The 72,089-nt window shown below is 37.4% G+C and overlaps 1 protein-coding gene across 1 annotated transcript; it reads right to left on the minus strand.

The window, feature by feature from the left end:
* Positions 1-34,026: 34,026 nt before the first annotated feature.
* On the minus strand, positions 34,027-57,670 carry LYPLAL1 (lysophospholipase like 1). Its single transcript, XM_065743294.1, has 5 exons — positions 57,553-57,670; positions 53,687-53,786; positions 44,893-45,062; positions 35,260-35,375; positions 34,027-34,678 (listed from the first exon to the last, which is right to left on the minus strand). The coding sequence occupies exons 1-5, from the start codon at positions 57,668-57,670 to the stop codon at positions 34,439-34,441; spliced, it is 744 nt and encodes a 247-aa protein (XP_065599366.1). The 3' UTR covers positions 34,027-34,438.
* Positions 57,671-72,089: the final 14,419 nt, after the last annotated feature.

Below are 72,089 nucleotides of genomic sequence, written 5' to 3' on the forward strand. Positions count from 1 at the left end.
TCAACTCAGAGCCTCGTGAGTCAGTTGAATATGAGTCTTCCACAACACATGCCTATAAATTGTGGGGAATCCCTTTTGGGACACCATATTTGTTGATTCAGGGCTGTGACTCAATTTGCTATTTATTTAAACATTCCATTCACTAGCACATAGCCACATAAAATGTGGAATCACATTCTTACAAAAGTCCTAGAGGCCAAGAGGCCACTGCCCCATGCAAATCTTCCTTGGGTCAAAGCCAAATTTGTTCAGTTCACATTTACAATGAATAAGAAAACGTAGTCCACAAATTACAGGAGTTGCTCAGCAGTTCCAAGATACTTTTAAGATATTTTATTTATATTAAGATGGCAGCGAGCAGAGGCTAAGTACAATGAGAAGCATTGAATTAAGACGGGGCAAAATCTGATACCAGACTGAATTTCCTAGTATCTGTCACCTCAAATTCTGCCTCTTCCCAGGAAAATATTCCTAGCGCAGACAGGGATTCTTCCCTGATACTATATGCTTATCTTTATCATATTCCTGCTCAGAGGTATAAAGAGTTTTAATGTAATGAACGTATAAATACTGTTCATAAAGAATCATTCTTACTGTGTTGCTTACTCTAGTGCAAAATTCCAGTAAGTTTCACAGAAAAAATTAGTTATTATAACTTGCCAATTTCACTAAAGCCATAGTTGGAGTTGAAAAGGTTCAGATAACATGAAAAAGTGAGTGAAATAAATAAATACCTTTTCTTTCCAGGAATTCCTTTTTCTTTCTTTAGTCTGTTCAAAGTAGAGAATGATCACAGACATGTTTTTCAACAACAATAAAATCAGCTATTTGCCTTTATAGAAGCCAGTCAGTAGTCTGCTTTGCTTTGTTATATGGATCACTGTAGTGGAGGATTTAAAACATGAAGTCCCAAAGCAATCTCTTGCAGAGAATAAATATTTGGGGAGAAAAGAATTAATGTACAGGAGTTCCAAACTGGAACAGTACTTTTGCCTACGTCTAAGATGGAAAAGCAGGTCTGGTATGTGGAGTCAGGAAAATGTAACATCAGCTCTCTACTGTTGTAGGTCTCACCTAGTCTGTACTCTTAGAATGATGTAAGGATAATTCACAACATTTTTAGAGTCTGATCCCAGGACCTTACAATCCACATTGGACACTCTCAGCATGAAAGTCTTAACTTAAAAAGTGTATCACCACCTTAGATCTCATACAAAGCATATTTTATGATTGGAGGTACCAAATGAAAAGGAAATGTCTTTATTTTTCCAAAAGAAAATTCATTTATATTTTAAGATAATTATGAATTGGTTGAAATGAATAAGTATAGAAAATATTCATAACAGTATCACAGGATATTCCTAGAGCTTTTTTTTTTTTTTAATCTTCTTTTCTGACAGCCTCCAACTGTTTTTCTCTGTAAGACAGCAGAAGCCTGGTTCTGCTCTGCTCCAGTACCATCAGCTTGCAATATTTGGTTCCCATCATCTTCTCCATAACTGACTCAAGCTACTTAGATGCAAGAAAAAAATATCCAGCTTCTCCACACAAACTGGTTGTACTTTCACTGTGAATACAAAGACATCAACTGAATGTTACGGTGTCCTTCTCAGAGCTGGGAGAAGAGTAGGTCACAATTTTATTTAAAAATAATTTATAGAAATGATCACAGTTGTTCATCAAATACATCTTAGGTTTTTAGATAGGTCTATAAATTCAAAGTAGCTATTAGATTTCATTTTCCTCACCTCAATCTCAATTCATACAAAGGAAAAAGGTTCACAGACACCAAGAAATATTTAACAGCTAGGAACAAGGAGAGACAGAGCGTTTTTGGAAACATCTGCCATTGACTCTGGTTCACGATATTGGCATATAGCAAAAGATTCAACTTGCTACAGAAATATTTGTATATAAACTTAACAAAACTTTTTTTTCATATTTGAATTTATAAGGAGATATTTAGACAGACGAACTTGTAACACTTCCTTCTTTGTAGTATGCTGTCAATATTAAGATGTTATAATATTCTTTATGAGTCAAAAGTGCCTTTTTTCCTTTATATGGAAACCTTATTAAAAACAAACAAACAAACAAAACAAAACAACAACAAAAAAGAGCTCTTACTACTGTAAAGATCAAGTGTCTATTTCTGGGAGATTGTTACGTTCCTTTTTCAGGAGCCAGGGCTTAACAATGCTGTAGGAAAAAAAAAAGAATCTATATGACAAATCTTGTAGTACAAGTTTCTGTGGTTAACCAAGAAACATGCCACGAGTCAAGCCTTTGGAAAGAGTTTAGTAATTAAAGACAAATGCTATGACATAATCATTTACACGCAGCAGAAAGATTTTTAGATTAAATCTGGCCTGACCCATTGCTCAGCAAGTGTTATCTGGGATTCTGAAAGTCATTCATTTATTTATGTACTAATTTGGCCCACATGTTTTATTAAAAACAAAAAGGCTACGTTTCTCAGAGGAGTGAGCTTCATTCCTGCACTGGTTAATGAGTTTGGTCAAGGAAGGAATGGACCTGTTCCAATGGGTACTATATGGAGGTGTTCATAAAACAACTCAGAAAATTTTGGGTTTAAAGAAACTTTCTTACCCCTAGATTTATGCTTTTTAATTACATATTTTTTTTTTTCAAGTAAATGAATGACCCCTGCTTAACTACACTCTCAGTCATATACTACTACTCTACACAAACATGAAAAATTTAAATGACCTTTGCAAAGGTAAAATTTTTGAGAACCAAGGCTGATTGTATTGAATAAGCTGGTCCATAACGATAAGTTAGTAAAGAAGCCAGCTAATTTGACTGAGGCATGTGGAAACTCAATGAAGGAAAAAAGCATGTATGGATGTATATACACTTTTTTCTTTCAAGGACTATGTGCGTGTATAAATAAATAAACAAATAAATATATCTTCTCACACGCACTTATACATGTGTAAGTGTATATATATATATATACATATACATACATACATATATATGTTGTATCTAGATAGAAACACAACGGACACACCTATGTATATGTCTAGATATTGCTGGACGCAGATCATAGAATCATCATAGATTGGCTTGAGTTAGAAGGGACCTCAAAGATTATCCAATTCCAACTCCCTGATGTATGCCAGCCACTAAATCAGGCACCAGATCTGTCTGCCCAGGGCCCCATTCAAACTCAGGAACATTTAGACATTGTTTTGAGGAGCATGGTTTAGTAAGAACTATTGGTGATAAGTTGGACTGGATGATCTTGTATGCCTTTCCCAACCTTGGTGATTCTATAATTCTAAGATTCCACTTTGGCAGTGAGATGAGCACTGTGGACTAACAGCAAAGAAGGGATTAGAAAATGAAAGAAAAGGGGAAGAAGGACTAAATTTGAAATTTCTACAGGAAAACAGAGGCTTTTTCCTAATGGAAACATATTCTCTAAAGTCTGATTTTGTAGCCAAAATGTGATCACGCTCCTGTCATGCAAGGCAGTGAATTTCTGAAGCAGCATTGTAAGCAACTGTCAGAAAAGAAAAGTTAGTCTTTATTTTAAGTTAGCCCTCAGACATGAAAACAAACTTCTACAGACCTACTCAGCTTCTTATCATTGGTGCCCACTGCCACAGAGACATAAGACAATGGAGCAATATCAGTGTGCAGAGGCATGCAGCCAAAGTCACCTCTCAGTAAGCCTGAGGCCTCGGGGAGAACATAATATTAATGCTTGTGTAGGAATAGAGGCACTTTGGAAGAATGAAAACTGAAAAAAATGAAAACGAGTTGCCTCAGGTACAGCTGAAAGTGCAGCTGGACTTCTCCATGTGACTCAATCCAGCTGTTAATTCTGACTGGAAGTGAATGGAAATCAGTGCCCGCTCCTTAGCTTTGCAAATCCTCATTGCACTGACACTGGCACAGCTCCTGGAGCATGCTCTTACAAGTTAGAACCAAAGACTGTGGCCCTGCACATTAAAAAACTAAGAAAATGATTGCAATATAATCTAGTATTGTCCAGTGTGTGTTTTTCACCTTTGGTTAACCTAGATTTCAAGTAGAAGTGAAAAAGAGTGGCTTTTTTCATTTGTTGGAACAAATATTTTTTAATGTAATGCTGAGAAAAAGTGAAATATGACTCAAAGATGCATTCAACATTAATAAGTGGTTGGCAATGGTATTTAAACAGCTCTTTTCTATCTGTGGCAGCTTTCAGCTGCACTTAAGCCTCACAAACCCAAGATTTACAAGCTAATGAACAGTGACTGACAATAGGTAGATGATACCCTGAGCACTGCCTGTTTGGTGCAGATAACGAAGGTTTGTGAGTTTACTCTCAAAGTGACTGCCTAAGCCTGGATATCTGCTGAGATACTTTATCCTTTTATGAGGGTGAATCCAGAATGCACTGAGTAATGCATAATAAACTTAGTTTGAAGGAAAGAGCAAGGAGAAAAAAAAGAGAGATAAGCACAGTAAAATAAGCTCAAATGACTTCACTGTTCAGTAATGACTCCTACCAAATAACTGCATTGTAGTTTTATCTTTCCAAGCAAGATTGTGTTAATGCTCTAAAATTAAATCTCTTGTGAAAGTTATCTGGAATTTCTCAAACAAGTTTTAAAGGGGTTTATTTTTTCATCAGAGGTCATGCCTCAAGAATTTGTAGGAATTCCGCCTGGAAAGTAATAATCAGTGGAAACTGGCAGTCAAAGCTAATTTATATTACTCTTCCAGATAAAAATTCCTTCCGTCTTAGACCTGCATTTCAAAAAAGATGATTATCACTCTTGAGAGAATACATCAGTGAAAAAAGAGAAGAAATGACTTAAGAGACGTCTCTCCTGCATCTGTAGATTTGGGTTTTATTATGTTTTTTATAATCCTGATGAAATGTGTGAAGGACAGACAAAAGGGTAAGAAAGACAGGAGGAGAGGTATTGAATGAGGAGGAAGTGAAGCACACTTAAGAAACCAGCTGGCAGGTAACTCCCCAATGGTTTCAGAATAAATGACCTCAAATCAGGATGACGCTTCACCAAATAGAGAAGTCATAGCCTGTGCTTTTCTACTTTTAGTTTTTGTTCTGTTTGTTCTCTTATACCATGTCTGTCACTACTGTATCTGGCTTTCTGTCAAGATTCAGTTTAATAGATGAACTGCTGCAAGAGGAAAAATAAAAGCATCTCTCCTCAACAAAGCTGATGTAGGAAAGTTGTTTAAGGGAACGTGCACTTACAGAGTAAGAAAAGCAGGAGACAGTTGGAAGTCAAGGTGATGGCATCTCTGGCAATGACACCTGAGGTGACTGCCACTTGCTGGTTTGCATGCTGAGCCCTGCTGGGACAGCAAGGCAGATTCTGCCTTCAAAGCACCATGGGCTGCACTCAGCTTGGCTAAAGGGATATTAGCAAGGTCTGCGGTTATCTCTCAGTCACCTGCAGTGGTGGTCAGTGTGGGGAGGTGGGCAGAGTGGACACTGGGCTTGAGTCAGCCTCGTAGTTGAAGTAGGAGCCAGCAGCCAGCAGCACGGCTTCACGTGATCCACGTGTAGAAACCCACGCTGAGCAGCCCCACGCAGGCAGAGCAGAGGTGGTTTGCTCATTGGATTTCAGCCTGAGATACTGCCAAATGCTACACAGCACATATGCACATTACAAAACAATATGGTTTTGCTGTTCTCCCGCAGAGTCATGCTAGATTAGATATTTTCCTGCTCAAGCACAAAGCAGAACATTTGTGAATATAGGAAGCCTTCTATTTATTATAAATTCAATCTCTATTATTGTAACGTTTCAACAAGTTTTTTAACTTTAATCTGTCAGTGTCACATACACGTGTACGTGTGTGTGTGTATATTTATTTTTTTCACAGAATTCCAAATCATACTTTTGGTGCAAGGCCATCAATAACTCCATGTGCTTCAGAGAGTAGGTAATCCTTTAGGCGTAGAAACAGAAGACAGATTTGCTTCCAATTGTGAGCTCATTCCTAGGTCACCACTGAAAGCAGAGAGAGAAATGTACTCCAAAATAAACAACAGTTTGAACTCGAAAGCATTTTTCTTTTAGGGTGCCCGGCTTTGCATAAAGGAATTCCTGCAAATTCTACTTAACCATTCTGAGGGTTTATTCCTTTCTCTAGGGTATTGTGACCACATACTGACTATGACACTTCTTGAATAGGAGGGTTTGAAAGAAATACGTAACCAGATCCCCTATGGGTTCATAGTTGAAACTGCTCTTGGGGGCAGTGGTGGGGAACAAATCTAGCTCTGAACAATGGAAATAATAAAGACCTTGACATAGGGAGCCATGCAAATCCAAGGGAGTGCCAGACAGTTTCGTTTTTCTTAACCTATATTTTTTGTAATAAATATCATCTAGCAGATAACACTGTGTAGACTTCTATCCATGAGCTTTGTGAATCTTTTTCCAATTACACAAGATGCAGTTGCAGGTAGACTGCATAAAATTGATTCATGAAAACTCTAAACTAGTTACCCTTAAATAAAGCAAATCATCAGTTAGCAGTTTTTCTCCCAGTCCTTTTGCATTTGCGCTCTAATGCTCCTCTAATTCACTGGAATCATCTTTTGTTGGTGCCAGTATTCTTTCATATCCTGAAAACACCCACCAAGACCTACAAGGACTGTTACGCTACTTTCATTTCATTTCATTTCATCATCAAGAGTTCATTTCTGTTCCCTTTTTAGAGTTTATGTGTCTTCAAGTGCACTATAATGGACAGATTTGTAGAGTGGCCCTTGCTTGGTTATTCTGTCCCTTACTACTGAGAGAAAAGGCATACTTGATTGTGAAGGCCACACATGTGAGAAGTACCACCTTGTGCAGTACCAAACAACAACTTCCTTGGGGGGCTGCTCAACAGAATGAGGGATTTCTGTAGCAGAGAAAATCTGACATGAAAAATAATCTATTTTTCAGTGACTCAACCTCCATTCAAAGACAAAACTGTCTTTCTGAACTCTCTCATTGCTGACCCGGATTTATGTGCTGCTTCTGATATCAAGGTGGCTGACAGCTGGAAATTGGAAGAGATAAAGTCTCTGTCACTGTGTCATGGAACAAGTGGTTCTCTCAAATTTACAGGACAACTTGTTCTGTCAACTAAACCTAATTTTACGATCTCACTAGGAAGGAAAGCAAACAAATAAGCATGACAAAAAAAGTCTCAATCCCCTTTGTACAGATTATCTGAGATCCCTAATTCATCACTTAGTTCACAAAGCTTCTGATCTGCAAGCTCTCCAATTCACAATTTGCAACTCTTAACACAAGTGCCTGTGAGCAAATATTAATCTTGTTGATGGAAGAGCACTCTACCTTCCATTGTCACAGTGCAAGCATCCCCCCCCCCAAAAAAAAAGCTTTTTTTGGTAAGCTGATGTACATATACTTTAAAGCTTAGAGGTTTGTTCTAAGTTGCCAGCCCTTCCTGTAAGTTATGACCTTTGCTTTGCTCTCACTTTGACCTGATGGTACTGCTCCCACCATATCTCAGGCTTTAGAAAGAATTGCGTTAGTCAAAAAGTGAGCAGAGTCAAAACCAGCATGTAGTTACTTGGTTATGAGGAAGCAAAACAAACATGTGGACAAGGTCTGATATCATCAGTGGAAGAGGCTGATGGAATAGATTCATTCAGGCTCAAGACTAGAATACTGGTGAAACTGAAAATATTACAGTGAAGCAAAGAAAGTACCCAATATAGAAACAGTAAAGGAAGAGGAGAATGCTCAGCCCATTGTAGTGGAAGTTCCAAAAAGAGACCTCACTCTTGAGATGATTCTCAGCATGACTGGCCTATATCATTGGTAAAGAAAGAACACCAGTCCCAAGACAGACCTTTAGGGGCACAACCTGAGATCAGCCTCCACCTGGACATAGTGCTATTGACCACAGCCCTCTGGCTGTGAACATCTAAACAATTCTTAGTCTGCTATCACTTGAGTCATTAAATGACAGAATTCTAACTTGTATATTTAGCCATTTGAAAATGTGCACTATTCCTGCTGCTGAAAAACAGGCAATATTTAACTTTTATTGGGAACTGGATCCAAAATCTGGGGAGATTTGTTTTCAAAAAAGAACAGAGGCTTCATATGACAAAGTTTTACTAATTTGTAATGGTTTTACGAAATAGGGCTAGCTGATTTCTTTTTCTCATCTGATTTATTTCTTTTCCACATTCTTGAAAATGTTTTACTATTTGATAAGAAAAGCTGTTTTTCCTATATCACCTACTTTTATTTAAATGAAAATTTCTAAGCTCAAAACAGTGCATAGAATGAAAAGGCCAAGAAATAAGAAAAGTTATTTATACATCTATGCTTCAGAAACCTTAGTCTCATGTTACCCCCTGATTCATGCTCAGATTTGTCCTGTTTAGGCGAAAGTATGCTTCTGGGGTTGAAAGCTGTGTCCGTTGGGGGCTTATTTCCTTCCTCCCAAATGCATGCAAAGGAAACGTGTCTTAAAAAAATTTCCTCCCTTCCATCCATCTGCCTTGGAGAAAAGAGGTGGCCTCCATCCAACTCATTCAGTGATCTGCTCTCAAGTGTCTTTTAAAATATGTTTTAAAACATGGTATCAAATAATCTGTTTAACAACAACAACAAAAAAAGGCAAGTAGGGGAAGCAGGGATGGGGTTCCACACGCATATTTCTTAGTTCTCTGCTCTCTAACTGTACTCAACATCTGTATCTCAGCCATTGTAATAATCATCACATGACCTCTTTGAGACTATAATTTTAGTGATTGAGATTAATAAAAAAATATATAATTATGGGCAAGTAACAAAACCTGATGATCCACAAGCATTAAAATCAATAAGTATGTCAAGACTGATAGAATGAAATTTGAGCAGAAGTGTATCTATCTACCTGCCTACTATTATTAGAGCTCAGATGTAATAGTAAGATCAAATAGAGGGGCTTTGACAAGATCATCCCAAAGATCTCCCCATAAAGGAAGGCTTTGTAAGTGATTTCTTGACTTGCTCCTCTTGTGGTATAGACTCCCTCAACTGCCAGAAAGAGAATGGTTTTATTTCCATACCGAGTTGGGCAGAAGAAATACATCAGTTGTGCCACAGCAGCATATATTTTCTGGAATGAATCTCCAGATCATTATCATTTACTTTTTCCTCCTCAGGGGAATTTTATGTCATCAAGGGTCTCCCAACTACTGCCAGTCTTCATTATCTTGATCCATTACTTTAAACAGCTGTCAGCCTCCTTTGAATCACTGTTATTGAAGAGTGGTCAGCTGCTGGAATAGAATGCCCAGGGAGGTGGTCGACTCACCATCCCTGGAGGTATTCAAGAAACATAAAGGGACTTTGTTTAGTGGGTAAGTATCAGTGGTAGGTGGATGGTTGGACTAAACGATCTGCAGGTCTTTTCCAACCTTGGTGATTCTCTGATTCTACGATTACAGAAGCAAAAAAAACCAAGGTTGTAACGAGACTGAGGAAAAGACACTTTGAATTTCTCAAAATATGGCAATTAGGTGGGTTTAGTACCAATTTTCTTTGAGAGGTTAAAAGAAGAGTCCAGTGATGGCTCATGAACTCCAGAGCTTCTTTGCACGATACCATGGCAGGTCAGGACAGTAGACTTCAGCATAACCTCTGATTGTCCATGTTACACGCATACATCTGATGGGTACTCTGCTGAGCGCGGACAAGAGGCCACCTGGATCATAGGGTAGGAAAATACAAATGCAGATTTGTACTTGTTTGAAACAGGCTTTCATTGCTACAGGTATCGAATGATCATAGAGCACATTTAAGATGCATGCTATGGTTAACAAACAGTATAGCATTCTAAAGCTCATTTTTTGTTGTTTCAACAGTTTCAGAGAAGAGAGAATGGTTTTCCTGTTCACATTCTCCTTTGTTCACCTTCTGTCATGACTACTGCAGAAATACACTGAGCTCTTAACTCTCCCTTCTTGTGCTGGCCTCTTGCTCTGTGGAGTAACTTTAACATTTGTACCTGTCTTACAGCAGAAAGGTGGAGAGTCAGCTGAACAACCTGTAATATGTTGTTATTTACTGCCAAAACTCTCTCAGCATGGTCTCCATTGGGAAGAGAGATGTTCACCATAGTACCTCTAGCCAATATTTTTTTATGGCTGATATAATCCAGTCACAGACCTTGATTTATGGAAGAGAACCAGGATGTGATGAGCAAATTACAGCTCCCAACAGTTAGTCCAACTTCTGCTTTGAGGCAGGATCTTTGGGGAAAATAAAATCAAGACCTCAAAGTAGAAACATTTCTTTGCTGGCAAACACAAGAATAGAGAATGCTTTCCTTTTTCCTTTCTCTTCCTTCTGGTGAAAACTTTTGTGAGAAAATATAGATGTATCTTGGACGTTATTGCACTGAAACATCAATAAGATGACGGTTCTGTTTCAGTTCCAGGATATTTTAGGTAAGAAAAACTACAAACATATTAGTGATGTACTATTTTTAACTCAATTGTACATATGGTCACATAGACTCAGCTGAAAACATAGGCTGTCTAGTCAAAGACTCTTTCCAGAAGGCACTTCTTTAAGATCTGACTTTAAGATGTTTTTTAAAGAAATGAAGGACAGACATAATGATTATTGATGGTAAAGGATTATAAAGGAGAATACTTTAGTAATACAAAAACTTGTCATTCAACCAATTAAAATTATTCTGAGGATAACTCACTGCTAATTCTAAAAATCTACAATACCTTAATGTACTAATATCTTCCATGTAAATGTATAGATTTACTTAGAATCCAACAATTTTGTTCCCAAATGAAGAATTCATAATGCACTATTTTAAAAACAAACATGTTAGCCAAAGATCCTGCTGCTCCTGAGTTCCTTATGTAGACGTATTTCCAACTTTCAGCTTGGTTATTGTTCCACAGAGGGATCAATGATTGGACTTAAAAAAAAAAAACAGGAAAAAATAAAGAGTAGTGAAAATGAATTCCTGAATGAAATATTGTTTCAAATGAGAAATGGTTGTGTCTTTTTAATTAGTCTTACATAGGAAGAAACAAACAAGTTGCTGCAGCACTTATAAAGAAACCACATGATATTTATTTTTGGAAGAGTCATCATCTGATTTGAGCAAATTATGAAACAAGTATGGTGGAAATAACTGCTTAAAGTTAACATATGAAGTTATACAACTTTTAAACAACTTTTGAGCTGGAAAGGATTTTCACCTTTATTTATTTCAAATTGAGTCTCTGTTTAAAATCTGGTTCTTAAAGAGGACTGAGGCACCTGAAAACTTCAGCCTCACAGAAATCTTGCATCTGGATGCCTATCATAAGATATTATGGAATTTTTAGAGATTTAATCATGGAAAGAAGTTTTTGACAACAACCTAGCTGGACAGACCACATGCTTTAATGCCTCTTTATCATCCTTTCAGTCATTCTTAGAGCTTAAGAAACACTTCTGTAGTGCTTTGTCAAAATGCTATTTAAACAAAAAAGGCTATAGGCTGCTCCCTGAAGGACCCAGATCTATTTTGTGTGAAGCTACTGATGAGCTAATGTGCTGTTACTACTTGGAGAAGTTGATATATATACGCCCTGACATGGCCTTCAGCTAAATGACAATGTAGACTGAAGCCTGCTTTATTGCCTTGACTGAAGGTTTTTACAGAAGGGAGGCAGACACATAATGGAGGCGCTAATCTACTGTACTTCTGATCTCCCCTGAATGACTTTATTGCTATAGACAACAGTCTGCTCCAGTTAATCCTTGCCTGCGCCCAAATAATGCTTGGCATCAGCCAGAATTGCTTTGAAGGGTATTAATTAGCATTGTGCAAAGAATTGAACTGGTGATCCCACCAGTTATGCAATGAGAAAGAGGATTAAGATCATTAGAGAGAATGCACCTACAATAGTAAATGGAAACGGTCATCAGTCACCATGCAAATTTAATTTTAATTATCATAATCAGAGCAGCAAGATTCAAGACCCACCTGGACATTTTTCCGTGATACCTACCATAGGAATCTGCTTTAGCAGGGGGTTGCACTCTGTGATCTCTGGAAGTCCCTACCAACACACTTACAGTTCTGTTATTCTGTGAAGATATAACATGACATTAATTCTTAAAAAAAAAAAAAAGAAAAACCGTAGATGATACAAAGAACACTGACTCATCACTCTACCACTTCCTGAAGGGGGGTTGTGGTGAGGAGGGGGTAGGCCTCTTCTCCCTGATAAGTAATGACAGGACGAGAGGGAATGGCCACAAGTTGCGCCAGGGAAGATTTAGATTAGACCTCAGGAAGCATTTCTTTTCTGAAAGAGTGGTCAGGCACTGGAATGGCCTGCCTAGGGAGGTGGTTGAGGCACCATCCCTAGCGCTGTTCAAGAAGCGTTTAGATGAGGTGCTAAAGGACTTAATTTAGTAGTTGGGTAGAGATAGTGATAGGAGGATGGTTGGACTAGATGATCTTATAGGTCCTTTCCAACCTTATGAACTTATGAACTTATGAACTTATTATTTTATTTGCCTTAGAACAGAGAACATTGGCTCAACATTATAGATGATTGGTAAGATAACATACAGAAGGAACAGAAACACTTGTAAGAAAAGAGAAAGACAGCTCTACTGCTATTTTCTTCTTCAGTGAATACATTTGCTTCTTGCTTCTCCATTTACAATCAAAATCCTTGAAACAGGAGAACTGGTAATTAGATTTTGACTGATCAAAGAGTAAAGTACTTAATGAAAAATGCAAGATTGTTGAGGAAAGTAAAAGTTGTTCACATCCCTGTTTGGATGCTGGTACTGTCCCTGCAGTGCTCTGCAGGGACACAGAGTATGGGAACTCAGGCTGGGCTTCTTAGGCCACTCAATAATTGCATTATAGAAGCTCCTTTTAGAGCCAATCATACTCCAGCTGAAAGTAGGTCACTGTTTCACCCATTTCCCCTGGCTGCAAAATTGTTCCAGAGTCCGTGCTTAAACTAAAGGACACTTTTGGCCCATGAGCAAGGGTGCTTGAACAATTCATGAGCAAATGAAGCTTTCAGAAGAAGCTTAAGTAATTGTTTCCTTCCCCCTTAATCCCCCATGATTGGCTTTTCATCTTTTCCCTTTTCTGTGCTGCACAAACCAAGTATTTATGCTTCCTTCACAAGAGATGCATGCTTGGATTTAGTTAATTTCTCTAACACAAAGATGATCAGGGCTGTGTAATGCAGCTTTGTTACTATCCCACCAGCACTTTCACTCCTATTGGAATCTGATAGAAAGGTTAAAAACTTTGCAAGGTTTTTTTAAAAAGGATATCAACAATTTCCGTTCATTCTCATGAATTCTAGAAATTTGTTTTCCAGTTTTATTGATTTTTTTAATGATGTAAAATGTAACAGGCATGGCTCTAATCAGACTTGTGTTCCTTCCTAAACAATACAATACTTCGTTCAATTTTATCCATCACTTACTTGGGGCCAGGAATTAGAAGACATGTTCTGCTTATTGATTCTGCAGTGCTCCAACAGCAGCATTGATTGGAACAAGTTTGGGGCACAGATGAGCTAAGGCAGTTGCATGATAACAATAAGAACAGTGCAAGATGAAGAATGGATTTGCAAATCGGAAGCTCAGAAGCTGAGCTTAAAAATTTATAAGAAACAAAGGAAAATAAGACAAATAGATCACTAGCAATCATAAATACTCTTTAAAAATTAAATAAAAATAACTTTAATGAAAGTGATATAAGTTCAATCCAATTTGCTTATTCAGATAGCAGAATGTGTTTCTTCAATCTTGGGTTCAAATTTTAAGATATTTTCCTCTTGTTCTAACATTTACAGTAGATTTTTTTAACTGAACCTTGATAATGAATCTGTCATTTCAAACGTTCAGAAACTTGAAAAGGAATGACAAAAAAAAACTCTGAAATTCAAAAAGTGAAAGAAAAAAAAAGGCACTTGTAGAGGGAAACCTGGTATTTCAAAATTTCTGTAGTGAAACACTTCACTGTTTTCTAAATAATTCCTGCCCTCTTTGGGATTAAAAGTGCGTATTAGCAAATTGATTGACGTCTAATGAAGGCAGAGTAAACCAACCAAAGGCAACAGAATTCTGCCCCCAGCTTCTGACAATTATTTCCCTCCTGTACCCATACCTCTGCAGCTGGAGGTGCTTGTGTAAGTGCTTAGGAAGCACCTGTGTTTCTGGTTGGGGGACACCTGGAAAGCATGCAGAAAAATTTGTTTTTGATCAAAAGGGGTTTTAAACAGTATTATTGGCCCTGGAATATCCTTCATCTTTATTCTCATGAAATTAAGGTTTCAATGAGGCTTGAAAATAAATCAAGTTCTATTTCTTGATCATTTGTAACATTTTTCTTTTTAGAGCCTCTTGCACTTTCCTTCCCTCCTTCCTTATATACGCTGCCTGACAACCTTAGGAGCCACAGATTTCTAGAATGCTGTTTACACTTCTGTCATTAGGGACATTTCAACACAGGAAACTTTTCATACACTTTAAAACTTCACATCTGTCAAGATAGGAAGATTCTTGCTGAAGATTCCATTGTGGTTTCCGTTTGTTCTCCAAGAAAGTATAGATTTTCCCATAGCAAGCTGAAAGCATTTCAGACTTGATCCTCAATGAGCCAAAGGACACAAATGAAATTGTCTTTACTGGTCACCTTCAAAACATGGGTCCTAAGCATCCCTAGAATGGGGGACTGAAAGTAATGATAATAACTCAGTGATCATTATCTGCAGCAATACCTCCATGGTCACACTGCTTTCTTTTAAATGCTTACATTTTGCCACAACTAGTTGATATATTCCTGTCTGATGGACGTATGATAAGTAGTTATCCTAGAAGAAAAAGATCTTGTTCCACTGCTCTTACTGCTTTGAAGGTTTATCATAGAAGAGGAAACGTTTGGTTTAAAAATATTGTTCCTCAGTAAAACTACTTCACAGATTAAAACTAAATTGGGTTTGATAAAGCAATGAAGTACTCACAAAAGATTCCAACCCTTTTGGTAACATGACCATTGCAGTTAACTATAATTCTGATTTCCTTCTTACCTACAGAAAACTTACGCTTCTCCTTTAGCTTCCATTTTGTAATGCTAGAATGAGATAGAAAATGCTGCAATGACAGCAAACAGAGTAGCAAAGTCCCATGGTGCAGCAAGAGAAGATTTGCTCAAATGCAACAGCAGACACAGAAACAAAGGATAAAAAATTACTTACATTTATAAGGCCACAAGTAGGCAGGGATCTCCAGTGACACACCTTTGTCTTCACTGCCAACCCTTAAATGAGGTCCGGAGCCAGGATCCACCCCTTCTGGTTACTCAGGTACACTGTATGTACCTGAGCTCCCCTGGGTTGGCCCTGCCTTCCCACCAGGTGCTCAATCACTGTTTCAGGCCACGTCTTAGCATTTCTGTTACACATTTGTAAGACTGATGTCAAAGTGAACAAAAAAAGAATTGCTTTGTGCTGATCTAAAACTAAAAAAGAGTGAGATCTCAGCAGTAATAAGATGATACAGCTAGAGATAAATGCATTCATAATGCATCTCTAGTGACTATTTTATGAATAAATAAGAGGACTTTTCCAAGGCTATCAGAGCAACAACTCCACAAATATTCTATTCATCTTAATTATTTCCCCCATTACACAACTTACTCTGCAAAATGTGTTTCATTTATCTCTGTCCTGGTATAGGAATTAAATCTTAGAAACACCAAAGCATTAAGTGTGACATAATTGCCTCATTTACTGATGCTCACCAAGGACAGTACTCACACCAATAGGCTGATGATGCTCAGGGGCCTGCAGCATTTCAAAGGTTTCACTGTTTATCTGATAACAAGTCACTAACTATATTATATTCATTTTGCTCTCCCAGTCTTGTAAACTGAGTCATCTAGCTGACACTTAGAAGTGGAAGGATGCAGGATTTGTAGCCATTACACAGCCTGATTAAATCTCTGACTAAATGCAAAATCAATCTTAAGTGTCATTCTTTGGCACCTCACCTCAGAGGCCTCAAAGCCTGTATTGCTCTGATTTTGAAAACTGGGGCAATTCAATCTCCTGATCTTTTACAAGTGAGTTGGGTCTGGGATGATCAATTCTAATACTCTTATTAGAAATATTTTTGGCCAAATTATCCTTGAATTAAGATGCTGTCTGATAACTCATACTCTGCATGTATAAATCTGCTTCAAAAATATAAGCCCTCAGAAACTGTGGAATTTTGTTTTCTGTACTGCCCCATTCCAAATCACAACAATTCTGAGAGTGCCTCTAAGCATCAGAAGAAGCCAGCTATGAGTTGTTAAACAAACTTAAAGCAATGGGCTATACACTACTTTTTTTTCCTCCATCATACCAAACAGTTACAGAATCACAGTAAGGTACAGTGGCAAACCTAATTAATGTTTTTGAGGGAATAAGAGAGTTTGAAAGATAAACCCACACAGCAGTTGGAAAGTAGTGCATGCAATCAGCTAGTTCCAAGTTTATTTAGTCTAGAGCAAATATTTCTGATATTTCAGAGGAACAAAATTAAGGTGACTTATTTCTACTGTCAGCAGACAGATGCACTCAGACATGCTGAAATCCTTCCTGGGAGGTTTTGATTCCTGTGAAGAAAGTAACTGCATCTGCATTGAGCATACAAATCTATAACTATTACATCCAGGCTTTTCAAGCAGAATTGAAATGAAGTGGAAGCTTCCAAATACTAGCATAAGTAGTACTAAAAGCTAATACAAGAAATCAAGAGGCCAAAGGAAAAGTCAACATCCTCTGAAGTACTACAAGACACTAACCATCACCTTTCAGAGAGCTGAGTCTCTTCTGTTGAGAGTCTAACTGCGATGCTTGCCATCTGTTTCTCCATTCGCTTTTTGCTCCCTATCATTACAACTGAGTACACAAGCTCATCTAGCACAGTACCCCCTTACCAGTCATCAGGAGAACTCATGCTGGGATTTCTTATTTTTTCACACCTTAAAAAAAACCCCAATCCAGCACTTCATCTTTGCAACAGGTGCTGACATCTCCACTGCCCACCTTATCATGCAAAATCTCAGGGAAATAATTGATCTGAAAGGCTTTTTCCTACCCAGTTCACTAGTCTTTATTGCAACAACAGATCTGTTTCTTTCTTTCCACATTTCAATTATAAACTTTGTTCTTCTCATCAAAATATCGCTCAGATTTTTGCTATGCAAATTTTTTCCTGTTTCCATGACTGACACCCTGGTCTGAGTTTGGTGCCTCAGACTGTGTGAGGTGAAAAATACAAAAAAACAAGTCTTTTCTGAAGGAGCTTGAGACTAAGGGTTCAGCAAAGGATGTAAGGTAGTAAGTTATATGGAGTAAACAGAAGCATAGAAGTGATCAAACTGTGATGTTAACTTAGAAGCTCTAATCTCAGAATCACTCTCCAAAGCGCAAAGAAAATTTGATAATTAAATCACATATGAATATTGATAAATTAGGAAAATTTTATAAGAAACGAGGAATGTGCTAAACGATCTAGCAAAAACTGGGCGTATCAACCTACAGTCATCAACAGGGCTGACATGGGAAATTATGACCCTAAACCACATAAAATAAAACCTAGGCACAGACTAAATTTGGTGCTGAATAAATATAACAATAACAAAAATAAAAAAATTAAAAAAAATAAAAAGGATCGTGCTGCTATTCAAGTATATCAGCAGGCAAATTGTTTTAAATCCACAAGGTTATGCTTTGGAGAGTGTAACAGCAATAAAAGATGGAGAGAACACCCAGTGTGCCAGCCTGTGGGGAAACTCAGCCTGTCCCACTGGTGTCTTAAGCTGTCAACAGGTACACTACAAACACACACAAATCATATGGACACCACATTTTATATATTGCCTTTTGCTGTCATAGGGAAAAGTGAAATCACAATGAGGCTCCCCATCATGAATGAGGGTCATTGAAGTAGCCTGCACATTCCCTGGCAGTTCCACATGACATCATAGGATAGTTCAAGATGGATTTCATGTTGACGCAAACCACTGTTTAATTTCAGGAGTACAGGTATCAAACAGCTCTAAGACTTGCTTCATGGACATTAAAAAAAATGTTTACTTTTTCAGGCAATTACTTAACTTTCCCAATTATCCAGAAAAATGACCTCATTGTAACATGGAAACGTGCATGGGAGGCTCTGTATGTAAGTTACACAAACACAGCTTTTAAAAATAGATATGCATCAGGATTGAAATAGTTGAGCCCTGGACACAGGTATGTATGCACTGAAAGTAAAGCGATCTCCACCATGGTTGATACCACCCAAGCCTCACAAAATCTTTAAAGAAATAAGAAGATCTTCAAGGGTTTATAACTGTATCTACCTTATTTGCAGGTAATTCAGTCAGATGGGATAACAAAGATCAAGATTTCACATTGTATCAAATACAAATTTATCCTTCCAGTTTCCTGCTGCAACCCTTAGACTGCTCTGACTATCTACATTGTGCTATCCCTTTGCTCTGCATTACCTTGCCACCATAAATATTTTGCTGAGAGTTTTGGGATGCAATGTCATCAGATAAAAAAAAAATCTAAGCTTAGCCTCTAAAATGAACATAAAGAAATAATCCTGAGTTTTCCTTAACTCCATGAACCTTTAAAAATGTTGTAGGTTGCATTCAGCTCTTCCTCACTGCAGGTTTATTAGAAATGCAGATGTAATATTCCCTAGTCAAAAAATACTTTGGTGCCTCATACATTGTTTGAAAGGTTGGACAGGGCTTCTGCATTTACCATCAACACAAGAATGATTTGGAAAACCCCTTCTTGGACAAGAGATAGAAGCTATTCTAAAGTTTAGCAAATGCTTGCCTAAAATAAAAGGATCCCGTCTGCATGAGCTGTTCTAAGGTCAAGAAATTGGCAGACATTTCATAAAATTTTGTCCTTGCTTGCAACCCTCAATCTGCTGTGTCCTTCCTCGTAAGTCTTGCAGGCTGAATCTGTGCCAATTAGGAAAAAAAAAAGGCAAACGCTGTAAGACCACCAGTGATGCTAAATACAAATTGCTTCTCCCACTCTTAGAAAGACTAAAAGAGCCACATAGGAACATACATAAGCAATACATCTGAGAAAAAAATGGATGATGTGTCCATAGGATTCAGATCATCCCTATAGGCATTCATTTTTCCATGAGACATTGCAAATATTTTCCCAAATAAAATAAAACCATGGAGGCTGAAGGGATAAACTCATGGGTGGCGCCGAAAAGTATGATGCAAAGACAAGCTTCCCCTACTGCCACCTTCTAATACCTCTCTGTAAAATATTAAAAGGGAAAATATCATCAGAAGAAGTTTGCATCCAAGGTTTTGAAAGAGCTGGTTAATATGCACACTTGTCCCAGTAAATTGTTAAATGTGTTTGCAGCGAATTCGTAAATCACTGTGTGAGGCACTGAAATAACTGGCACTACTGTTTTGGCTCAGTTACCAGTTTTACATCAGGGACTTATTTTCCAGTTTTTTCCTCTAAGTTGCTGTAATCATGTGCTGTAGTTGAAACTAAATTGAATGGCACGCACAATAAATACGCTCCCTCACTGAGATCATGCAAGCGCTATAAAATGTAAAAGAAAACAGTGGAAGACATTGAAGTGGTTCACACGGTGACCTTCTATAAACCAAGAAGAGAAAAACAGCAGAAAAACAGAATTTGTCAGATTTATCTGCTCCTTTTAGCTTAATAACAGACAGTACATTTGCTTGCCTTCTGAGGACATCTATGACATAGGAAAAATCCCTACCTGAGCAGAACTGAAATCCCAGCTCTTTCATCCACTCACAGATACAACATACCTGTGTTGTTTTCTGTTTTGTTTTTTTTTAATCCTGCATCTGAAACAACGACCTTTCCACAAAAGGAGTCACTGGAGTGAGCAGACACTGTCCCACAAAGTAAAGCAACATATCTGGAGCCAAAAACTCCTCCTGTACCTCAGCAGCACTCCTGTCACTGCTCTATCATTGCTTGATCTTATGCCACGTAAAATCCACAAATCTTCAGAAAGCAAAATATCTACAAATACCAGAAGAGACATTAGCATCCCTCAGTCTCTTCCATAAGTAACCAGCTACAGATCAAAAACCAATCTTACAAAGTACCCTTACCAGTGTTTAAAAGCAATCAGGATCCTATAACCCAGGGTTACCTGCTCTTTGTTGATTTCAGTTCTTGTGTTGACAATACAATGAGCAGGAGAGAGAAAAATGAGTTGAATGCAGATTTGGTTTCTCATTTCTGACACTCAAACATAATTGCCTGCATTGCAACTTGTGACTATTCACTTTTGTCCCTCTGTCACAGTCTCCTTCTGAGAGTCTTATCCCATCCTCTCCAAAAATTCCCTTTGGATAGTGAAAACTACAACTGGAAAACAACAACACACCCATACCCTTCCGTAGCCCAAGTAAGCTCCATTCCTTCAGCAGCTCCTAGCACCTCCTATGCTCTAGTTTCCTAACCATCATGGATCTCTCTTGACTTTCTCCTATTCATCACTGTTTTTCTGGTGCGTCAACATCACACACAATTTTTCAGATAGGACTACTGGATTTAGTCCAAGTAAAGTGGAACAACTCTGCTCCTTTGTGAAAGCTATAAAATAACTTTTTCTACAGCAGTTTATGGAGTCTGTATTACAATTCCACCAGTAGCAAGCTACTGGTACTGTAAATTCTGAAAAATAACAGGTAAAAATCTAGAGTAACAGAAACATCTGGATGAAGAAGCTTGTCAACAGTCTGGGACTAAAATCCTTCTAGAAGGATCAGCAATCAGTTGTGAACTGTCAGTAACTTCACGCACTGTCAGTTGTGAAAAGTCAGTCATTTAGAATGTAAACTTTTGGGCTAACTTTCAGACAACCATGTCTTGTGTTCGAATCATTCTCATTGCAGCCCAAGGAAAGGTCCCTGCTGGCCATCAGGGACTTCCAAAGCCCCTGCTACCCTGACAGCCTTGGGAATTGTCAAAGGGCTGAGATAAAAATGTCTGGAGAAGACAGTTAAAGGTTAACTGGCACAGAAAATATCATTGCCCTTCAGCTGTTCACACCAGGAACAACCACTGACGTGTGAGGATGTAGTAAAAACAGCAATAACAAACAAATTTCTTCTTCAAGGATACATTATTGATTATGCCCTGGTTCCATAATCTTTAAGGAGAACACAATGGGGTCCAAATGAGTGGCACTATGACTCTTGCCCTAAGGACTGAAACAACTAAATGGATCATTTGCACTGAAGTAATTTAGAAAATGGCTATAAATAACCCACATGTTGAACTTCGGCTTCCTGCAGCCAACACCAGTATGAGAAATGACTCCAGGAATAATTCCAGAAAAAAGCCCTGTCCACTTGCTGACTTCACTTCTGCCTTTTGCTTTCACATTGACTTTAAGATAAAATTATTCCTTGCAACTGTCCAGTGTATTGAAATACTATGAAAAAATCACATTGCTGCCCCATTTCTCCTACTTTGAGAAAGGAAAATAATCTTCATATTCTCTTTTTAGAGTGCCTTTGTATATACTTTGTCAGTGAGTTTGCATGGAGTCTGGAAGAGCATTTCCATTCTGCAGACCAACACTGTGTAGATACTTATTTCTTCTTATGTGAGTCCCATAGTGTGAACTCCAGACCCACTGGTTGAGTATTTCTTCCACACAGAAGAACTGTATCTTTCTTCAAGCCAGCATATTATTTTCAAGCACCCTCTCCCTAATAAACAACACTCTGAGTACCTTCATTGGTAGGTCCCATCAACCGAATGAAACGAACTGCCTAGTCAATAGGAAAAAGTCCAATGATAACATAGGAAGTCAGGAAACACTGGACAGATCCAGCAAAAATTACTGGGGGGAAAAATCAAATGCCTGTACGGAAAGTGTTGTAATTTAGTTTTATTCCAGGTCTAAAAGTGGAAAAACTTAAAGCTTCGTACTACTTTACAGTGGCGCCGTTCAGGGTCTGCCAATGTTTCCATTATGAACTGCAATTTTCAGGGGCTTATAACTCAGTCATAAAAATTTGCTTGGGGATAAAACTAGAAATAAAAGCTCTCTACCAAAAAACTAATTCCCCCCTCCCCCAACTCTTTTTTTTTTTTTGAGTAAGGAGAGAGTTAAATTCAATTTGTTCTTTAAGCCAGTTCACTTAGAAAAGTGAATTATAATTTCGTCAGTTTTTGTACTAATACAAAGCATAGAGTAATACAGTAATATCTGGGATTGTAATGAATGACAAACCAAAAACATGTGTGAATACCACTACAGTGCAAAAAGGCAAAGGGCTTTTTGGTTTCTGTCTAAAATTAAAAAGAAAGAGCATCATTGCTCAAAGTCAGACAATAGTTACACTGTGCAGTTCTACAACGCTGAGACCTTATCCAGAGCACTATCCAGTTTGAGCATCATGTGTTAAAAAGAAAAAGGAGAACAATAAAAATGATACAGACCTATTAAATATGACTTATGAGGAAAGTCCAAAGAACTTAGATTTCATATAGAAATAGAATAGCAAGAGATAAGTGCTAACAGTTTTCCAATACACACGCACACAAAAAAAAACATGGTGAGGAAGATAGTAATCAGATGCTTCCAGGTTCACTTTATATACAGTAATAAAAAAAAAAGTTTCTGCAAGAAAGAAGTTTTAAGTTACATCTGCTTGCTTTTTTTTTTTTTTTCATAAATACATGGTAGTGAAGTCATGCAGTAGAATCAGCCTCATCTTGACCTGGTCAGATTACTTAGCAAATATTTCTCTTGAGGCTGGATAATCATTTTGAAGCTGGTGGTGAAACATAGCACTCAAATACGGTTCACTCAAATATATACTACTAAGTTTTAAGACCAACTTAAAAAACACACTATCCTCCTTACTAAAGATCATTTGAAAGGCTTTTTTTCCTTCCCTTTGTATTTCTTGAGTTTTTAAAGCACATTTTCAAAATATCCCTGTTATCACAGAGGCTAAAAATTGGATATACTAATAAGCAAAAATTCTCACAAAATCACAAGCCTATAGCAGCTACAGCTTCATAAGAATACATCACAAAACCATGAAACTCACCACAAAAAAGGAGATTCTACTTCTGCGTTTATCCAGTTATGGAGTTGGCTTACTTTTTATAATTTATAGTATCATAGAATGGTTTGAATTGGAAGAAATAATAAAGATCATCTAATTCAAAATTCCCTTGTAGATCAGGTTGTCCAAAGCCCTATCCAGCTTGGCCTTGAGCACTTCCAGGGATGAAAGTTCTTCCCTGCAGGCCTCCTCTCAATCCACTCATTTCCCAGCCTGTATCTGGGCTTGAGATTGCCCCAACACAGTCCCACCCCTCCAGTCTGTCCAGATTCCTCAGAACAGCACCCCTTTCCTCCAGCACGTAGACTATACCATTCAGCTTGGCATTATCAGTTGAGAGTGTACTCAATCCCACTGACACTGACAAAATGTTAAGCAGTACCAGCCCAGTGAAAACCCCCAAAGAGCAATACTCATTGCTGGTCTCCACTTGCATACTGAACAACTGACATCAATTCTTTCAGTGTGAACTTAAGGCCAATTCTTTATCCGCTGAGTGGTCCACCCATCAAATTCACACCTCTCCCATTCAGAGACAAAGATGCTGCATGAAACAGCATCAAATGCTGCACAAGTCCAGGCAGACAGTGCCGGCCTCTCTTCCCTTATCTACCAACACTACAACCTTGTTGCAGAATACTGTATTTGTCAAGCATGATTTGCTCTGGCCTCAGTCAGCACAGCTTTACTAAATCATATTCTGTTCCCAGAATGATCTGCTCTATGATCTTGCCAAGCACAGAGGTGAGACTAACTGACCTGTAGTTCTACAGGTCTCCCTTTTCCCCTTCTTAAAACTGGGGGTTATGTTTTCCCTTTTCCAGTCACTGGGAACATCACTGTAATGCAATGACTTCTCAGAGATGATTGATAGTGGCTTAGCAACATCATCCACCAGTTCTCTCAGGTCCACATTTGGATCTCATCAAGTCCCATAGACTTATGCACCTTTATATTCCCTAAGTGGCCTCAAATCTGATCCTCTCCTGCAACAGGTATTTACTCATTCTGTTTTAAATACAGAATGAAAAACAAAATGGAGTGATCTCTTTTCTTAGAGGTTGACTTTTACTTCACTTTGTTACGCTAAGTTATATAATTACAAGTGTCCTTCATCTAACAACAAGCTAATCTTTACGTAGATAATTATTTGCTAAATAACAAAAACTGGACTCCTTCCTGAGTACCCTTATACTAGTTTGAACAGAATTTGGAAACATTTCCTCAGTCCTTTGGGAAAGAATTTAGCATTTATTCCAAGATTATTAGCAAGAAATATCAGCTGGCTTCTAGTCCTTTCAGTGGCAGCTTATCACAAATGCTGGGGAGTTAATGGTAATCTCAACGCAGTGTAAAAACATTGATTTATAATTTAAATTATGAAGGTTTGAGAAGCTTCTAACTAGGTTTTACATTTTATTTAATGCACATATTTTAAGTATTGCTGATTCTTTACTAAGGAGAATAACATTTCCAAATGATGGTTGGGAAATATACCGTGACCTGATGCCCTTCTCAAAATCCTCTGATATTTTCTAGTTCCTCTTTGGTCTCTGTAAGCATTAAGTCATCTCTGAAATGAGTTTATAGATCCCCCAGTCTTTCCTCTGTAGGTTATTCAACATCTCTGCTGTCCTACCTCACCCTTTCCAATTCTGTCCCATCAAAATGAATCATACTTGTACCACTGATATTTGCTTCCCAAATACTGACTGCCAATATAAATCACAATTCTGGCCCATAGCATTACAGGAAAACTAAATAAAATAAAAATAAAAAACAATTAAAAAAACCACAAGACACTACATATTTGTTAATGACAATTAAAGAAGGACAACATCATTTTTCCTTCTTCCCACTCACACTGCTGTAACAGTACGTTAGCTAGTCCACCTCAGGCTGCAATACCAGATCCATATGTTCTCAGGAGCCCATCTTTCTTTCTCTCTGTCTGGCTTTCATAAGTTAAGTCCAGATTGTCAGGGATGGAGCAAGCAAAGTCAGAAAATACTCAAAGTAACCCAAGCTCACAGTATGCAGACAGGCTCACATTGCTGATGCTGACTGGACTTGTGATACTGAGGCTATCCATAGCCTAACACACCTCTGTGGGAAAAGAAAATTCTTAAGTAGTAGGTTCCTGTCATTTCCACTCAAAAAATAACACAACTCCAGTTTTTCAGTCAAGCTCTTGGGGTTCTTAAAACCACATCTCACCTGTAACAATGAGATTTTCAGGAGAAATAACAAAATGGAACAAGAATAGTCTAAGAAGTTCTAGGGTGGGTTACAGGTCAAGCAGTCGATGACTAAGTTTAATCACCTACAGAGAACAGTAACATCCCTGAAATAGCCCAAAATGCTATGAAACAGAACTTGTATGCAGAAAGCAAGGACAACAGACCTTTTAATTTACTGGTCTTACTACTGTGGTTATGATAATAGTGATGGGTCAGAGTGTTCCCATTACATCAACGGCTCTAAAATTAGTCCCTAAGATCATTTTTAGAGAAAATGAAATGCCACTGTACTCCATATAGCATTAACAGGTCCTAATTATTTGCTGAAACAACATTTTATTTACCGTCTGTGCTCTAAAGTCCCTCCAAGATGGTTGCAGTCAAGTGCCTGGATCTGGATGCTGAGCTTGTTCTGAATGCTGGCAGGTTTGGGGTGCCAGTCAAGTTATCTTACCAGATTTGGCCAGTAGGCCAGAAATTGAACACATATGAAGGTCTGAATGGCACACTGGGCACAAATGCAGGAACGTGACTTATGCTATTTAATGGCTTCAGTAAGCCAAAACTGAATTTTGTCTGCAAGAGATATCTGTGTTCACAGATGTTATACATGTCAATCATAACATTCACTTGTGGTTATAGCACAGAAGGGAATTTGGCATAAAAAAATTAGGCCCATCACACTTAGCAGCACTTCAGCATTTGATTAAGTGCAAAGGTTTTAAAACAATATCAGTGAAGTACATTAAATTTAACAGACTAAAAGGTACTTACAGAACAGTGCTTCTTAAAGTGCATGTTAGAATACTGAGTGCTGTGGAAGAATAATACGTTAAAAAATTTGACACCTACATATCTGTTTCATTACAAGAAATGAATTATGGTGGTTTCCAATACTACTACTACACACAACAATAAATACACGTATCCATAGAAGTGTTAGATAGGCAAGGATGTGTGCTATTACTTTGGTTGCATGTGGAATGTGATCTACAGTGTTACCCCATTTAAGTTCCGTGGCTGAAACAACTTTCCCAATAGTGCTTCCTGTCAAAGAACACAGATTACTACAAGAAAAAAAATGCAATATTTTTTGAATAAATAGTTTTTCAGAAATAGTTATTCCTACAGTAATAATTTTACTGTTAGAAAAAAGATAAGAAAAGATACTCTTTCACCTTGCCTTTTCTCCACCATTTTTTCTTCTTTCAGTTTCCAGCAGTAAAAAGGGAAGAAGTAGAAACAGAGACAAAATCCTCAAAGAAATGGAAAGCCTTTGTGGCTTTCAAAGATAAAGCAAAACTTTTCCATATGGAAAGTCTGGAAAAATTAGAGAATAACAGTTTCAATCAAGTAAAATTTTCGCAACAATTTTAACAAAACAGAAATTCACTCTGAATTTTAATTTTTTCTTTTCCTCTCATCAATACAATTTGTTGCATTTCAAAACCTCGTACAATAAGGGCAGCCAGCCTACAAGTCTGGAAGGGAATTGAACACGTTATTGGTAGATGATTTCAACGTAGCCACAGGGGGAATGCATTTAAAGGTCCATATGTTTGTCTGGCACCAAATCAAGTTCCATTAAATAACACAGTATTCAGCTACACAACAAATTTACTTACCATATATCTCACATAAGAACTAATTTGTTTGATAGGAATATTGCTGATGTTTATATTGGTTTACTGTAATGAAAACAGTATTTTCCAAACTATGAACGAATGCATACCAGTAGTTTTACAGTGGCTTTACCAAAGTACTAGTAGTGCTTCAAAAAGGGATTTTATACAATATATATGTTTCTCAGTGCTACTCACGCCACATGTAAGGGGCTCTGCTACAAAGAGGGAATGTTCTTGTAACACTAGCAGAGTAGAGTTGGTAATAGGGAGAACTGCTAAGGTCAGCAGATAATTCCAAGCTCAGCAGCTTTCTGTATCTGAAAACACTTTCAGAAAAACTGAGAACTGCATCCAGTCCTGGCAGAGTGGACTGGTAGAGTACAATACAAGGCTCCTCTTTCTCATGGTGCTCTACAGAACTTATGAGGTACTTCCTGCTTTAGTGAAGCACCAACAACTTAAATTTTAGATGTGAAACTAGGGTCTTTCCATAAAAACACAATTCACATACTGTTTCCTATCTGGTTAACAAAGTTGCCAAATATTTTCCTATACAGAAAAACATTGGTGACAGAATTGTGCTATAAAAACAATAGAACATCTTGAGGATTTCACTTAATAATTCCATGTGGTCTGGCATTAATCAATTGGACATCTTCAGAAAAAAATATGCTTCCTTAGTGGGGAAAATACTGTTCTTCCAAGAAAGTCACCTTCAGTGTTTCACATGTTTATATTTTTGCTTAGAGAAGCATCATTTTAAAACAACAATTGAGAAGGAGCCAAGGATGATTTAATGACGCACTTACTGAAAGCTCTGCAAATTGTCTTTTTTTTTTGCCAGCTTTCAATATACAAAATCTGCCTTGGCACTTGTACTCTTAATATCACATTCTTTTCTTTTCACCAGGACAGTTCTGACTTCTGGTTATGAGTTTTGCTAAATTATAAATACAAACAGAAGCATGGACCATATTGCTTCCAAATAATATGTCAATATATTATTAAAAATGCAGACAGCCCCATCTTCCATTTTTGATCTGGTTCATTATCTATAAGAATTATTTTAAATTAGCATATGATACTCTATATCACCTTGTCTCTTGTAGCACATGTTATCTTAGCATGAAAATCTTTCACTATAAAGAAAAATCTACAGTTTTCTAAATGTAAAGCTTATATATAGTGTCATGGAACTGGTTACTACTCTGCAGGATGACTGTCCAACAGGAGAGGGAATCTAATACTGAACAGCCTTCTCCCTTCCCAAACCAGTGGAGAAGGGAAGATGAAAGTTCTAATTCTAACAGAAAAATAGTCTGATGCATAACAAATAAAGGACTTTTCCGACTTTCAAGCCCTGACTTTATCACTGGGTGTTTATTTAGTTAATTTAGACTGTGAACTGCTCAACGGAAATGCTGGAAAGCATTCATTTCTTTCAAAAGTGAAGGATCAACACTTAAAGGTAGATCTATTGACAAAAGGTAGATCTATAGATAAAACCTAATTTAAGTTTCTGCATACTTGAAAAAATTCTACTGATGGCAATGCAGTTGTTCTCACCCACAAGGCCACCAGTCAATCACTACTATTTCTGCACAGCAAATGCGATGAAGGGAAGTTCCATTTTCATTTATAATTAAGTTTGCTGCTGTAATGATACATCATGTTAACATGTAAATTATTCTATCTTAAACTTCAGGAGAAAGCAAGCCTAAACCAGAGATCTTCCTCAGGATCTACATTAACTGGGCTGAAGATCAGCAATTCAAAATCACAGCTATGAAAGGGAAGGATGGTCAAACAGATGGTCAAACATTTAACCATTCTTCCTGCTCTGGAAGTTCTAAATCACTGCCTTAGCATTTTTGGCATACTACTGTGACCAAGGTTCATTGCTATTTTGGCTCCTCTCCACAAGACCTTGGCTACATTAAGCACTTCATCCCAAACCCTCCAATCTAAAACAAGATTAACTGAAGTTAGTTAAGTCAGATTCAACAGTGGGAACTATAGGCTTTAAGGCAGTAGAGGTTGTTCATATGTATATTAAGTATCAATCAGTATTCACCTGAAATGCGCTTCAGAGAGGATTTTTTAATTTGAGATCAACTATGACTAAAGGCAAGACTTGCAGTCTGATTTAGTTCTGCATGTTTCAAAGGCTAAGAACCAGCAGAAGTCATACATATAAATTTTGTATTGCATACATGATAGTAACATCTCTCAATGGCTCATTTAATTCAAGCTACAATTTTATGTTAAATGTCTACCAGTTCTCAATCTGATAAACACCTTCTGGTGCTCTTTTATAAAGACAAATATTCTCACTCACAGCTCTGTACAGGAAAAACACTTGTCTCCCATATTCTGGGCCAGTGCTACTGATCACTCAGTAACTAAGACACGAACAGGATGCAGTAGAGTCCCACAGCAGTGTACCGAGAAACATTTGAGCATGTAATTTGATATTGAAAATAGAACTGCCAGCTGTTTCTTCTGAATAGCGATATCACATTCCCCCAATACAAAGAAAAAAATAAATGTATTTGGAAAATGCATGAATTAGTAATTGCGTTATTTCCTTTATCTAGAGCACCTTTAACTAGAAAGGAATTAAGGTTGAGTCTAGAGAAAAAAAGTCATGGAATAAGTCTTTTTTTTTTTTTCTTTCTCCTGAGATCTCTCAGTGTACTTACCTGTCCTAGGACAAATGTCAACAGAAAAATAAAATGCTAGTGTGTTCCTCCATTTATGCCTTAACAAATTTCACTATGTTATAGTCCACTAGGTTCCCATTTCCACATACTGCCATCTGGATCTCATCTTTACGAACACAAGTTACATTCACCCACTTACTTGGCTCACTTCATCCGTAGAGACTTGTTAAATGTCTTTAAATATTATTTACTAAAAAAACTAAAGCTAAAGATTTAACAGGAGAAGAGATTAAGTAGAAAACGTTTTACTTTAAGGCCAAAATTACATTACCAATGATTTTTGGCTTCCTACATTGATCAGCTGATTTCTGCCTTCATTATTTACATTTGTTCTCTGGCTCTGCACACTTGTTCTAAAACACTAATTACTCAGAAGGTATAGAAGTTCACAGCCATGATCTAGTCACAGGCTTCAGACATCTGAAATACAAATGTGTAGCATCAGAAAGTTAAGAAGAGTCCAGATGCTATCACTTCATTTCTGAAGCAGTGTAGAACACATTCACTGAGCATAAACAAAGTTGTTTCATTTAAACTAGTTCTCTTCCACCCACTAAGTTGATTTTCATTAAAAAAAAGTACCAAGCTCCATTAAGAGCTATCAATATTTTTAGAATCAAAGTTCACGTTTAAATGCTAAACTCTACTTTAAGCTTGGGAAAAAAAAAAAGACCTCAGAAGAGCTATACTAGGACTATGAGCAGTATGTTAATTACCTGCTCCTGCCTTCTCTGGATTGGTATAGAACCATCTTTTTTCTAGTTAATGCTCTTGTGCCTCCAGTTGCACAAGTGATAGATCCATTTTCAGCACTGAAGATTTGAAATTTATTCTTCAAAGTGATGTACAAGGCTGTATCAATAAACGTGTTTTTTCTCCTTCAAAATGAAAAAAATAGGACCTTGAGTTTGTTCTAATTATATGGCACCCAACTCCCTAACATATACATAAACATCCTTAAATGTATCGGGAGGGAAGGGTTAAGAATCAATGGAAACACTTTAATTTCTTCCTCTGAATCTACATGCAAGTGATAAGACATCAAATTCAGGGCTCTGTATGCCCTAGCATTTCAAATTGCAACTCTGTCTCAATAGTACAAAACCAGATCAAAGAATTGTAAAATGTGTAGTACATTAGAATAGTTGAGTTGACAGTTAACTAGAAGTATAATCAACTCTAAGCCCCGAGCAATTCAGGGCTAACCAAAAATTAAAACATATTAATAAGAGCATTGTCCAAATTCTCTGGATCACTGACAGGCATGGGGAAGAAACCACCTCTCTAAGAAGCCTGTTTCAGTGTCTCACTGCTTGTTCTCATGATAAATATGTTGTTCATACTGTCCAATCTGACCCGCACCTGGTGCAGATTTGTGCCATTCCCATCCTTCCATTGGTTCCCAGAAGAAGAGCTTGACATCTCCCTGTTTACCCTCCTCAAGAAGCTACAGAGAGCAATGAGGCAGCCTCTCAGCCTCCTCTTCTCCAGACTGGATTGTCTACAGGTCCTCAGGCTTTCCTCACAGGACATGCCTGTTACAGCTTTGAAGCATTCAGTGCAGGGCAACAATCTGTCTAGATCCCCCTGCAAGGCTCCAGAGTCAATGGCACCTTCTAGTTTGGATCTCACCTGCAACCCTAAACACTGCTAGGGATTCTCCTGCAACCAGATCATTAATAAAAATGGAAGTAACACTCAACAACTTTGAATAAGCAACATGAAATCAGTTAGTTAAAAAAAAGCTCCTTCCAGTCTTCAAGCATTCTACCAAGTACTTAAAACTCCACCCAGCAATTAACAAGTACATCCTGTGGCTGTAGCGCCTTAAGCTTTGTTGAGATGCCCTTTTAGATAACAAACCACCACTCTGAGCCCTAGTATATATTTAAAAGACTTATTTTAAAACTATTGTAAAAACTACCCAGGTCAAAAGGTAAGCCCAAACAACCAAAAATCTTCCTGGATTCCTTCTGTAACGTTCTGTCAAGCAGCTGGGATAACTTTGGCTACTAAAATTTTCTTTTGACTACAGATTTAATAGCAGGCCCATGGTCTTTAAGGACCAATATTACCTCTGGTGTGGGGTAAATAACTCCCAAGGATGGTACTTCACAAAGAAATAGTACAGATGATGGTATATTTTGAGTAGCTCTATATAGACAATATACAAATAATACAAAAGAGAGGATGGCTCACCTTCAGGATGACAAGACTCGCAGGGGATTCCACGTGGGAGGGATCTTCAAGAAGAGATCCTTCCCTGGTGGTGGTCAGCCCTTAAATGGGGTTTGGGAGAGGTGGAGCCAGGCTCCACCCTTTCCAATCACACAGGTATATCACCTCCACCTGTGCCACCATGGCTGACTTGGTGCTCACCTCAGGTGACCGATCAGTGGTTCAGGCCAAGATTCAGCAGTTCCCATACGCTCTGGCCAATTCTCAATTCCAACAGCAGTTCAACTTTTTCTAGGCAAAGTTCCAAACTATTTGTCCAGTCTTAGCAAGGCACCATCTGGGACACAGCACCACACCATCATCAAACCAACGGACTAAACGTCACACTGCCCTCTCTAGCTTCTGGCAGATCAAATGAAAACATCATTCTCTTCCCAAAACGTTCTTAATTTTGAAGTCACTCAATCTCTGAGATTTGGGATCCCTTTACAGCATATGCCTAACACATTTCCAATCTTATGCCATGATGCATCTCTTACTTGGCATTTCACTCAAAGGCTGAGGAAGATGGAAGAAAATGGACTAACTGGGGACCTTGTTGCTCTCCTAGAGTGTCATGAAACATAGACCTTAATTGCTTCTTAGATTACACCAAGAGAACAAACTAAAATGTATTTGCAATTATCAAGAATGAAAAACAAAACAAAACGCCATAAGAACTGTTTGACCTGCTAACAATTTCTAAACTGTTTTACTCTCTGCTTTTGGCAAGTTTCTTGTAAGGGGGCTTTAACAATCTCCCATCCAGCCTCACTGTTCACCAAAACAAATTAGCACCTCGCACTACCAGAGTTTCAAAGAGCTCCAAGTAGAAACTGCAGGAAGAGCAGAAAAAGGTGAAAAATGTAAATGATGCACCATCAGTCAAATGTTAGAACTGTACTTGTGAACAACTGTAATTAGAGTTGGGCCAGGGTAATGTTAGCTCAGCTGCTTCTGAACACACCTGTTTCAATTTAATTTGTAATAATTAAGAAGCCTAGGGCACCAGGAAAAAACACTTTTCAGTTACTGTTTCAAATAGAGTTTTCATGTGCTATTTAAAAACCTGTTTTTCAGAACAGACTGCTGAGTTGCTAACGCTAGCAAAATGAAATAAAGGAAAATATTTTTAGCAGCAGGAAGTTGTTACTTGCTACTGCCAATTACATGCCTTGTACTTGAACAGTGACATTTTTTCCCCTTTGCTTATTCTTCAAGATAGGTAAAAGCTGGCTTAGGGCTCCATGCATGAGAATTTGAACAAAACTTAGTCCCCTGGAGCTGGCCGACACTTCTGGAGCTATAGCCAATACTGGCAACAATCCGCTATGACAGCAAACAACAGTGTCCTAGATCCACTCCTCAGAAAAGGGGGAAGGAGAAGATTAAGCAAGAGACTTGAATGTATTGATTTTGGCAAAAGGTTGAATACCTTGTCATGCTAATAAAATTACTGAATTTGGGGAGGAGAAATCAGGGCAGAAGGGGAGAAATGAAAAAAAAAAAGCATAAAAATTACATAAGAATATTTATGCTCTGAGTTAATTTATCAAGCTGACACAAAGATGAATCATCCACCATTAAAATGGACACAAGGTTTCTTTATATCACAATTATTATTTACAGCTCCTCTAAATGTTCATGGAGGAGTCAAGTATCCGCATCTTTTAATTTAAAATGTGATCTTGTAAGCCACAATAAAACTGTTGGCAAAACTAAGTTTCTACAGGAATAGTGCCCAAAGAATGATATCTTCAAAAACAGGATATCTTACCAGTAATCGTGGCACTTTTAAAAAAACAAAACCAAAACCCGACAGGGAGAGAGAGGGTTCAAAGACCTCAGGTAAAAGTAGATCTCTAACACCACAATGATACAAAGTAATACCAAGAGCCTGTGGATAGACAGACACTTGCTACTTGTGACTGCTTTGAAAACCGCATCACAAAGAGCATTATTTTTTTTGAGGTAACATACAACTCTGCTTTGATACGATTCTCATGGAGCCAACACCGTCCCCTAGGTCAAATTGTGCATGGGAAGGTTTAGGTCCATTATCTAACAACTGCTCTCTGGTCTACTTCTATGCCAGTGCATGCTACCATACCATTGTACACTTTCCTACCTCAGAACAGAAAGAAGAAATACATATCTCAAATAGGCAACTTAGCTTTCTTAATATTTTTTTTTATAATTTAAGGAAGTTTTAGATACTATCAGTCATTACATTCCATAGACTGAAAAGGAAGCATATATAAAAAACTGTACAAGAAAACAAAAAATCCATATGATAACGTGGCTGTTAGTAGCCAGCACCATCATGTCACTACTTAACTGTACTCTATAGAATAGAACAGTATCTTCCTGAAAGAGTGCTTATATAAACCGTACAATCTTAAACCCACAAACAACAGAAAGCAAATGAAAACTACATATTTTATTCATTTGACTTTCCTGCTTCAATAGGCAACTTCTTTAGAATCCAGGTTTTCAGTTCTTCTATTTCAGTTCTGTTTAACTCATGATTGAGGTTTGGAAAAGTACGAAGAGATGTTGATACTCCCAGTGACTTCAACATCTTGTTAGTTTCTTCACCCCAAGAATACAGAACTAGTTGATCAGCAGTTCCATGACATTGAAATAATTCTGGAAGAACACTTTCATTACTTTTCAAAGCCTAGAAGGAGAAGAAACACTGTGAAACCATAAATTTTCAAACAATACCTACAATTACATACTGAATTAACATAATAGTCCAATTTACTAATCTGCCTATTCATGCAGATATTGTACTGTCTCCATAAAAGCAAAGAAAATACAGCCAGAAAAAACCTGCACTTCAAGTTCCAGTGGTAAGTCTTGACTAATGATGAGGCTGTAATTTGAGTTCCTCTCCAAATAAGAGAAACAAAAGAAATTCGTGGCAGCAGATGGAGCCAATGAGTATTGCAATTCACTATAGATGTAACTTTCTTCGAAAATTTATGAGGACTCCTAAAACTATTGAGAACTTATAAAGGATTTCATGGGTTAGTTCACCTTCTACATTGACTTACTTTACCCTGTACTGTCTGTTCAAAAAGCAACAAAGCATCATTTTAAAGCCTTATTTCTCTAATATTCTGCTTACCTATTTTTAGAAAATTTGAGAATATTAATCTAATACCTCAGATGAAGAAACACACTATACTTGATTTTAATTGCCATGAATTCCTTAAGCAAAGCAATGTCACCATAAAAAAAAATTCACACACTCACCTCATAAACAGCAGAATCTTTATTGAGAAAACTAGAGAGTGCGAAGACTCCTGCCAGATCTTGATGAAATCTATATGCTAAATGCATTGCCATTCCACCTCCCATTGAAAAGCCTCCTACGATGCAACAAGAGAAACAAATATAGGATTTTACAATACATTTGTAAGCTAGCTCACAGAACATCTTGTATTGTAACTGGAAGATTTGGCTTGACATGCATAGAAACTTTCCTACAAACACTAGACTAATCCAAACAAAGCAATAAACTTCTGTCACACAACAGTATTTTTAATTTCTAATCCATTTGTGATCAGAATTACTACTGAATTCTTGTTTCTTCTTTCTAGTTACTGTCATCTTCTAGTCTTGAGGTGAATATGGCCAAAACTGTAACTGAAGTATCTCAACATAATATCAGGGAAAAAGAAGAACACACAGTCTGGAAGATGACTAGAGTCTGGCATTCCTTTGTAAACATGTCCCTCAACTGAATCACTAGAGTTGTATCTTCAAGCTAGGAGATATACCTGGAATCCCATAGCTATGCACTGGGGAGCTAATAAAACCCTGATACTTATCTCTGGTAAATAAAGGCAGGATCTGCTGTTTAAACTGAAGTTTGATTTCAAGGGCAAAGTTAAAACTAATATGCCTAAGTCCTCAGTAACAGTTCAGAAATACAGGTAAGCTGAAGAACGCGTGAGTAAGTAAATCCAAAACACTTCAGAAACTTCACAAAAGGTCACACCACCTGAAATTTTGAAGAAACTCATCTTCACAAAAATACTGAAAACATCACTGCAAGCCTTCCACCTGCATCATCACTTCCCAACAGACATGTTCTTTCATTCCTATCAGGATTCAACAATGAAAAAACCATGTTGCAAAAGACTCAGAGTAATACCCAAAATTTTAACACCACTGGCCTCACATTCATGGAGAGAAAAATAAAGCCTGTGGAAGTATCTACAAACACAGCAAGTTACACAGCTATCACATAAGCAACACTATGTATGGAGCTGAGTATTTCTGTATTCTCTTCTGTGAAACCTCCCTCTTCTGATCATTCTGAATGACACTATTATGTCAATCCTCTGCAAGAAGCACTTACATTGGAATCATTTACAAATAAATGCAGATTTGCTTTGTCCACACAGAAAATGAAGCCTGTTATAAATGTTTTTGAATACAAAAAAGTTTGCATTGAAAACTCATTACTAGTTTGTAAATGATTTAATCTTAAATTTTGTACTGAGTTAGTCACAGTCTGGCAACTCTATCTGCAATTACTCACCAGCAGTCTTTGACAATGCAGTCACCTTCTGTTTAGAAGAATATTAGGTAATGGTTCTTTCTTGTGGCTCATACTACTAAAAGAAAAATGTAATGCAAAGGACAACTAGCTCTTTGAAATTGGTCTTTCAGGAGAAAACCTGAATTTTATCACTTAACACCACAATAGTCACTGATCAAACCATACAGTAAATACTTCGAAACAATTTGAACAAACATTTGGAGCTGGAGGCAAATCTCAGCTACAAGTAGTAAGACACTACAAATCTAAGTTTGACTTAACACTAAAAAAAGTTACTGACTGCACATACTTCTATAGGAATTCAGTTTTCAGATTAAGGAAACTGAAGAGGCATTATACAAATATTATAAGATATAATACATGAAGTTTTAGAACATAAGCATAGCAGAGAAGTACAAGATGCTCACGTGCACTTATGATCTCTCATATAATATAACTAATACATAGATCTTACAGCATTGTTAAGAAGATCATTGTGAATTAATCAGGATCAAAAATGACAAGACAGCATTTTGACTTTAGCTAGGCAAGACCTTCTAGAGACAACTGTATGTGTCAGTAAATAGGCTGCACAAAGTTCAGAATTTACTTGCAGGTTTTTACAGAAAACCCGCACTCAATTTCTACCTTTTTCACCCCATAGCTATTTTTAAAGATGTGTGATCAATGATTAAAAAACATAATTATAAAAAATAGCATTTCTCCTTCTGGATGTCATTTTGGGAAAGCATTAAACCATTTGCATTAAGCTTCTAATCACCATGCCTGCCTTACAAAAGAGGTTTAGGCACGGGCTAAGCATCAGCACATACAAAACAGACTCAGTTCAGTAGAGCACATTTTTCCAGCAAAGAAACTTCACTCAAGCATGCATTTATGACCTCAAATCTGCTTCCATGAATAAAGCTCCCTCATTTGCTTTGCTAATTAAGAAAGATTTCTTGCTAATTCCAAAAGATTTGTTGAAGTCAAAGTGTCTTCACACTTCCAAATTAAAGAATGTGAATCAGAAGGAAACTCCCAAGATGTACTTTATTAATAACAAAACATTCTTGTCTGGAATGGCATGTGTAACAATAGCAAGTCAACCCCGACCATATGGTGACATAACAGAGAAGAGAAAATGAATTGCTAGTATGAGATTTATTCATGCTTGGAAAAAATAAAACAAACTTCCATTGTCACTTCCACTTTCCAGTGATAAAATCATTTTAGAGCTTATACATAACCTTAAGAACTTCTGAAATGTAAAGATATTTGTTGCATAAAGCCTTGAACTCGCTTGCACTACGAAAGTTGATTTCTATTAGTTTTCTCATTATTTCTACCAGTTTGAAATGATAATGTGATTTGTGATGGCACTTCAATATTACGTTCAGGAAACCAAACATTTATCTACTATCACACTTCAGTTCTAGTCATTTATATTTGGTAAAACAACATTTGTGCTTGTATACAAGAAAATGAAAAAACATTATCTAGTGCAAAAGTTTACTTTTCCCCCGCCTGTCAAGCATCCTGCACACAGGAGAGAATGTTAACTGCCTTCTCCCCTGCACTGCATTTAGTACCTGCAATGACTCAATTCCCAGGTTCAGAAAGCTCTTTAGGTTTTCCTGTGGGAAGGAAAACTTAAACAGTTACAATATTGCTGATTGTTTCTTGATTTATAAATCTGACTGTAAAGCCATAAAAATGTTTTGAATTGAAAGGGACTTTTATCATCCAGTTCCAACTTCCTGCTCACAACATCAAATTCCACATAGCCCCATCCAACCTGGCCTTGAACACTTCCAGGGATTGGACATCTACAACTTCTCTAGGCAACTATTTTACTAACAACTAAGCTAAATCTACTTTAGTTTAAAGCCATTACTTGTATTTCTCACTAGACTCTGATAAAATTCCCCCCCATCTTCCTCGTAAACCCTTAGAATCATATGAAATAACAGACTAGCTTGTGGTTCCAACCTCCCAAGTTTGTGATAGTCCAAGAGCTCCTTGTTTAACCATACAGGCTTCCTGGACTTTCCAACTTCCGCTTTGTTAGGACTCAACACTCCTGAGTTTGGAGGAGGTGATCCTTGAACAGTAACCAGCTTTCTTGCACTACTCTTCCCTCCAGAGCTTTGTCACACAGGATTTGACCAAACGTATCTGATGAAGCCAAATTATGCTCAAAATTCCAGGATTGCAAGCTTGTTATAAGCCCTTCTCATTGACCAAAGAATCTTGAACTATTTCATGGCCACAGAAGCTTCCCTTGAGCTTCACATTCCCCACAAGTCACACTTCAGTGAGACTAAGGCCCAGCACAGCACCTTTCCTCATTGGTTCCTCTATCACTTGGAGAAGGAAGCTATCATCAACACATTCCAGAATGCCTTAATCATTTCGTTAAACATAATGATCATAGGGATTTACAAAACAGTGAACCAGCTCATTTTCAGGTGCTTCCAGTATGATTTTTAAAAAAGCGATTAAAGCTGTAAAAATCACAGTGGCAGGAAACGATCTTAATCATTAATCACACTCAATTCTGATCACATCCAATTAATTACATTAATTCTGACATCTGCAGAAAGTACAGATCTGCTATTTGCAGAGAGAAGGCATGAGCTCCTCTTGCATGAATTACTGTTGTAGAATTAGAAACTAGTTCATTAGAGCACAGCAGCAAAAGGAAAACTGGCTAAGACCAGACTTTTATGATAAGGACACAGATTTGGAGGTAGGAGTAGGTTTTGAAGTGCTTATTTTAAAAGGCATTATTTCTTTTGTTTCTCTAATAGAGATTTTTCACCTTCTCTGCATTTCTTCAAATTTGTCAGTACAGCTCCGGTAACAAAGTGGCAAGAGATGAATGTCACAGCCTCTGCACCAGCGCTGTGCAATCAGAGACAATTACCCTTCTGTTCTACCAGGGTACAACAGCAGCAGTAATTGCCTTTGCCCATTCTGTTATCATCACAACATATTACAAGCTCTTGCCTAGTTTTCTTTTTGTTTTCATAGCATTTTTCATTCTCCATTTCTCCTTTTTGAAATTTCAACTTACAGTTGTTTTAATCAGTTTATTATCATGATTTTTCCCTAAAGCTACATTTCAGCTTACTTTCTACTCTCCCTAAAGACTTTCAGTGATTTACCTTCTATTAAGGGTAAAAGCAAATCCTTGTTCTACACATCAACTGCAAAGAAGCTGACTTTCTGTTCTGACCTTCCTTTTTCCATACATGAATGGAAGTATTATATACATTTAACAGTGCTCATATATGAATATCAGAGAAGAGTAGAAATATGCCAGTGAAACAGCACATTCCCTTCTCTTTAAAAGTCCCAGAACACTGCTCCTATGTAAGTGCTTCAACATGTACTTTGTCTCAAGTGAATTTCCTCATATCAGCCGTTTTCTCCTTTTATTTTTGGAACTTCACTAAATGTTAAACTCACAAACTAACAGAGCTGAAGTGAATGCTTTAGAAGGGAATGCTTTAACCCCAACAACATTTTTATTCTGTTTGTTACTCACTGCCTTTACAAGAACAAAGACAAATTCCCTTGACTGGCTCAGCCACTCCCTCTTCTCCGGAATAAGTTTGCTATTCAACTTTCTCATTATAAAAAACAAAACCCAGCATGTCTGAATGCATATTTAAGTGACAAGAGTGTTACTACTTTCTTGTAAAAAGTATATAGTGTTTCTGAATCATCACCTCAGTTAAACAATAATCTAGTTACCATTGTTCAACTGAAGTAGGTGGTAGAAGAGAACATAAGCAGTCAACATTCAGAATAAGAAGGAAAGCAAAAGCCATTCAGTTTCAAATGAGTTTTCATTCAGATGCTACTCTACAAAAGCTGAGGATCTAGCCATACCTCAAATGTGTTCATGGTTGTTTCTAAGGATGACAACATAGCCCTCCTGCTACACTTGGCTGTAGCTTTTGCAGTCAGCTCAGTTTTGTAATATTGAGGTTGATTTCTGAAACACCTATATCTGCAGACCACATAGCCCATGTATGCATTTATGGCACTCAGCTTAGACACATGCACCTCTTCTCCCTCCACCTGGCTATAACCAGCAGAAAGGGGAAAGAGGCATGATGACAGAAAATAGTTTAATACCAACACTGCTCTGACCAAGAGAAGCTTTAATTTACTTTACATGAGGTGCAGAAGAGGAGTACCTCTGAGGCTGAGAATGAAAGAAGGGAAGAAAATTAAATGGAAGAGCACTACAGAAAAAAGATATTCACCCATCATTAAACTTGCATTAAGAAAACTGCATTAAGAAAAATGAATTTAGAAAACTTGCTCTCCAACTCCTGTCATTTATCTCTCAGCTTTGCCTGCTACTCCCATCTATACATTTTTATTACCTAATACCTTTGCTTATTCCATGCAACCTGGTAAACTTGTGAACTCATCTGGAATGATAAGCCTTCTCGCCTTTCAATTTTCCTTTTTAAAAAAGGAAGCATTATTTTGTTTCTCTGCAGAAACTATCAGAGTCTCTGCAGTACTATCTGTGACTCAAACACCAAACCTCCAGCAAATATGTGCTGTGCTGCTCGCAGTAGTAGTAGTTATCTTCTGTAAAACAGAGGACCTTAAGAAGAATTATAAACGAGACAGCATTAACACAGTCTACTGGGAAAGGTTTAAAATAGAAAAAACAGGAGAATGATTCTAGGTTGTTGTAGGAAAGTTGTAACTTGAGATCTTTTAGAAAAACAGACAGAAAAGCAATGGTAAGGATTTGCTTAAGTAGCACTGAATCTGCACTGACATATGAAGAAGGATTAGAGAACTTGACATTGTTAAACCTCTCCCTTCTGTGACCTCATAGGCACAGTTGTGAAGTAAGTGCATGTCAACGTGCACTCCAGCATGTCTTGAAGTAGTTTGCACTCTAATGAATTATTGTTGATTTTCATCTTCTCATATTTACAGAATCTTCTCTCTGTGAAGTCAAAGCAAAGTTTTTTCCTCCCTAACCTATTTTCACACACAAAGACGGAAATGTTAATATTTGCAAGAGGCACAGGACTTTCATGTTACTTCCACCATGGTTCAGTAGCTGTGTAAGAAGTCTAGCAATAAACAACAGTGGTTGTGTGTCTTGTTATTGTTACAGTACAAGGGGTCAGAAACTTGTGTGTGTGTCTTTTGGCACCCAGTCAAATCTACAGGGCTGTTACTGAAGGTTTATTTTCACTGGCTGCTTACACAAGTGACTACAGGTGGCAGAGCCTGATGTGCTTGGATCAGCAATTCTGTGCTACACAAAAAGTGACCTGTAAAGTAGGGAAGTGCTAAATCAAGAACAGTGAAGAGAACAAAAAGATGGACTTTCACTGAAACATAGTTGACAAAAGCAAACCCTCTACAGTTATGCTCCAAATGGAAAGCGTCTATTTCTATCAAGCATCAGCATATTCATGAGTAGGACAGTTTAAATATTTGGCATTTTCTACAAAATGTCATTTTATAGTACACCATCACTCTGGAAGTAGTTAAACACAAAACAAAAAAAAGACCCATCACCACCTGAAAACTAACTCAGTTTTAAGTAGAAAATGAAATACTGTCTCACATTTTAAAATGCTATTTGCTCAACTAATTTAACAATGAATTCAGAGATATATACAGAAGAATCACAACCAACTTTTTAGAAGGGGTACTATCAAAGCTCTAAGAGTCAGAGCCTGACTCATTTTTATCACACTCTTATCTTCAAAAACAAGTAACTTACAAGGCTATTTACAAGAAGTTTCAGCCAGGAAAACCAGAAAAGTAACTCAAAGGGATTGTTTAGCTAGAAATTGATTTCCATTACCAAATTCAAAGCATGATATGATTATTTTGAATAATATTACAATCAGAGCCTTTCTCCTTACAAAGTCAGAGGAATAAAACCCTTAATGAATAAGAGATTTATTTCTTCAGAAGACTTCTGCATTGGCACAAAAGCAATGCAAACTACCAGGAAAAGAACAGGCAGATGAGCTGTGTACCACTGCACACCGGTTGATTTTAAGAACAATTTATCCACTTCCAGTGAATTAAACAATTTAGATCTTTTCTTTAGAAGTAGAATTGGTACAAGTGCAGCTTTTAAAAACTAAGTTACTGCAATGTTTTTATTGAAGTAGAAAATGAGAGGCACAGCATAATTTGACTTCAACCTTAGTTTTAGGGTTCGTCTCTACAGGCAGCTGCCTTTGGATTTTAGAGCTAACTGTGCTACCCAAAGTAATAACAGAGACTAGTTTCCCTCAGGATACATGATCTTACTGTGCCCACAGTCTTCAGCCTGGTGGAAAGTTTGATTGCTCCAAAAGGATAATCATCCCCTAGAACACCAGATGACAGGTTGCTCACTTCCATTGTGCCTACCTTGCTTCCCCCTTCCTGCTTTCTTAACACCTAGCTTGCCATCATCTAACAACACCTGACACTCATCCTCAGCCTGTAATTTCTAGTCCACTATTCTATATAAAACTATAACCTTCAATCTTGTTAGTCTCCTCATACTTATTTTGTTTTCTTTCCACTCATTAAAACACCCACTTACTGCAAAATAGAAACTCCCACAACCCAGCTCTCTATAACCCTTTAATAACTATCTCATCCCCTGTAACTCTCCTCCCTGCTCATGTAACTGCTCTTAGCTTCTGTGATGTACCTGAAAAGGACCTCTGCTTCTCTTCAGACTGTTTTCAAGCCTCCAGTCCCCTTCTTGTATATTTAAGATATTCCCATTACAGGTTTTATAGACAAGTGCAAATGGATTGAGTACATATTCATAATTAACCAGTAGCGTCACATTCTTTTGATGAAAAATGTTATAAAGCTATCTAGTGCTTTAATAAGCAATGCCAGAACACATTGAACTATTTAACAAAGGCCTATCTAAAACTACCAATTTCATTACGCTGACTCTCACTGACATTAAAATCAACCTTAACTCATAGAACCCTCACAGGGTCTCTTAAGCTTCATTCTCCATTGCATACCATGCTAGTTATCCATTAAAACCAGAAGGCACAAAGTTCTTATGGCAGTACACTAAGACTTGCATAGCCACAAGTGACAACTTTCCACTAGTTATTTTTTTTTAATATATATCTCTGCAGGCTCCTCACCTCTATACTCTGGTTGGAACTGGTTCAGGGCTGCCTTATTTTGTTTGTTGCATGAAAACTAGATTCACTAGGATGAAGCATCTGTTACACAGGAACAACACCTTACTTTAGAAGCCTGACACCAATGTTCTTCAGAGCGAGGAAAATGTGTGCCTTTATTTTACAGATGAGGAGTGCAAGCACAGAGACAGACTTCCAAATACATGCTGAAGCAATTGGTGCACGTCAACCTTACTCTTTTTTTTTTTCTTTCCACAAGTTTCAAACACTTTACACTGCAGTCTATTACTGATTCTGAGGGCTACAGAGTAAGAAGGAAAACCCTAACAGCAAACTGGATCTGTAAACAGGACATCTCTCAGCTCATCCTATGAAAAAGCACCTGCACTTCTTCAGCTGTTTCCAAACCAGCAGGTATAACACAGGAAAGAGAGATCAAAGACTGAGCTGAAAACCATCCAAAACAATGCATTCCACAGCCAAGGCAATAAGCCAGAAAGGGAAAGTAAACAGGCCTTCAAAGAGAAACACTGGGCTGGACCAAGAAAACATGTAGGCTGAAGGGTAGTGGCTTCACCATGCGGGAGCTTGATGGCATGACTCACTTGGCCATAAATTTTAAAGTTCCCACATTAGGAGTTTTTTCCCCAACCTGAAATAGTTTGTGGTCTAGGGATAGGACAAGGAGCCAAGGACTCCTGAATTCTCACTCACTCTCTCATGCAGGCTACTCCTTTGGCCTCAACTTCTGTGCCTCGATATCCCGCTACCTATTTCACAGAACTGCTGTGAAAGCCACTGTGAATATTAAGAGAGACAAATGAAATAGGTCAACTAGCGCATCATTTGTTGTCAAGTGTAAACCTTGATAGTTAATATGCTACCTCTGTACTCTCCAAAATACAAGCCTCTTCAGCAAAGCATGCCAAAAAGTACACCTTACCACCCATTAAAATGGCTAGAAGCAAAAGGCATGTGTTTTCCTTTGCTTCCAGTATAGTGCTGCTCACTATGTTTTAAATTACGATTACAAACGATCATCTCAAATTCACATAGAAGTTATTTAGCAACAACAAGACAGTCTCATGGGCTTTTAGAATTAAATAATTTCAAAGTAGATGAACAATTAGAAGCATTAAAACAAGTACATTAAATATGAAGTCTTACCTATTAGTATCCTGTCCTTTCTGATGCCATTTTTCATCTCATAATTGATCAAATCTGTAAGTCCTTGGCACATAGAGTCAATACTTTCAATGTGTTCTGGACAGTCATTAGATATTTTATATCTGTCAAACCACACAGTGGAAGAGGCTCCCTTCATAGGTGTATAAGGCCTAGAGCAGTGAAAGGAAAGGAAACAAATGATTAATAAAGCATAAGATGAAAAGCTGTCAACTTAACTGGTGAATAAAAGTAATTTGCTATTGTCCAGCAAAGGAAAGAAGGAATGTCTTTCAGCAATAATTCATTTCATCCCCAATCACTTTTCATTTCTCTGCATTCAAAAGACTGCTCTTCAAGAGTGAAGAAGGCATTTGGCAGCTGTATAAAATGAACTGACTGAAACTTTCAGCGTCAAGGTTGATCGGTTCAGTTAAACATTATTAATCCTAACTCTGTCAAGAGGTTCTTAACTCCAAAGCTGGGATTGAAATCCCCCAGGGAATAGGACAAACTTAAGTAGCTGCTGTACAAGGCAATTTTGAAAGAACTATTGCTATGTGATTCTTGAAATTAACAGTAGATGCACATTATGAGCCTTCAAGTACTTTTAAGACATTTTTTCTGTTCATTTTTCTTCTCAAATAAACACAGTCATCTTCACCTTAATAAGGTAGGTTTCTCAGAAGTAACTGAAAGAAATGCCATGCCCTTACTGGTTGGTGGACAGATAAATTAAAGGCACAACAATCTTTTTTTCATCTCCATAAAAACATTAATCTGACAACACAATATTAAGTACTACCTAAAACTAACAATAATGAAAGCTCCAATTGAAAGCAGCCTTTTTGTTTATTTTTAAATAAAGAAGATAGAGTTCTGAAAGCCCAAGAAAAGTGATCCAACTACCCTGCAGTGGTTTCACAGTTTAATACCAAAGATCTTGCTTTGAGATCAATACTTCAGCTTAAAACCAAGCCCCCTAAAACCTTTAATTGCGATATCTAATCAGGGGTACATACTTCATATTTACTTAAGTTTAGGTGAGCTCAGATCAGATTACAATCACTGCCTACAGTCAGCTTTTGATAAATCTGTCTGGATGAGAACCCACTGAAAAGCTAATGCTGACTTCTGCGTTCTTGATTTTTTCAGTACTAGGATTGAACAAAAACACAACTAGCCTAAAATGAGAAAAGCACTATTTCAATTACTCTTAATGAGATAATGAATTCTGCCTTTATTAATACTATAGATTTCATACATTTCATATGTCAATGCCTACTTCTAAACCACAAATACTGCCACTAGCTGAAGTATGCAAAAAAACTGAATACTGTTTGCGCTACTCAGTCATACAAGCAAATAATGAGAGAACAGATTGTGTCCTACCAGGTGCTGTGAATATGACATACATAAGATCCATGCCTAAAAAGCTGTTAAGCCAAGTATAAAGAAAGGCAGCAAAGAGCAGGCAGGTACACAGAATGCACTGTTTCAACTACTGGAGCACAGCCTGTAAAAATCCGAACAATCCACTGATACTCAGGATGGTCAACTTCAGTTGAATGTGTAACTTAGGCCATACCTCGTTTGCTTCATTCAAAACTAACTATGTACTTCACCACCAGAACTAACATACATATTTAAATCAGTCCTTACTTGTCCTTTAAAAATGCATAGCTACTAAATTTAAGGAAATACAGTGAAAATAATTCATATACCCAATAAGCTGAACATGAATGAAAAAAATGTTCTTTTAATTCCCTAGCATTAAGGCTGTATCCAGGACTGTTCCCAAATGAATCCATCAACACCAAAAAACAAGGTTATAAAATTTCTAATTTGCTTACCAGTTTCTAAGAGTACCCACTCTAGTCAGAAACACCAACAACAGTGAAATCAATGGATTCTCTGGAAGTCTCTTGGGCAAAGTGCTGTACAGACTAAGCACTTAAACAATTTAATTATAGGCTTTAGTTTCTCACTTTTACTGCTGTCCTGGTAAAAATGCTTAGCAGTCAGAGCTAGAATGCTTTATTCACTTGTAAAATCAGAGTAACACATACACGTGTTAGATGTGTACGGTTATAGTATTATGACAGGAGGTTGACCAAGGACTTCCATGTAATGAAGATGTTTTATTTCATGGAAAATACATATTACAAAAAAATTAAAACATATTTCCCCTTGAATGAAAGACCATTTAGAGCCAGTACTAAACCCATGATGACATTATAGTGCCTGATCAGAAGTTAAAACTTACGACTTCTACCTGCTGTTTTTGCAAGTTATTCAGTGAAACAGATGAAAAACTAATGTGCCCTAATCCCAGAGTAAGAGACCCCCAAGCAAACAGAGGAGATTCTTTCAGCTGTTCAAAAACATCCATGCAACCACTCTTGACTTCTCAGAAATACATTGAGAATAACTTTTACATAAAGTTGGGATGTAAGATTTTTTTTATTGGTTCACCCAACTGGCACATCTGTTTTAGTCATTCACCTTGTTCTTTATATAAATCTCTTTATTAGCTGGCACACTAAAACTCAGACATTACCACGGTAAACAAATATGCTTGGCATGGAACCATCTGTACAGCTCCAAGAATACAGCATAACATTTTTTCATACAATTAAATCACAAAAGAAAAAATCCTATGTTAAACGGACACAAGAGATTGGACCAAAATACACAAAAGCAAAGAAATAGACTGGAGTGAAACCTTCATCTATTAAGCTAAGTACGTGGTCAACTAAGGACAGCGTCAAATCAAATGATCACTAAAGTTTGGATTCTCTGCTATCCTAAATACAAACAAAACTTTCTAACATTATTCCCATTTTTTTTTTGTACCTTAATTTTCTTACACTTGCTGAATGGTAGTAAAAATAATTCCACACCCTGAAACACATGCTTTGGCGATTCTGAACACAAATACACAGACCAGTCCACAAATAAAGGAACAGGTGTTTTGTTTGTTAACCTGTAAATTGCAGTCCTTGTCAAACATTAAGTTACAAGATACAAAAGCATAAGACAAGACTGCTAGCTACTTTCAACAAGAAGTGCTGAGTAGCAGACAAGCACATTGATAAACAACAGATATTTCACCAACTCCTCCTCTTGATGCAGTTCGATCACTGTCTTTACAACCAATACTCAGGTCACCTTTCTAATAGTCACATGAAATACAGACCACTGGGGACGTATCAAGGCTTTCTTTTGAAGTTCCAGAAAGAACTTCTGGATGTGTGAGACAGAACTGAGAATCTATAGTGAAGTTAGGCTTCAAGGTTCAAAGAAAGATGCTCCAAAAGTTTTGAAATCCTTATTTTTGCTTCCTTCCCAAATTCATCTTTCAGTTAGGAGGCACAGAGTCACATAAGACATTGTAATGTTGTCTTTTGGAAGCCTACACATCCCTTCAAGAAAAGTCTACAGAGACCAGTGTCAGATTATTCAAGATGTAGAAGCAAGTCTTGACTCTGCTAAAGCTGCTTTCATTTGGGAAAAAAAAATAAAAGCCATTCAATCTTACTCCCTAGCCCCGAATTCTGTTAGTGTAATCTCACTGCTGATACTAATACACCGTAACAAAATACCTGGTTCTCTACCTCCTGCAAGTCAGTAGTGAGATTCAAAAGCAGAGTTCGCTTTTGAATCTCACTGTCAACTTGAAGCTGAAAGAGAATTTGTTAACAAAGAAAAAAAAAGACAGGAGGTAGAGGGCAGAGAATCAACATATTCAAATCAGAAGCATTATTCAGAGATTCAGTCCAAGTTATATCTTATGCTAAATCTGAGGTTCAACACAGCTTAACAATGAGGCTTTACAGTATGGTAACTGCATAAAATGTGCCAGAAATTCAAACAGCTTCAACAAGTACACACACAAAAAAAAGAGTAATCTCCACAAGGAGTAATTCCATCTGTTCAACAGAACATCCTGTGCCTCTTCACTCAACCACATCAGTGTAAGTGCAAATGCTTTTAAAACAGTTGTTCTGAAGAGCTGCTGCCTTCGATTGTAACAATTGAGCAAATACATAACAGTTACCTGAAGAAACAATCCTTTGATTTTTGTTACTTGTGACAACCGTTTCCCATTCAAAACAAATCGAACTTCAAACGTGGCTGACATAAAACTCAGCTCAGCAGATCAGACAGATTTTTATTTACTCATTTTTTAAATGTTTTACCTTTTTTTCCTGGGGGTGGAGGGGATGTCATCTGTGGGGAATTTGTAAAAATCAGAAAAACATCAATAACACTGTGGATGATTAGACTGTAAATGACCTTTCCCACCCATGGGGAAGCATTACACGTATGCATATCCATGTTTTCCTCATCTAACAGAAGGGGAGAAATAAAAGGAAGACATGAAAGTACACTGGGATAAGCTTCATCATTATCATGCACAATAAGATCAATTCCTCAATAGAAGGAGACAAAAGAACTACCTCATGGCACCAACCAAAACCTTCCATTTGTCATTTAAAATTCCTCTTATAAAAGACAACTTTGTGTTAAATTTATGAATGAGGTTAGGGCCCGCAAAAGTGAGGGATTAATAACACTCACTTGAGCCAAGCATAGTATGATAGGCACCATGCACACTCCCCTACACAGCTCTGCCAATCCATCTCAAGTCTGACCTGCAGTACCCCTGCTGCTTTTCCAGTCTTAGGCCTCTCACTAGCAGAGACTGCCAATGGTGCTGAACGGTGCCAAACTGTCTGGTGGTTTTGCAATATAGCCAAATGGGGACTACGAGGAGATGAAACTAATTTCAACCCGTGAGCAGAGATGCAAACCTAGGTGAAAGGATGGAGACCAGTATACATAACATAGCAGCCACAGTCTTAGCGACAACAGAAATTAGAATACACTGAAAAAAAAAATACACAAACTCCACAAAGAATTGTTGGCCATAGAAAGGTATGTTGAGTGAATGTCAGAAGGATCCACAAAATAGCCTGAGCAGTATTTATAGTTTACTTTTCTGACTTGCAAAAGAAGACTGTCAGAATGGAATGCTAGACAATGCAAAGAATCTTTGACCTAGATTTTTTAAGGGAATTATAGAAGGTAAGGTATACTTATTAAAACAAGTGAAGCCTAAACGATTTTAACTTCTCCACGTTAGCTCTTGCAATGCCAATTTAAACTATCGTTTTCTATTATATAAAAAAAAAAAGGTTAAACTGGGTAGCATTCAGTTCTGATTTAGAAACTCAATAGAAACCTAATGTTTAAGTTGCAGTCATAGCAGCTGAAACAGTATTTAAAGCTGTAGTCATCCTGACCCAAATAAAAAAAAGGAAACCCTTTCCTTTAAAACTATTACTGTAGACGTGGCTTAAAGGATTGCATCAGCTACTAGGGCTACAGTTTGAGATCCCACGTTTTAATTAGAAGTCATACAATAGCATGACAAAGAAGAAATACAATTCTGTTGTTATCTTCAGCAAGTTAAATCTATATACATTAGCAGTGGTCTTGAAAAACAGCTAAAGATGATAGAATAACCTTCTAAAATAAAACATCTATTGATTTTCTATAACCCTATTACCTATGTGACAGAAAGCAAAAAATTCTCTAAGAAAAATCTGGAAATTTAAGTTTGTAAAGCAAGTCGCTTGAAAAAATCTTCACGTACCACATTCAGGCATTTAATTTCCAAACATTATGCACTTCTAGGTGCCACTATTCTCATTACATCTCATTGAGACTTCAAATCCCTGCATTTTTCCATTTTTTATTTAAGTACACCCTTTACTGTAGGATTTGTTTGTCAATGCAATTTGCTGTTAGAACACCTACATGGCTTCCAAATGCATTCTGTTACTTCTAGTTAGGAAACAGGCAAACTTGAGAAACTTCAAAGCACTCCAAAGTAATGGAGAAAGTACAAAAATGATGCCCACACTTCGTCTGTTTGGGGGATGTAAGTAGGATCATTCTATAGAGCAACCCCAAACTTTATAAAGTGAATGATCAGAGAAAAGCCAGCCTTTAAAAAAGGCTAAAGTCTTTTACAGAGACCTTCAGAGGTACAGAACAATTTTTATAAAACATAGTTCAGAAATGATCCGTTGCTTTTACCCAGATAAAGGAAGAATCCTACCTAGTGTTTGCTGAAATCAAAATGAATCAAATAGAAAACATGTTTTAGAATTCTTCTAGCTTGCATGCTGGGCTGGTTTTCCAAAATAATTTTCAAGTGTACTGACTCTTGAATCAAAAATGTCTGATGCTGTAGTAATAAAGGAAACATATGTGCATCAGTGCTCAGGATAAATTGTAAATAACATTTAAAAATAAAACCCATCTGAGCTCTGCAAAGAACATAAGGTTTAATGTTTTATTGAGAATTTTGAGCCTCCTGTTCAGAACTCTATTTAAGAGCTAAAGAGCCAAATCTAAAGACTTGCCTACCAGCAGAATTTTATCAGTCAAAATTTTGAAGAAGCATTTTCTAACATGCAGTTTATCCTGTGAAAGCCTCTAGCACTTTGCTTATATGAAATCTGCTTTTACTGGCATAACTGCTTTAACACTGTTCAATGTGCATGTGGTAAGCTATGCTAGCAAAGATAGGAGTTTATTATAGATTATGAACTGCTTTCACATTAGCAATATCTTCCCAGAAGAGATTAGCCAAGCAATCCTAGTATGGTCTTGCCTAACCTGAAGCTTTTCTTTGATTTCATCAGTAGTGTAAAAACCTGCTGACAAAGCTTCATGCTCTGCTCCTGAAACTGACAGTGCAGTGGGCAACATTGTGCCATCCAGAGATACTCCTGTTATCTCCTTCAGAGATACTCATCACTGCAGCTTTTCATCAGCATCTGTTTCCAGATCTCAAAAGCTGGATCAGAACCATATGTACTTGCACATATGCAACCACTCACCTGCAGGTACCATTACTGAGGACATCAAATTCCCTGCTGCCTAATGAAGATTTTTCATTTGCTTTTTATGTTAGGATGTTCTAGAACCTGGTTTCACTTTCTGTGGATGGAAGGATAATGTTTAGATAGCATACTAATGGATATGATTTAGTGGGAAATATTGGTGGTAGATGGACAGTTGGACTGGATGATCTTGGAGGTCTTTTACAACCCTGTCGATTGTATTATTCTAAGGAGAAAAATCATTGCAAATATATTTAAAGACACAATGTGCTTGAACTTAATTCCAAAATAACATTGACAGGGTCTGCAAAGACTTCTGCTACTTCTGTTTCAAGCAGTAATACTTCACATCTCATTGTTGTAAAGGGTGGCAAACATTACCATACTTAATGATGTCTGTTTTATTTCATTATGTCAGCTAATGGTGCTTATCAACAACAGAAGGGTCTACATTAATATGCCCAAGCATCATTTATATTGCTGAACAGAGATAGCATGGGTACTTCTAATTCTTTCAATACAAAACTTCTCACAGTTTTGCTAAGAAACACTTCTTGACTGAATCACGCATGGTCTCAACCTACTCTAGAATCAACTAAACATAACCTTTTTTTTTTATACAGATTTTTTAATTATGACGATGTATTTCTCTCAATCTTTTTATACAAGAAATCCAAAGCCTTAAGATAAAAACCATTAATATCCACACTGATGTCACTCCATTGTCTCTGATCTTATAAAATATATATTAATTAATAACCACTATCTGTAGCTATCCAAAAAGCTCCCAGAATAAATGAGAACTACGGACCAAAGAAGCGCAATGGGATGGAAAACTGAAGTACCAACCTCACAGATATGGTCTGAAATGCTCTGGCTACACCTAACACTTGACATTTCATAGGGTATCAAAGCCTCAGCATTTCTCTAGTACTTGCTCTTGACAGGGAAGAAATAGAGCCCATCAGTATGTTTGATTTGACACTGAAAACTCTACCCATAACTTCAGTCTGTCATTAATGAAGTAATGATCACAATCTACAGGCACTCATTCAGTGCCTACTAAACCCAAAAGACAACACTTCAAAGACTTGCCATGGGCTTGATTTTTCTGTAACAGTGAGTATATTCACACCACAATCTCTCAATTGCTTTTCCTGCCTAAGTGGATCAAAGTCAAGGAAAGGTTTTTCATATATTAGTGATTGCCAGATAAGATCTGTTATTATAATTGTTAAAATGCTCCAAGAACCTTCTTCTGACTTTCAGAACACTGTACCTTGAAAGTTCATGTAGAATATCACTATTTCCTTTCCTTCAGCATTCAGCCACACTCTGGCACAGAACTGTAAAGAACTTTAAGCCCCATTACCTTTAAAGAAAACATTTTCCTAACCTAGAGCCACAGACATTAAAAAAAAAGAATGGATATTATGAAAAATTAAGCATATTTGAAATATAAGACTATATCATTAGATAGTTAAATACAGCCATAGATGACTAATTTCTGACCTTTTTGTTTGACCTCCTTAACTCTCACAGTCAGAGGGGTAAATATTTTTATCTGCTTGTGGCATTCCACTGAATACACAAGTGGCAATTACAGCACACACCAGAGTATCTTCTGCTTACATCAAGGAGGTTGAAAGACTTGAGGACAGTACTTGAATGTGACTTAGAAATTGTGACCTACACAAGGTCTTAATTCTTCAGCATTGTAGATACGATGTAGCAATGCACTGTTGAGCTAGATTTTGCCAAAAGGCAAAACATTAATAAGGAAGAAGTATAACAATCCATACCAATACTCACAAGCATAAATTACAGTAGTGGATTAGAATAATTTAATCATACTGTTAAAATATACTAAGCAATACCTGGCAGGAGCTGTTGGATAAATTACTTTTATATGTTGGAAAGCCATGTCTTGATTCAAAATTTGTTTTATCCATGTTCTTGCTCCTTGGCCAGTATCACCTGTAACACACAGAAGAGTACAGAAAGATTTACTCTACATAGTTTACCATCTAATCATAAATTTAATTCTCCAAAGTCCCAACAAAAATGACCTTTAATAACCTCAAATACTCCTAGAAACAGATTCCTCAGGGGGCTCCACAGCATAAGTTTAAGAAATACTTCACAACATCTGGAGGCTGAATACCATCTAATCCAGAACAGGGCCTTACATCTTATTTGCAACATACCTGTTACGGTTTTATGATTTTTGTTGTCATTGATATTCTTAACTCATAGATAGCAAAACATTACCTTACTCACAGATAGCAACAACAACAACAAAAAAGTGGATAATCCAAAAATGAGTTAGAAAAGAAAGTAGTAGTAAAATGTGATTTTCTCTTTTAAGGGGAACAGCATTTTACACTAACCCACTTCAAAACATAGTCAAGCAAGCAAGAGAATCTACACATTTTATTATGCTAACTTCATACAAAGGCTTTAACAGAAATATCAAACACCCCCAACTCTTTGTGAACATGTTTAAGTTTTAAGCCAAACATCAGCAGGCCCCTCAAAGCCAGGTCTGTTTGAAGACTGGTTGAGCTCTACTGTAAGCTTTATTATTAACCATCCAAACTCAGCTTATAGTCAAAATCCCTACAAATAGAAGTGCTATGAACAGATACACAGGGTGAATTCAAATGCAGCATGTGTACCTTTTATATAAATACAGACATTTTCTAGACCTACCTTCACCGGTAGCTTCAAACATAACCAGTCAACTGCCTAAAAATGCATGCACACAGAAGTTTCCAGTAAGTTAAAAGACTGAGTATCCCAGTTCAAAGAATATGGTTTCCAGCAGGCAGTAACAATTTGTAATAATTTCCAATCTAAAAGATCAGTCAGGATTCAGCAAACTGGAATCTCACTTCTGCCACTCATGCCATATTATTTCATTCTTGGCTGAAGTCAAAGACTCCTTCATATTCTCAGACCGCTAATTTTAATTAAGAGTCTTCTCTACTGCTTTATTTCAGATTGATCAGGTTGACCTTAGAACTCTATTCCATGAAGTGACCGAGCCACAAGTTTTCCTAATCCACACGTTCTGCACTCTTTCATGAGTTCCTCTGAAAAATGAGGCAGGAATATACCAACTTATTACTACTACACCAATTATAAAACCCCAATAGACAAGGTTTCCACTTGCTTTACCATTCACAGAAAATTTAGACACTTCACTAAATTTACAGTCAGCACACTTTAGAACTAATAGGAAACGAGAAGGTTCCAAATCCAGCATATTTTTTTCTTCTGTTGAGCATATAACAAAACCATTAAGTTCTGAGCTAAATATCCTGTGCGAGCATAAACAATAGGGCCTCAAAACCAACACAACACATTATTGTGCTATTTTAAATGTTAAAAGTCCAAGTTACATCTTCAACTTGATGCTTCAGAACATAATCCACAGCACCTTGCTTACATGAGTTGTAAGGTCTTCAGCAACATCAGTAGAAGCATCTACAGTTTTTGAAGCTGGTTCGCCAATGAGAAATTAATAAAAGAACTCATTAATTTGACAATGGCTTATTGTACACCAAGAGTTCCCATGGTCCAAATGCTATGCAACCTGCAAGTACTTCTATGCAAAGGTTAAAAAAAAATGTTTTCTAAGAGCAGAATGGAGGAGAAGGAAAGAAAACACAGTGACATCAAATAAACAACAGCATTCCAAAATGTTCCTCTTTGAAGCTGTTCTTAGATGCTAGCATTGTTTATCCTCCTGACCATTACTAAGAGGCAGTCAATTCTGTTTCCAAACCTGAAATAAACGGATGACAGCAATACCATCCTTCTCCCTGCCCTGAAGTAAAACACATTATTTCCCTTTAAAATATCTATTTTCAAATTTTCTTTTAGGATTTGTTATGTAAAGTTGTAAACTTAAAATTATTGTAAGCTTAAACACCTTAAGTTTGATTTACAACTATTTGCGTTCTTTGCTGAGCTACCACCTTACTATTTAAAGTTGAATGTATGGTACCAGAAGTTTTCTAGTTTTTCCCCCCCCCTCACACTATTTCATATTTACATTCTCCACTTGTTACATTTTGGCTGCAGCAAGCATTATTAACAAAATGGATTCATGCCATTCAACTGCCACTTCCCATCACAAGCACCGCATAGAAGGTACCAATTCAGTTTTATACACCAGCCCACAGCAACAGCACTGTGGCTACTTCTGTTTTAAATTCTATCCTGTGGAATTGCTAAACAAAACCAAATAAAAGCACCCTCACACTTACCCCTTGCAAACATTATAACTGGAATCATATTAAAAATGAAAAATTGTAGAGTGCTTTGACCGCATGTGGAACCAACCTCTAACCATAATCTTCCCTTCCTCCTCCAACATGAGAGGAAATTATTTATTTGAGCATTAAAACATTAGCATTAACAAGAGGGCTGAGGACACCTTACCAACTCTCTTTTGCTTTCCTTTTTTGTTTTCTAAAATCACAAAAGTTTAAAAAAGTAATCAAACTGTAAAAAAAAAAATAATAATAAGCACCTATATTACATAGAAAAAAACCAACCAAACAAAAAACAAACAAAAACACCCAAAGCCTACTGTAAGATTGAAGGAGTTAAGCATGTTATCGTGTACACATTACTCAACAGAACAGCTTGCAAAGCTTTGACCTAAAGAAAACCTACTATTTTATTTATTTTAAGTCACATGTCACTTTGTTGCTGTTATTTAACACTAACCTTCAGAATGAACTCTCCCCTCTTACCCTTGGACAGTCTGCTGAAGGCTGGAATCTTCCCAGCAGGTGCCTTACACAGTCTATTAACACACGCTTCTAACAGACTCATAGAATTAGTTGAGTTGGAAGGGACCCTTAAAGGCCAGGTAGTCCAACCCCCTGCAATGAACAGGGACACCTCCAGCTTGTTCAGGGTGCTCAGAGCCCCACACAGCCTAACCTTGGATATCTTCAGGCACCAGACATCCACCTCCTCACTGGGCAGCCAGTCCCACGCTCTAACCATCCTGACTGTAAAAAGCTTCATAGAATCATAGGGGTTAGAAGGGACCTCAAGAGATCATCGAGTCCAACCCCCCTGCCAAAGCAGGTTCCCTACATCAGGTCTTCCTCCGTATATCCAATCTAAATCTCCCCACTTTTAGTTCACAAAATCCATCTCCCCTTGTCCTTTCATAGCAGGCCCTGCTGAGAGTCTATCCCCTTCTTTCTTACAGCTCCCATTTAGACACTGAAAAGGCTGCTCTCAGGTCACCCAGACCCTTGAGATTTCCAGGCTGAACAGCCCCAGCTCTCAGCCTGCCCTCGCAGGTTAGTGTTCCATCCCCTTGGATAAGTTTTGAACGTGCTCCAACAAGCCCACATCCTGTCCTGAGGGCTGCAAACCAGGTGTAACAGAGTAACAAGCGCAGCAACAAAGCCAGCTGAGCAGGTACAGGACAGAACAACACACCAAAACCGACCCAAATACAACAGGAAATTTAGAAAGCCCAAACACGAAGCCCACTCCCCACGCGGGCTCAACCCCACGCTGGCTCCAGGGACTGCAAATTGAAGCTAAAACCCGAAGCCGGATTTCCTCCCTCTCAGTCCCGCCGTGCCCGGCGGCTGCCCCAAATCGGCCAGCCGCGCTCCCGGCAGAACCCCGCTGCGATGGGCGGCTCTCCCAGCCCTACCCAGCGGGCAGCGAGCCCTCGCCCCGCTCCCCGGCCCTAAACAGCCACCTGAGCCGTGCAGGAAGATGAGCGAGGCGGTGTGCCGACCCGCGGGGTACACCACGCTCCTCTGCAGTGCCGCCATGCCCGCCGCTCCCCGCCCCCGCCCGGCCCGGTGCGCATCCATTGCGCCGGCGCAGGGCCGGACCCGGGCGGGCAGGGCTGTGTTGATCCACTCACCACAAAGACAGAGGCTGCGGCGCTGCTAGTATTTTTGTTTTGCTGTTCATCACGTCCACCTACCTGTATTTCTTCATCTTCTCAAACGGTGCCGTCATAGATTTAAAATGAGGTTTCCATAGGTGGCTGTAAGCCTGCTTTCTAGAGCTAATAAAATCTCTCACCGTGCTGCCCCGGTTCAACCTGACTGATGTCCTCACTTTTAATTCAATGCTCTATTTTCACAGTCTATTTATAGAAAATGGTATATCTGTACGGACCCTATATTTAGAAATGCCATATGGCGGACAAACAGTGAGAGGAGTGGGGGCTGTCCCTTTCATGCATCCAGAGATGTTTGGAAAGGTGATTGAGCTTCAGTCTCACCAGGTGCATGTCTTAAAGAATAAAGGCCCCATTGGCAAATGAGCTGAAGGGAAGCAGGTGGCTTGGGACTCTTTGATGGCTCCTTCAGACCCCATTTCAGAAAGTGAGGGAGCCTGTAAGCACCAGCATGAAACATACCCAAAAGAGATTTGAAAGCTTATCTGACCTTAATTCATTTCTGAGCGTAGCGGCCCTTGGTAGGTTGTACTGAATCACTGTGTAGCATTAAAGAGTGGGAACGTATTTTACACTTTTATATTAACTTTAAAATAAAACAACAACAAAAAACCTTAATATAAACGTACATCAAAGCCATAAGGTTTATTCCTAGTGATGTGTAGATTAACCATCTGCCTTGGTGCTTTGAGGTCTGCAGTACTGGAATAAGGATGACCAAGCATAAGTTCCATTATTGCCATTTCACTACCCAGGTGCAATGTGATCCAGGGGGTGAGCAGCAAGTTTACAGATTAGCTTTGCAGTTCATCATGAAGTATTTTGGCAAGCTTTAAGGGCACACCTGTTAGTCCTTAAAAATGTAATGAAACCTTAGCCTCTTGAGGTAGCATGTTATTACCTTAAGAATGGCCTGTGGGTTAAGTAGATGAAGCATTGGTGTGTGTGTAATATGAAGAGCATGCTGTGCTTGTGTTTCTGTTCAAATTACTGTCCTGACTACTATTTTCCTATGTATTTAGGCTATGAGAGCTTAGAAGTGACAAAAAACATGTTCTGATACCCCTTCAAAATGTATGCAGCTGTCTTTCAAATGTATCTAGAAGCATTTTCAGCTGGTTCATGAAGTAAATAAAGAAACAAAATAAAATCTGATATTTGTGGAAAATGAGAAAGTTGTGTGGTACAAAGGAATGAGAGATCAAAAAATTTTCTGCAATACCATTTGTCCAACTCAAGAACACAAAATCTCAGTAAAGCCTTGTCTACTTGTTAGTCCCTATTGCCACTGCCTGGTAGTTAAGTCATGGGTGACTTTTCATTAGACTTACAGCATATCAAAGCGATTTTGCTATCTGAGACATCAAGGCTAAAATGGGTTTAGCAGAAATGTTTTATCATGATTGCTGGACATATCTATTATTTTAAACAGACTTATTTGTAATAATTTAATACAATGTGTCACCATTCATGAGCATTATAATTATGTGAAGGGTGACTGAACAAATGTACAACAGTGATGGGTGGCTTTGGACAAACTCTCTGCACATTTACGACAGCAAACCATCATCAAGTCTTTTTAAAGCTATGGTTTGTCATTCTCAGCCTTGATAAGTTAGAAGCTTGGAGGTACAATGTTTCTTTGAGCCAGTAAACAAAGCTCAGTGCCAGGAAAAACACAAAGGATGAAGTATCAGACCATGTAAAAATAGGTCTCGAGAATTTAAGAATTTTGTTTGTTGTTGTTTTTAAAGAGAAAACATCGAGTTGTAGAGTATATTCTCTCTTTTCTACTAGAAAACAAGCAGAAATATCTTTGTGTTTCTCTATATGGAGGGAAAATACCAGTGTTTTTCAAAAATTGAAGTCAAGGTATCCGACTGTATAGAAAGAAAATGAGAGCTGTGCAAGGGCAAGAATGGGAAAGAGCTGAATTATAATATTGTTGACAGCTGATTTACTGTAATAAATTACAATTTATACTAGAGAAAAATCAATTATTTGAGATTTTTAAATCATATTAATGACATTCAAGTTTAAGGTTATTTGATAATACTTGTGATAGAGCTGAATTGAACGCTCAGATATTGTCAGGAAATTATTTTTCTTAATTCTGTTTTCTGTCGCTAGGTAGTGTCATCTCATCTCTTCTTCTAGGGAGGAGAAGAACATGGGAATATGCTTGGAGTACTGCTTAGAAAAGTGTTATAACTATTTCTCTGAGCAAATCACGTTGCGTACAAAGCAGACAGACATAACCCATGAAACTCATAGCTGCTGCTAAAACTGGAAGTACTATTGTGAATGAATTAACAATATGTTAATAGCTTTAGAAAATTATAGGCAATTTGAAAATAGCTTGCCAATTTTTTTAAACTGGCACATGCTTAACTTCTGATGCTCATATTTTTTTTACAAGTCTTTCACTGCTGACACATAACATCTCTAAAAGGAATTTATTATATTTCACAACCTCAGTAAGCTGTCTTCTCACACCCTTAAAAGCATATTCTGTTGCAGTTGCTTCTCACTTTAAAATTTTCCTGGCCTCAGAGAAATAAATGGATTAAATTTTGATTTAAATACTGCATAAAAATTGAAATATGAGTGAGACACTTTTAAGTTTTCTAAAGAAAGTAACTGTTAAGTGTGAGCTGTTTTCTTCCTTATGATAGGCTGTTACTCACAGTGCTCTGTTCAGACTGTGTTCGGAAGAAACCACAAGAGTTTAATTTACTTGCAATCATTTTGATATTTTTCTCATTTAAAATGGTTTTGCACTTCAAAATTAACTTTAGCTGAAAACAGTATGTTGCAGTTATTTTTATGTGCAGCATGTGTACGTACGTAACATCTAGAAATACTGCCTATAACTGTAAGCACAGAATTAATGCCCTCGAATTCCACATGGAAAAATAGTTTTTAGGTATTGTGCAGTTACTTTTTAGTAGGTTTTTAATAGGTGTGTTGGGTTGAGGTACTTTGCAGATGGCTACAAAGAAGCAGAAAATAAAATACATCAAATATTTGGATCTTCGCAGTAATTTGACACAAAAGTTATATGGCATGTTTATTTTAGGTCTCTTTTTGAAGTCTCCATCTTTACATAGTTGATATTAAAAATTTCTTCCAAGAGTTCTCTGCTAACTTGCTGCAGAGGTAGGAAGTGCTGTAGTGGTTGCTATTCAAGTGCATGGTTTAGTGCCCCATTTATTGGGCATTCATGTCCTCATCAAGCCAAACAAAAAATGTATTAACATTGATATTTTTAATAAACAGTTTGAGTTTTTGACAACTTATCAACATTAAAAATATATGTATTTTTAAAAGGTGTGGGTTTTTTTTTTTTAATTTTGTTTTATTTTGTTTTTCCGTTCAATTTTAAATATATTTTGGTACCTGGTTCTCCTGTTCCTTACTAGGAAAAAAATTCCATGGCTAGGCTACATACCTCTTCTTCTGATTCTTGTGAATACAGATGCTATTTACCATGAAGACAGGTGGGGGAAATCAGTCCACAAAGAGAAAAGCAAGCTGGGATCTTGATCCAATGTTTCTAGTTACCACAGCAAGGTAAACAAGTGATAAATAAACAAATCTTGTTCTTTTTGGCCCAATGGATAATTAGCATTTAGAGTCTTGTGAGATAATTTTGCTAGCAGAAGCCAGATATTTACTGCATGCCATCCAATTAGTTAAAAACAAATGAAGGCACAGACCCAGGGACAACAGGAGGCAGTTCTCTTCTTTAGGAATTGGAGTCTACAGCTCGCCAACACCCTGCCAAAACAAATCCAGTCTTGGCTATGTTACTGGAGCCAGTGTATTTCTTCTGCTTTTCCTTGCAGTGGGTTTGCTGCTTCTGAGTCACTTGGATGTCCACACAGCTGCTGCATTTGCAGCCATTTCCCAGCCAAGCGCCTTTGCCCATCTTGTTCAGCTTATAGCCTGCTGGAGCCTGGAGGGATGTTCCTCAAGCCGAATTCCCCCAGGAATCTCACAGACATGCTCAGAGCTTACAGAAAACACATTAACAGTATTCTCAGCAAACAGCAAAGCTGCTTTCTATTAATGCAGAGACTGGTGATATCTGCCTTTCCTTTAGTATGTTACTGATTAGAGCTGCTAACTGGCATGACTGGTTTTACATTGACTTGACAGCTGCTGGCAGAGCTGTGATAAGTGTCAGACAGTACTCCAGAGATGCCTGCCCTGGGTACTGAACTAACCTTGGCAGCGAGATGTGAGTCAAAGGCTTTTTGGAGTAACTTGAGACGCTTTGGGTCCATTGGAGTTTCGATGTGGAAGAATGGAGGTCAATATTATCCCAATCTTAGGAAAAATTTCTGATCTCAGAATGAAAGGTCCTGTTTATTCCTCCTTGTGATTTCATTATGTGCATTGGTATTTCTTTTGACAATTATTTCTTGCATATATGTTAATAAGTATGAACCGCTGGTTCTTATTTCTTTAAAAGGACAAAAACTATCTTGAGTAGAGGAAAAATCTTTGAAAATGTGAACCTAAACTCCAAGACATACATGAAAAAATACCTAAGATTCTTGTTTTTAAACTCTCAAAATGTTGAAATGTTTCTTTTTAGTTCTGATTTAGAATTGCAAATTCTGGATATTAATGGGAGTGCTCTAGAGAGGTTGTTGTACTGGGTTTCATAAATGAGCGTGCCCAGATCCGTGCTGCCCCATTCTGTGTTCAAGGGTATGGGAACTGGGAGTGTTGAACATACCGTGCTCTCAAATGACATAGCTGTGCAAGCAATCTCTCATTTTCTCTATAGAAATGCAATCTGTCCAACCAAAGTATCTCATGTCGATGTGGAGTACTTTTGCCAGTATAAATTGGAAATCTGAAAGAGGGCTTTGCTCACATAAATATACTGGCAAGTCTTTACACAGTCATGACAAAATCTAAATTAGCTTTCTTAATGCTAAAATCTGGTTTTGGTTATGTTACTGACAATCTGGAATAATCCTCTGGTTGACCCAAAGCTAAGTTGGACCAATCGAGAGTCTTTTGGACTCAAGATATTGTCACAGTGTTAGAACATGGAAATGGCAGAAATCACATTTTTAGTGTCTGTGGAAGCTATCTGTGTTCACATTTGCATTGGTTTTTTTTTGATTGATTTGTGCTTTCTGAGCCTCAGCAGGTAGGATATACAGATCTTTATTAACTCAGGAAATTTATATCGTAGAACTCTCTCTCAGACTTATTTCTTTCCTCCTGCTTTCATATCAGTGGGACTTTATTCTTACAGCTTCCACATTTTGATATGCATTTATCAAAACTGGGGTGTACGTGCAATCATTTTTGTGTGTGGGTGCCAATTTATGTGATGTCATAAAACAGCATTTTGCATTTTTCAACATATATTATCTCAGTTTCTCAGCTGTACAACACCACATCATGGTGTAAAGCGTATGGAGGCATAATTCTCACAGGTTTATATTGGCCTAAATTTATGGTATTTCATTTGGGAAAGCAAATATCTTGTTCAAATTTCCATTACAATTTGCTGACTGGTCCAAGATGCCTGGAACACTGGAAGTCTGGGGGAATCCTGAAGATACATAGTTCCACTTTCGGACAGTGGATTGATGGAAACCCCATTTCTTTAGATAGAATGTGTTGTATTTTTATGTAACTTGTCTTAATATCAGAGCACTGAATTCTTTCAAAAGAGTGTCCAATATGTATGCATGTACATATATGCATAATGTTAACACTGAGGTAATTTGAGAGTTGTAAAACCATCCTCTGAGCTTTTAAGTTAACATTTGTAATGACAGAAGATAAAGCACAGTGGTGTTTTTTTTCTTCATATACCAGATATATATAAGTGATATGATACATCAATACATTCTTCATATGTGGAAATTATGACTGAATGTAAAGGTAATGTGCACAGTGAGCACCATGTATACATTTATCAAGTTATAGCCTATTTATTTAAAATAATTATGTCTCAGTATTATGTTGTGCAATCTCTGCTAATACATTCTGTATGTACTATTTTTTCCTGTTCACTAAGGATAATAAAAACTGTGGTAGTTCCTAACTAGTTTATTTAACAGGAGTTTAACAGTATAGATATCTGTATCTGAGTATAGATATCTGTATCTGAGTCAGTAATACTAGGCTTTTTCGGTGGTCAAGAGGAACACTGGGTCTTCTCTACAGATGGTAGAGGTTGCTTATGGAATTAGAGCTGTTATTTCTACTTGAATTCTGGATGTCTAAAGTTAGGTAATATTACACACAAACTAAGTTTTTACTTTGGTTTTGTGTTGTAGGATTCCAGATCATTGCCATAGCATTATTAGCAGATCACTGGAAATTGTGTCTCTCAGGACTCTAAGTCAGTCCAAGTTTGGATCTTTAAGTCTCTTAGGTGGAAGATGATGGCTGTGTAACAGCAGAGTATTTGTTACATGGTTCTGTTGCGTCTGAAACATACCTACATTTTTAAAATTGGTACCATCAAGCTAGCACTGACTAGGATTTGTTTTATTTCTTACAGCAGAGGAACTGTGGAATCAGAGTATGAAAATATGAACAGGTCAGTGTAGGAAATTTACCCAGCAGGGTGCTGAATCTACTCTCAGTATAGCTGTAGAGTAGTCCTTCCATTACATAACCAGATGAATTCTCACATATGTGAAAACTATAAAATCAAATCACATATCAGGACAGCTTTCTGATTCCATTTTGTGTCAATTAACAGAGAGAGACGATTTCATAGAAAACTAAATAGGCTTTCATAGATAAACATATTCAATGTATTTGGGAGCAACTGCAGAAAGACCTAAGCATATGTTATGTGAACAAATCTCATATGAAATACTGTGTATTATATAGATGCACATTGTTCAGTACTGTCTTGAAAGGTGACCTTTATTAAATGCCTTCGAACTAGAAGAAAATTTGCTAAGTTTATGACATTATAACTGTAACTCTCTGAAAAAGGTGACAACAAATTACTTATCTGTTTGGATTAAGAAGATCCTTGCCTGAATTCCTATACTTCTACTTATGCACAATTTAGCCACTATTTTCAAACGAATTTGTATTCCTTCAAATTCAAAAGGAATTACTTAGTTGACTGAACTCTGCTTGAATTGGGTCCTTTCCAAATGAAAGACAGTATTACGTGACAGCAATTACTTTTCATGGTCTCTAGCATAAACCATGTGATGTTGGGGTGTTCTGAACTTTTGAATATGCTAATTATTCTTTCCTTTGCTCTGTGGTAGATGCTGTTATGCTCTATAAATTGGCTCAGGAATCTGCATGTTTTTGTGATGTGCTAGTTGCCATCTGCTTTGGAGATATTCCCATGCACTTTTGTTGATGCAACAGCTATAGTGTTTTCAAATGTTGATACTATTGAAATATAATGAGATTAGATTTGGATAGGTGCCTTAAACAGACCACCCATCATATTTATTTTGCTGCCAATCAGATCAGGCAAACTCCTGGGTAAAATCCTGAAAAGCTTTGAACTTTCCATATAGATAATGAATAATATACAGTTCATTTTCCAAATAGATTTTGACTGTCCTGAAGAAAGTCCTGCTTAACTAACCATTATGATCCAAATTTACAAAGTTTAAAATTTAACTTCAGTTTGTTTTTAAGTTTTGTAATTATTTTCAGGAATGAGTTTAGGTCCAATGCAATAGTTTGGTAGCACAGAAAAAGTCTTGCCAAATTGTGAGCTGTAATGGAGTAAGTTTATTTTTACTATTACTCTAAGTAAAATGCAGAGCAAGCGGCTACATTTGATTATAAAATGACTGGATTTGGTGCACAAGATATGTCAAAGAAAATGTATATATGAATATACAATGCAAAGAATGTTTAATGTGGACATAGATGCCTAGAGATGGACACTGAAGCTTAAATATGCTTCTGTCACAAACATCCTTGGAGATCACAGGTCTTATAGCCAGTAGGAATGCTTTATCTCTGACAGTTATAGAAGAATAACAAAACCAGGATTCAAAACAATAATACAAAGTACTTAGACAATAATATACAGTCATGGATGTGTTCTTAACCTATTTGATGTCTTGGTTTTATCCTAGTAATAATCAGAGGCAAAAACCTTAACTTGAAGCCTTACCCCTTTTAAGTGTTATGAGGGTGAAAGTGATTGAAACAAAATTCCTTGGTGGAGAACTGATGTTTACAGTATTTTGAAATATAGTCAATCTCAGTAAAACTGAGTGTTACTATCACAGACCCAGAAATTTATCCAATATTGGACCAAAGAAACTTTATTCCAGAAAATGATGCTTTTTGTGATGGAAGATATAAAAGTTACTAAAACAGAAGAGTACATCAGGAAAAAAAAAAAAAAGACCAAGAGAAAAATAACAAAGCAGACAGTCAGGATCTTGTTCTCCTGAAAGGTTAGATGTAATTAAGAATAATTCACTTAAATTGTGGCAGGGAAAAATTTGGTGTACATTAGAATATTTCATGTGGTTAATCGAGAAAAATTAGGGAACTTGGAGTTTAGTTTTGAAATGGCCTTAAAAACAAAACAAAACAAAACAACAACAACAAAAAACCACTACAAGTAACCTAAATAAACATTCTTAACAGTGGGAAAAAGTGTTTCTCTGCGGAGATTTCCATCAGGAGCACGTGAATTGTCGTAACCATAAGACACATTTTAAAACTGAAACTGGCTGTTATGCCAGTGAGGAAAGGACTTAGGTGTGGTTAGCTTTTTCTGAACAAGAGATAGTGTTGATGATTCTTAATAAGAAAAATGAAGCCTCAGGAGAGGATGGCCTAATAGCAGAGCTATTAGCTGCATCCAAAAAGATGGTCTCACGTCCTTGCTGCAACGTTCAAATTACATGAGAACACTGTGTGTTTTCCCAGATGGGTGAAAGAGAAACATAATCATCCCTCCCTTTAAAAATGATGACAGAAATCACTGAGAAAATTATACCTCAATTATCTTGATCGATCTCGTAATAAACTCTGCACACAATCTATCTGTCTATGCTACAAATGATGTCAGGGAAGAGAAAATAGGCCTTTATTTTAAAAGGTGGACCTAGAGGAACTTGAGGTGATGTTTTTTCAAATGAATGTATTTGTTAATTAGAGATACTCTGGAAACAAAAGACATTGCTATTTAAATTTTGTTCAAGGTAAGCCAAAGTTCAGCACAGATTTGAGTAAGAGATTTCTGCCATGGTCTGGTTTTATAATGAAATCAGTATTTTATACTGAAGATCTTCGTCTGAAATTGTTGCAGTAAGATCTTGAACAAGCAAATATCAATTCTGAAATGCTCAAACAGCATATACAAGCATTTGAGTTCAGCTCTTGTTACCAATGTTGCTGGGGCTTTTCTATACTATTCAGATACAGAGAACGAAAGATACATAGCTGGAATCCCAAAATACATGAAACTGTTCTGTACTTGATGCCAATGCTTAGGAATATAGTTATAGTCTTTTTAATTAGGATTTGTGAATTTACTGCATCTTCCAATATTGCTATTAAGGGAGAAGCAAGAAAACTGAGTTATGCCCAAATGCTCCAGTGCTGTATCAAAAAGCCAGAAAACAAGGGAGTGAGCCCAACTCTGTGTCCGTTAAATTTTCATCTTATTTAGAGGGCGTACAAGTATAACAGCTTTTGATACATTTTTGTTTTTAGGTGGCATAGAAAGCATCTATCAAAACTTTTAATTTTGAATCAGATTCTCTCAGTTAAGTGAATGAAGTCCTGCCCTAATATTTCAGCAGGACAGGAAACCTGGAGTGTGTGTGTCAGCCATGTGTCAGCATTTAATAACACTACAAAAGGGTCTGTTTTAGCAAGCTGGTTCTGATATGGCTACTATGGCTTCAAACTGTTTCCTTCTGAAATTCTTAGTGATTCTTTCTTTCTTTCTTTTTTTTTTTTTTTGCATTTTTTTTTCTTTTTCTCAATACTTGTGTTATTATATTAATTTCCTAAGGGCATTCAGTTGTTTTCACTGGAATAATGCAATTTCAATATATTTCTGCATGCCAAATTTGTTGAATTAATCATTGCTCATGAAAATGGCTCAGTAATGGGATGCAGCTTTTCAGTGGCAGGTTCCTAAGGCAACACGAGGGCAATGGGGAATGGCAGCCATCATTATGCTGGCCTGGCTGTGGGACGTGGAGCTAAAAACCCGTGTCTATAGTGGGCAGTAACCAGCAGTTGTCCGAGCAACACAGTAATGAAACCACCTTGCTTCTTGCCCTGAGGCAGTGTGTCAAGAACAACATGAAAAACAGCTTGTGATGACTGAGAACAGAAACTTGGAGAGTTGTCCTGTGTATAAACAGAAGGTTGTCATCCAGTGTGTTTGGGTAGTATTATGTGTACACGTGAGCATTTTGCCTCAGGGCAACAATTAGCAGAACTCAGAGTAGAGCTATTCAAGAGGAAACTGAATGTACTTCCACAATTTTATCAATATTACTTATTTAATATAACTTTCAAAAGCTGTCTCAAAACATACATAGGCATAGGATATTGATGCACATTTTCCAGCTCAGTCTATAGGTAAAAAACAGAGAGCCACACATTTAGCAAGTGTAAATTGCTGTGGCACCATAAGAGCTATTAAGAGTCAGTACCGAGGAGCAGTCCAAGTTTCAGATTTATGGGAAAAAAACACTTTCAAGGTTTTAGATTTGGAGTTCAAGGTTAAATCTGACTTTAAAAGGAATAAATCAGTTTGAGAGGCTGGAAGGTGTTTTTTTGTTGTTGTTTTTGTTTGTTTGGTTGTTTTTTTTAAAGCTGCTGTTAGTAACAGTGGTCTTAATCTCTGAAAGGTTGCCATTATTCACGAGTGGTCAAGCATAATATGTCAGTGCCATCATTTTGAACAGTCATTGCTCAAAGTAAGAAAGCAGGATTTGTTCTTGTAAAGCATGTAAGTAAACATGTACTTGTAATTCCACTGTAAGTATCTGGCTTTGGCTTCATTTACTTTTGGCTTCATGCAAATAAATGATGATAACTGCTAATAATAAACAGTCACTCTTTTACAGTCACTTTTATTCCCCATGCAGCTTGCACAGGAATGCATTCAAGTGCCTTTTCTATTTGCTTGTTTTATTTATCTCATTCCTGCTTTCCAGTGTTACATTATTATTATTTTTTTTACAGTGTGAAAACACTTAAATCACTACTGCAATTTGTTTGTTGTTGCCCAGTGTGACCACTTATTCCAGGTGTTTATATCTCTTAGTGAAAAAGGTTCTTCATGGGTTTCATTCCTCCTTATGTTTAGAGCACTTCTACCACATTTCACGGTTGTTGAATGACTTGGATGTGAGAAGATATTTTACCATATACAGAGTTATCACTTCCTTCATTATTTTGTACACGTCTATTAGGTCATCTTAATGTTTTTCATCATCACTGAAAATAAATATAACACATACCGAGTGTGGATCCAGATAGGGAGACAGAGTTTGGAGGAAAAATACTGGTATATCTACTCCAGAGCAGGGCAAAGGTCTCTTTATATCAAACAGCACAACCACACAATAATGCAGAGGGTGGTAATCCACTCCCTCTCTATATCCTGCTCTGTATATAATTTTTGCTTTGAAAGCCTATATGAAAGAAAGCGATATAAAGCAAATTTCTCATGTCCCAAAATCATAAGTCACTGGCAATCTGATTGTCATTGATAGCTTTTCTCAGTCTGTTATATTACCCTGAGATTTGATATCATCTCAAAATATCCATTTTCCCTATCACGGACACAAAATATAAGTAAAATAAGTAGGTTAATGTAATGTGTTGCTGAACTGCCATGGGTTTTCCCTAGAGAAATGGGTGCCAAAGTGTTTTTTGGAATAGCTTTATAGCACCTTACCCTCTGGCATCAGCTCATGGCTATATTTACTATGTGCTCAGAAATATCTGACTCCCAGTGACTTACAAATATCAGAGGGGTGCCTCCAGCATCACTGCAGCCAATGAAGCTTTGTACCTCCTCTTCCATGCTCAGCAGCCTGGGCTATGGCTCCCCATAACTAGTGCTATGGTCAGAGGGACCAAGTGATGGCTTTGTGCTGCTGTTTCTGTCTTAGGCTCTTCCTGGCACAACAGAAGGTCTGTCTCTAATGAAGAAAAAAGATGCATTGCAATTCCTGTAGTGCTAGGCTCTAAATCCAGAACAGTAACTTAATCCTTGTTTTTTTCCCTTCCTTCTCTATACTATTATTAGACCATTTCCCTTGACTCTGTTTCTCTTTTTTTGTGTGTGTGTTTTTAGGAGATCACTATTATATTTTCCTTTTTCTTTAATGTGAATATGTCTAAAGAGCCCATTGTTGTCAGCTGAAATATTTATGTAGTTTAGCATTCAGTAATTTCATTTGCTCCCTTAATTTGATCCTTTAACTTACTTCTGCTTATTTTTACATACAGTGCCTCCAAATCCTCTGCGCAGATTTGTTTATCTTTTTTAAAAGCTTTCAGCTCTCTGCTTGTAAAACTCTTTACATTTCATTCCATACCCAACCACAATGGCCTATGTTGCACTTTTGCCGGTTTAGATTGAAGTGGGAAGAATTTCAACTGCACTCTTTCCAACAGTTGCTTAAACATTTCCCACTTTTCCCCTAGTAGCTTTCCCACAGTTAGTAGAAATACAATCAAAAATACTTTCCACTTTTTTTCTTGTCAAAGTCAGCTACTTGATTTCTTTTATGTTTTCTGGTAATGTTTTGTACTCAACCTTGAAATTTCTCATCCATCTTGTGTATTTTGAGGCAAGTCTATTTAGGCGTGCATGTGTGTGCAAATGCACATATCCATACACACACAGAACTATATTTAGCCCTTTTTACTCTCTCACATCACCCTGGCTTCCAAACTGCTTACATCCTACTCTTTCCTCCTCGTGTTTCTGGTTTTCTTTCTCTCTCTCTCTCTCTCTCTCTCTCTTTCTCTTTCTTTCTTTCTTGATTTTTTTTTTAAACAATTGCACTGAAATTTTCTTATGTAGCAAAGCTATTAGTGGGATGGGGAGACATCTGATAGGAGACATATGTCCTGTCTTTGGGGACATCTGACCAATTGGACTTCTTGGTGTGAGTTCTGGCACGGGCCACCAGCCCAGATGTTTTGGTGGTATGTAGGACAGTGAGAGAGGAGTGATGTTAAACTGAGGACAGAGAGACTGTAAACATAAAAAGTTGGATTCATTTTCCCTAAACTAATAAGTTCAGGCGACTGAAGCTGTGCTTCAGAGTCTTATAGTTACAGAAGTTATTCTCTTGGAAGGAATACCTTGTTCCCCCACTGCTTGTCACTGTCACACTGCAGCTCTTCCCCAGCCTCACTTCTAAGTTTCTGAAGGTCTCTGAGAGAGGATACATTTGCTGCTTTACATTAACAAGAACTGGAAAAGCGTTAGCTAATCCAACCCTTTCAAAATCCTTGGGCTTAGTTGAGCTGTGTGTGGCTCCAGTTTTACGCTGGTCCAGGTCCAACAATTTCACTGGCATAAAAGAGGATGAATCAGGCACTTTAAGTATTGTTTAATAAGCTGATTGTATAGAAAGGCCAACTGGAGCAGAGGCTTGAGGTGGCTTGAGTCAACATTTTCTACTCTTGTGCTCATTCTTCAAGGCTGTGCTTCCACATCAAGGGCACATACTGGGTTGTGCAATTTGGTCAAAGTCAGAAGTTGTGGGCTGTGGGCTTAGCTCTTCAGCTGGCAAAGTTCCTATGAAACCAAGTTTTAATTAATGGAACAATTCCAGGTTATACCCTCTGGGAAACCTGGCCACTGTTTTCCGAACTTGTATATTTATTTTCTCCACCCAGGTGGTGCCTCCAACCTAGTTTTATTTCCAGATGACTACCTTGTTGCACATTTCTCTTTCAAATCTAACCTCCAGAGATACCTTGCTGCAGTGAATGTTCTTCACTTGCTTGTCCATGTTAGAAACCAGAATTAAACACTATATTAAAAGTGGAACAGAAAGGTCAGAAACATAGAATCGTTTGAGTTGGAAGTACGTTTAAAGACCATCTAGTCCAATTCCTCTTCAGGCTGAGAAGCTCCAGCTCTCCCATCCTGTCTTTGTAGAGTGGGTGTTCCATCCCTTGGAAAGAGAGTGAGCCCAAGTAGGAACATGCCCCAGTATATGAACTGTGCGTTAATTCACATGCTAGCATAGAACCAAATACTGAGTGTTTTATTTTGAGACTTCTTTTGCTAAAGCAAATAATCAAAATCTGCTAGTGAAGTCTAGTGTGTGTTTAAATGTATG

The sequence above is a fragment of the Cyrtonyx montezumae genome, unplaced genomic scaffold, assembly GCF_038088225.1.
Source record: "Cyrtonyx montezumae isolate F1298 unplaced genomic scaffold, pur_monq_1.0 scaffold_0, whole genome shotgun sequence".
NCBI lineage: Eukaryota > Metazoa > Chordata > Aves > Galliformes > Odontophoridae > Cyrtonyx > Cyrtonyx montezumae.

Excerpts from the sequence above, each read along its gene's own strand:
- LYPLAL1 (XM_065743294.1), bottom strand. The coding sequence starts at position 57,670 with ATGGATGCGCACCGGGCCGGGCGGGGGCGGGGAGCGGCGGGCATGGCG. Across the intron at positions 53,787-57,552 it reads CATCTTCCTGCACGGCTCAG|GTGATACTGGCCAAGGAGCA; the intron begins GTGGCTGTTTAG and ends TGTGTGTTACAG. Across the intron at positions 45,063-53,686 it reads TATCCAACAGCTCCTGCCAG|GCCTTATACACCTATGAAGG; the intron begins GTATTGCTTAGT and ends TCACTGCTCTAG.